We start from the raw sequence: 72,089 nt of genomic DNA, 5'->3' as shown, positions 1-72,089 counted from the left end.
CGCCAAGCTCATCTTTTGCATCATACACAAAAAGACTTGAGGCTGTAATTGGTGTCAAAGGTCCTTCAACAAAGTATTGAGCAAAGGCTGTGAATACTTATGTACATGTGATTTTTTTGTTTTTTTTGCAAAGATTTCAAACAAACTTCTTTCACGTTGTCATTATGGGGTATTGTTTGTAGAATTTTGAGGGAAATAATGAATTTAATCCATTTTGGAATAAGGCTGTAACATAACAAAATGTTGAAAAAGTGAAGCGCTGTGAATACTTTCCGGATGCACTGTATCTCTGACTGCATCGAAGCATTTGTGGTTCTGGCGCCCCCCAGGATGGGACCCACTGGTCTAGAGAAGTAATGTACAGTATATTACATTATGCTTTCTGAGTTTTCTTACAGAAAACTTTATTTTTTTTACATTTTGTACGAACATCAATTTTGACAAAAAAAATATTTTTATTTGCCCTACGGTTATTTTTAAAAATGTCACATAAACCCATCCCTAAATGGCAAGTAAAAGTCATACAAACTGTGGCCGGTTGCTTTATGTGTCAGTCAGGCAGACCATTATTATAGAAGTAGGTGGTCCAGAATATGATACACTGTGGACCAGGCTTTAGGCCAAACTTCAAAGATCTGGCTGTGTGAGACTATATACTGTACAGTGAACAGCAATTGATGTGAGTTTGGGGTTGTGATGCAATGGTTTCTCTGAGCTCTACCAAAGAGCAAAAGATGTTTTCTCTTTATCTACTCCAATTACGTTGCCAGTTTGGAGTTTATCGATATTCCACCCATTAGAACATTCATTTTATCTCATCAATCGGATGATGTTTTGAGAGTCAAAATGGTTGCATATTTCCTTTCCTAGAAAAGTGGTTGTATATATCATGACTGTTGAGAAACTTCTCTGTTTATGGTTTTAAAATATTTACTGTAATTTATATTGTAGTTAAGTTAAATCTAAGCTAAATTGCATTTATATTTCTTTTACAACACAACTTGTTAATGAGCCAACATCTTTTTCCAAACAATAAAAGCTTGTTGTGGTTGGCATGCCATTCTGAGCTATAGGCAGAATTATGCTGTAAACATATGCACGTTTAATTAGCTGCAGGCCTCACTGAGTTGAGCTGGTTATGATGCAGGGGCAGGGCTGTTTGAGACTCACTGATGACAATTAGGGGGGAGAATGGACTATGAGATTTCAATAAATCTATAGTGGACTATTAATACAATACATTCTGAGTTAAAAATAGTTACATACCCAAGGCATCAGGTTTTGGCTGGTTAGCTTAAGCAGTTAGCAGCTGTTATAACAACATCATTACACAGACAAAAGCATCTTTTTCTACCATTGAATTAATAATTTACTTATTTTTTGCTTATTCTAGAGGGCTTTAACAGTGTAAAATGGACTTTTACATATAGCCCCACCACAAACTCACTTCATTGGTTGAGCAAATTATGTTGTCATGCCCAGTTATGCCAATCAAATAACCAGATTGCAATTAAGTTCTCTGCAATTCCTGTCTCTCTTTACTTTCCTGTCATATAAATGCATTAAAGAGCCTATAAATGAATTAAAAGCCTCCTGTGCTGTTAATGTATGGGTAAATGGAAATACACCTTAATACAAGCATAAAACTGAAACACTACAATTTGGCTCTGATCTTGACAATTAATGAAATATCGAATGCATTTTATTCCAAAAGGCCTTATTGATATTGAGCCGGCCTTGTAGACCATATGGAGTGCTTCTAATTTGGTCTTGCCCGCCCCAAACTCGTGCCATTGGTTGAACCAATGCCGTTATGTCTGGTGCAGTCAGGAAACTTAAATAAACAGATTGCAATTCAGTTTGGTCCAAATAGTGTGTCTCTTTACTGTCCTGACATATAAATGCATTAAAAAATGTAAGGTTTCTGTGTGCTGTTAAATAAATGAAAATAAACCACAACACAAGCATGAAACTGAACCACCAAAGTCATGGTTCTCCTAAATTATAGGCATATAATAAACTATCTAATGCACATTATTCCAAATGCCTTATTGATATTCAGCCGTCCTTGTTGATCATGTGAATTGGCACCATTACGTTGGAGTTTTAATGTAGTTTAATGGCACTTGTAAATGTCGCTGCTCTTGTATGAGCCCTGTGTCATAGACAAGGAAGATGTTTTTGTCTTCTATGTGAGCTCAAGCACCTGTGGGAGCTCCTTTTTAACTATTCATACAACAATACATGCTGTGCCAACGGCAATTAGAAAGCACTTAATAGACTTCAATAGCACTTACAGGGTCATGACCTCACTCTAAAAAGACCAAATCAGACGGGTACTCTGTTTATTGTGCAAGTTTCATTTTTCTTCTAAATGTCATCTATAAATAATGCAGACATTTAAATGAAGGTGCATCATCATAAGTACGCCATTATTTTAATTTCGACAGCGTCTGTGGTTGTACTGTGTTCCCTGTGCTCTTCTGCATGTGATATGAGCATTCATCTCCAAAAAATCTTCAGCACTCAGGAGAGACTCTTCGAGGTTTTGTGATCGATTAAAGAGAAACCCAATCACATTTACATTTACAGTGGCAAGAAAAAGTATGCAAACCCTTTGGATTTAATAACTAGTCAATCCTCCTTTGGCAGTAATAACCTCAACCAAGCATTTTTGGTAGCTGCGGATTCGACCTGCACAACATTCAGAAGGAATGTTTTACCATTCTTCCTTACGATGCTGTTTCAGCTCAGCCATTTTCTTATGATGTTTGGTATGAACGGCTCTCTTGAGGTCATTCCACAGCATGGGTTAAGGTCTGGGCTCTTACTGGGCCACTCCTAAAGGAGTATTTTCTTTTTTTGAAGCCATTCTATAGTGGATTTACTTTTATGTTAAGGGTCATTGTCCTGCTGCTTCAACCAACATCTACTGAGATTTCGCTGGTGCACAGCCACCCTGACGTTCTGTAGGATATCTTGATAAGCGGTCCAGGCACCGAGGTAGTAAAGATGCCTCAAATCATGATGCTCCCTCCACCGTACTTCACTGTTGGGATGATATTTTCATGTTGGAATGCAGTGCCATTTTATGCCATACATAGAGCTGCGAGTACTTCCCAAATAATTCAACCTTTTTTTCATCAGTCCACAAAACCTTTTCCCAGTAGAGCTGTGAAGTGTCAAGGTGATCTTTGGCAAAGTGCTGGGCAATGTTTTTGTTGCAAAGCAGCAGCTTCCTTCATGGAGCTCTGCAATGGACACCATGCCTGTTTAATCTTTTCAGTATAGTATACTCATAAACTGAGATGTTAACCAGTTCTTATGATTCCTTCAAGTTTGAGCTGTCACTTTATGGTTCTTTTTAACCTCATTTGCCATCCTTCGGTGTACCCTTTGAGTCATCTTGGCATCTAGGGAGAGTAGCCACAGTACAAAATCATATCCATTTATAGACAATTTGTCTTTCTGTGGACAGATGAATATCTAAGCTCTTCGAGATAATCTTGTTACCTTTTCAAACTTAATGCAAAGAAACAATTCTTGATCCTAGGTCTTCTGAGATCTCTTTTTTGCAAAACAGACAACACATTGAGGAGAATCGGTGTTAGAAAGTGGTGGTTCTGTTAAAGGAATTTTTCACTAAAAAAAATTATATATATATATATATATATATATATATATATATATATATATATATATATATAGATATGTTGTTATTTTCTCACCATCATGTCTTTCTAAACTTGTTTGGCATTTTCTTTTCTGTGGAACAAAAAAAGGTGATTAATGTAGTCTATATGACTTGTGCACTATATTTGTAGTCTTTTGAAACAATGTGATAGCTTAGGTAGATTTTCTCAGATGTTCTTTGATTTTTTTCTTACATCCCATTTCTTACATTTCTGACAGTCCTTACATCTGGACGCAACACATGCAGATTGATAGTGAACCCTCTGAGCCTCTGGAGGTGGAGCCGCAGGGGTGAAGCAGTAGGCGGCACAGGAGAAAGCAGTGCAGGAGGCGGTGTGGGCGGATTCGCAGCAGACACAGGGAAGTGAGTCTCTGGAGTCAGAACCGCAGGGGTTGGAGCAGTAAGCGGCTCAAGAGACGTTAGAGGAGGAGAATCAGAATTCAACCTAACGATGGAGACAGAGTGGGCAGAGCCGCTGGAGAAAGAGCAGGCAGAGCAGCTGGAGAAGGAGTCTCTGGAAAAGCAGACCTGACTGCTGGAGGAGTCTCTGGGTCGTAAGCACAGGCAGTGATAGGGGAATGACCTCCATGGTCGTGAGCACAGACAGTGATAGGGGAGTGACCTCCGTGGACATGAGCACAGGCAGTGACTGGGGAGTAGGAGCTCTTCTTCTCTTCCTCCACGTCCTGATGGCTGTGATCACAGATGTGGGAGGCTCGGAAGGCAGAGCCTTAGGAGGCTCCATGAAGGAAGGCGGAGCCATGGGAGGCTCGATGAAGGAGATCTCCAGGACTACCCAGGCTGAGGAGAAAGTTGTCTCCATTGAAGGGAGCTCTGATACCAGTTGAACAATAGTAGCCAGCCCCTGAAAATTCCTTTCCAAAATTGAGCCTGGGTAGTCCTGGAGATCTCCTTCAACAGGGCATCAGCGCCAGTGTCAAATGGTATTTTGAACTCCACATGAAAAGTGTTGGCAAACATAAACATCTCATTCTGCATTTTGGTGATAAACTGAAACACTAAACTTTATTAATCGCATGAATTAACGCATCAATTTTGACAGATCTAGCAAGAATATGTGTGTCAATTGGTTTATGCTTAAACTGTTCATGACCTTGCACCGATAATGGATAACAGTTTAAGGCATTTATATAACCATACATGTAGTCAGCTTATTAAGCATAATCGGTGTGCATGTAAACACACTCATTGACCCCATTTACATGCACACCAATATGTTGATTACTTTCTAAAATCAGCTTATTAAAAAAATCTGATATGGCAAGAAATCTGCGTTTACATGACATTTGAAATAATCAAGTTATTCTCTATGTTTGACGTCAACCGTGAAGAGACATGTGTTCAACACCGGGTAAGAACCAGGTAAGAACACCGAGTAAGGTGTTGCAATGTATGCAAAATCTGTGTAATGGGCAAAAATGTACCTGTGTCGACCAGGTTATTCATAAGCAATTTATGATAGTTATAGCAATAAAGGAACACAATTTATTGTGTTTATGTATGACCGCACGCATTGTCGGCTTATTAAGCATAATCGGTGTAAGAATGTGTATGCAAATGTGCTCATTGATACTTTTAGAGTGTTCGGTTTTTAAAATTTGACTCTCAGTTATGATGTCATAATGACCTGTCTGGTTCAACTGGGTCCTTTTCTCAGTCTTCCATTCCTTTGATCTTTTCTGGATCATTTTAGCAAACATCATCACACTGTTCTTTTGCTCCCTGGCAAACAATATTTTCTTTCATTAAATGCAAACATAGTTTAAGAATTGTGTTTTGCATCATAGTGAAAGTACTATGAAAATGTTCACTGTACTCCAGTGACATGCTTAATGAGTATGTGTCTATGTATTTATTTATTTGTGTATGTGTGTGAGAATGCATGTCTGTGAATTTGGCGGTGAATTCAACATTTGTTGTTTCATTTCTCCAGCCAAATCTATTCATCAAACTGGGAGCGAATGGAATTCCTGAACCCTTAAAATCAGCCAAACAAACAAATCTCAAGAATAGATCATTTGCACCCATCCATATTCTTTAATTTCCCTATAACTGGCCTCTTTCTCAAGCAGCTGCAGGCAATGATAGGTACAACTAAAAATATTATGAGATGAATAATAACTTAACATAAATTTCCATATCTCATATAAATATTGATTATGTCAGCAGGGATGATGCATAGAATTGTTTTCAGCTGAATAGAATGGTTTATGCAAAGCTGACCATACTCAATGAATTTAATGCAAAACAGGCCAAGACCAGGCCTTCTCAATGGGGAGAGTGGAAAGGAATACCTCTGCTTTTTTCCCCATCTGCTATTAGTCTCACACACACAAACACATACAGTAGGACCAGAGTGGTGACTCACACTTTAGCTGATGGTGTTTTATTACTCATGTGCCATAGAGCCAAAGAAGAATAATGCTGCAGAGTGTCAGACACACACACACACTGTACTCATACACTGTACCCCCAAAATGTGCATGCCTACATTGAAATGATTTATCTGTATGTATGTCTATATCTAGGTTTTGGTCTAAATCTATATTGGAGTCTGTGTAAATACTGTATATGTATATCTATTATGTTATCTACAGTGGTCCCAAAATATATTTGTAGAAAAGCCACGGATGGACGGATGGATGGATGGATGGATGGATGGACAATCAGTTATCATAGTCTTTGTGTTGAATGCAGGAGAAATGGACAGGAGTAAAGACCTGAGCGACTTTGACAAGGGCCAAATTGTTATGGCCAGATGGCTGGGTCAGAGGATCTCAGAAACGGCAAGCCTTGTGGGGTGCTCCCGGTCAGCAGTACAGAGTACTTACCGGCTAGTCCGAGGAGGGACAAACCACAAACTGGCGAAGCTCAAACACGGAGCTGCTGCTTCACCATCGGAGTCTCTGTATTATTTGAGCAGCGTGCCCCCTCCCCAGTCCGGTGAACACTCTTAAAGAAAAAGCAATCAATGATTGACTGATCGTTCAAGGCTGAGCATAGACAAATGCATTATCATTTATAGACACTGTTTATTAAAGATCTGTTTAAATTTGAGGGTATTCCTTTTTTAATATTTCAGTTACACATATGTTTAATATGATTTATAGTTTTTCTTCTCCCTTTTTCTAGTCACCACATTCACACCAAGCTATGTTAATCTCTAGGATGCAGATTGGGTCTCCTTTACTGAGCGGTATGATGGCTGCCATATGATGGTCCCATGATGTTTATAATTGTGTACTATTGTTTGTACAGATGAGTGTGGTACCTTAAGGCATTTGGAAATTGCTCCCAAGGATGAACCAGACTTGTGAGTTCTTAGCTGATTTCTTTTGTTTTTCCAATGATATCAAGCAAAGAAGCACTGAGTTTCAAGGAAGGCCTTAAAACACATCCACACGTACACCTCCAATTGACTCCAATTAGCCGAATCTAATTGGCCAATTGCCTAAAGGCTTGATATAATTTTCTGGACTTTTCTGTGCTGCTTAAAGGCACAGTTAAATTTGTGAATGTAAACTTCTGACCCACTGGAATTGTGTTATAGTCAATTAAAAGTGAAACAATCTATCTGTAAAAAAATTGTTGGAAAAATTACTTGTGTCATGCACAAAGTAGATGTATTAGACGACTTGCCAACGACTATAGACGATTACAGTTCACTAATATGAAATCTGTGGAGGGGTTAAAAAATTAGTTTTAAAGACTTCAACATAAGTGTATGTAAACTTCTAACTTAAAATGTGTGTATATGTACAGGTGAAACTCGAAAAATTTGAATATTGTGCAAAAGTTCATTAATTTTAGTAATTCAACTTAAAAGGTGAAACTAATATATTATATAGACTCATTACAATCAAAGGAAGATATTTCAAGCCTTTATTTGATATAATTTTTATGATTATGGCTTACAGCTTATGAAAACCCCAAATTCAGAATCTCAGAAAATTAGAATATTACATGAAATCAATAAAAAAAAAGGATTTTAAATACAGAAATGTCGGCCCTCTGAAAAGTAAAATCATGCATATGTACTCGGTACTTGGTTTGGGCCCTTTTGCATTAATTACTGCCTCAACGCGGCGTGGCATGGATGCTATCAGCCTGTGGCACTGCTGAGGTGTTATGGAAGACCAAGATGCTTCAATAGCGGCCTTCAGCTCTTCTGCATTGTTTGGTCTCATGTCTCATCTTTCTCTTGGCAATGCCCCATAGATTCTCTATGGGGTTCAGGTCAGGCGAGTTTGCTGGCCAATCAAGCACAGTAATACCATGGTCATTGAACCAGGTTTTGGTACTTTTGGCAGTGTGGGCAGGTGCCAAGTCCTGCTGGAAAATGAAGTCAGCATCTCCATAAAGCTTGTCTGCTGAAAGAAGCATGAAGTGCTCTAAAATGTCCCGGTAGACGGCTGCATTGACTCTGGACTTAATAAAGCACAGTGGACCAACACCAGCCGATGACATGGCTCCCCAAACCAACACAGACTGTGGAAACTTCACACTGGACTTCAAGCATCTTGGATTGTGTGCCTCTCCATTCTTCCTCCAGACTCTGGGACCTTGGTTTCCAAATGAGATGCAAAATTTGCTCTCATCAGAAAAGAGGACTTTGGACCACTGAGCAACAGACCAGTTCTTTTTTTCTTTAGCCCAGGTAAGACGTTTGACATTTGAAGCCCATGTCCAGGACCCATCTGTGTGTGGTGGCTCTTGATGCAGTAACTCCAGTCTCAGTCCACTCCTTGTGAAGCTCCCCCACACATTTAACTGGCCTTTTCCTGACAATCCTCTCCAGGCTACGGTCATCCCTGCTGCTTGTGCACCTTTTTCTTCCACACTTTTCCCTTCCACTTAACTTTCTATTAATGTGCTTTGATACAGCACTTTGAGAACATCCAACTTCTTTTGCAATTACCTTTTGAGGCTTTCCCTCCTTGTGGAGGGTGTCAATGATGGTTTTCTGCACAACTGTCAGGTCAGCAGTCTTCCCCATGATTGTGAATTCAACTGAACCAGACTGAGAGACCATTTAAAGGCTCAGGAACCCTTTGCAGGTGTTTAGCTGATTAGAGTGTGACACTTTGAGCCTACAATACTGAACCTTTTCACAATATTCTAATTTTCTGAGATTCTGAATTTGGGGTTTTCATAAGCTGTAAGCCATAATCATCAAAATTATATAAAATAAAGGCTTGAAATATCTTACTTTGCTTGTAATGAGTCTATATAATATATTAGTTTCACCTTTTAAGTTGAATTACTGAAATTAATGAACTTTTGCACAATATTCTAATTTTTCGAGTTTCATCTGTATTAATATACATAAAACGAATATTAAAACAACTTAACAGCTCAAAATACTAAATAATTAATGTAAGTGCTTTTTTATAAAGTTATAAGCTTCACATAGCCAAACCATTGGCCCCATTCACTTCCATTGTCTCATTGTAACCTTGATCTTTGCTTTTTTTAAAAGAAAAAGAGGGACGAGTCTAAATGATTTTGTGGTAATCATCATTATGCCACAAATTCTGTCGATTGAGCTTAACTTGTATTGAACCCGGAAAATTCCATCAAGTTTCCAAATACTTTTGGGGGCTACGGTAAATCTCATTTTATTGATTTGTGAGAAGATTATCCAAGGTACATTCTTACAGTACATTCAAGTTATATATTTTTCTCAATATGTTTACACTATAGGAATGAAGCCCAGATAATGGCGATTCGATATCGATATCTACAGTATATCCATCTATATCTATATCATCTGTTTCTATGTCTCCACCTGTATATCTGTATATCAACATCTGTGTCTATATTGATTAGACTGATCTATAAATACATATTTTTAGATACACACACATTTCTCTGCGCTTGTACAGAGAGGAAGAGAAGCCAAGAGACATTCCGTATTTGAGTGCGTTCATCATGAGGGTGCTTACTCATGAACAGATGGTGGAATCATGTCAAAGCAGCTGCTTTTAAAAAGTGCGCCAGTGAAATTCTATGATTGAGACAATGAGAGAGTAATAGCCTGCTGTGTGTGTGGCCATATGAGTGTGGGTGGGCAATGACTGTGTTAGCGTGCATTGCTGAATTTGTGTATGTGGCTCTGCTAACATACTGTAAGTGTGTTACAAATAGAGCAAAAGTGATGCTCTTTCTACTGTATGTTTTTGGGTGTTGTGCTTTCCCTCCATCTGTCTCTTTTTTCCTCTCTCTTCTTTATTCTCTTTCTTCAGTTGGTGGTCCTGGTCCATTGCTCTTCAGGGTAGCAGGTGGTATGTGGTGTGGGGTCTGTGTATGTGAGAGAGTGATTAAGGGTATTGATTTGTAGATGTGTTAATGGTGAGCTGGATTTCTTTCCTTTGTTCCAAAGAATTCCTTATATTACAGCTTCCACTTGGGATGAGAGAAAAGCCTTGTTGCTCTTCCTAACACAAAATTACAGCTCCAATGAAAACATAATTGGGATATTTTTCTGGCTTTTAGTCCATGCCTGTTAGTTTTAAGGTCATCTATATGCTAGAGAACTCCAAAATGTTGACAAAATTAACATTCAGCAGATATAGTGGATGTCTATATTTAAGAGTAAAACAGGCCAAAAATATTGAGGACTAATCCTGCACTCAGGGGCGTATCCATATCCCCTCCCTCTAAAACCATTTGCCTCAGACTAGCAATAGCAAGTACAGGTCTGCTTGACACATACCTGAGACCGTGTGACCTGAACATTCGATTTTAGGCCCAAACAGGAACTGAACCCCAAATCACTAACTCTCTTCATAATTTCTTATCAAAGCAAATATTGTTGCAATTTTATGTAAGCATCGTGAGCAACATTCGTATAGCAAGACAAGGTGGCCCCTCAGCACATTAGCGCAGATGGGAAAAAAAAAACACTAGCTTACCGTAAATCAAGCACTGAGAACTTTCAAGTGTGTCTGTCTGCATCTACAAGGAACACTGACTACATGACACTCCATGTAACGCCCCCCATATTAATCAATGCAATTCTATTAGCTAAAACAAACTTTTAAAATCCTATGCAATCACTGTATGATTCATGTCGTCTTAACTGTGAACATCTGACAAAAAGTAACTTTTAATTTATATGTCACATATCATATTATTAAACTCAATATATAATTGGTGACATTAAATATTTCTCTGTTCTGTTTTCTTCCGTTCGCTCATAAAGTCATGATCCTGTTCTGTCTGCCCTTCGGTCTCTGTCTGTGTTCTGCTTTTGTGTGTTTGTCCTGTGTATGTGTAATTGGCTGTGTCTGTGTTTCTGTTAGCCATGTGCTTCACTGTCCCCGCCTCCTCATTACCCTTTTCACTCTCCCAGTTTAGTCCTTGTTATGTTAACTGCCTTCACCTGTTCCTAATCTGCCTTGCCTATATATTAGGGTTGGAACATGCCATTTTTTCTCCTCTGATCTGATACCAGTGTTGTTGTTTTTTCCTAATAATGTCTATAATATTCTATATTTCACTGTGTGGAACTGATTGGGAGTACTCTGTGTAAATAAACAGAAACCTCTAACAATATATTATTTAATTATAAAATAAAATATAAAATAGGAAAAACAGATACATAAGAGCATGTGCAAAACTTTATTGTTAACTAGTCTGCAGGACGCAGCAGCAAAAATAACGGTAATTCCAGTTAAAGTCTTCAATAGAAAATAAGTCAGTTCTCTTTACACATTTTAACTTGTATCTGGAATTGAAAATGGTTTCAGATTTCTCTCTCTCTCTCTCTCTCTCTCTCTCTCTCTCTCTCTGTTATTTATTTCATTTTAGTTTTATGTGTATATCAATCCATTTTTCAACCACACATTAATTTTTGGAACTCAATTTGTTTTTATTGTAATTTATAATAATAATAATATTAATAATATTTTACATCTGTGATAAATTTCAGTTGTAATTTCTCAAGGCTTTCATTTTAAAAATCCAGCAATATGTGCTCCAAGAAGTCTGTATTTGAGTGTTTGTTTGTAGGCTTCACAGTAGTGGCATACGCTTCTCATTCAACATCTGGTCAAATGCTTGTCCGGTGCCATTCTCAATGCATGATATAGACAGACCGAACTTTTGATCATCTATATCTGAGATGGAGTTTGTGTGGAGCAACCACATATTGCGCTGAGCAGTGCACCACGAGCCTCTGTGCGTGTTTATTAATGTGTATCAGCAGAGTGATGGTCGTTCAGTAAAGCGTGCTGCCAGAGACTACTTAGCTGTGCATGCTGACTATATTTATTATTAAACACAGCCTTTTGCAATTCACAAAGCTTTTGGATGACTGTAAGAGCCTGAATAAAATGCACAAGTTATATGGACTACTTTAATGGTGATTTGAAGGTTATTCATGTCATTATTTGAGCTTGACTATCAAGGACCAACTTGTGATTTGGATTGGGCTCGTCGAACTGATGACCGATCAGTAAAAACGTCAGTATCGGACCCGATACAGGTATCTATCGGTGCCATCCATATTATATATATTGTGCCCTCTTCCCTCTTGTATTTGTCAGTTTTGTGAGTTTTGTTACTTGTCAGTCTGTGCTTATTATCCTGTTCCCAGTCGGTCTTAGTTTTTCTAGTTTATGTTTTGATTTGTTTTCTCTCCCCCATGAGAGTTTTGTGTTACCTGTTCTGTTTTCAGTTGTTTTAAAAAATATATTTTTATTTTCACTCATTCCTGTATTTGGGTCCTTATTCTTGACCACTGGTGTAGAATTGCTTTGTATTTGATTATACGGTTAATTTAACTCTAAGAATTTAGAATCCACGGTTAAAAACCATGAAATGCTTTTTTTACACATGGCAAAAATAGTAGATATAATGTATAAATATATAATATAAAATATTTGTTTTAAGATTTTGCAAGCCTAAATGGGAAAACTCTTGCCCATATGTGTGTTCTGGAGCTGTTGCTATGGTTACAGATGTTGGCCAAGTGGTGCTTTAACACAAACTAAAAGTGAACTTTCAATTCATGTGAAACTAAAGCTTAAACACACAAATTCCAAAATGTATCAAAGGAATTCAATCCACCAGATTCATATCCATCAAAAAAGAGACTTCAGCTGTTTGGCAGCATTTAAATTACTGACTGAAGACGATGGATGTAAAACAAACAGACAGAAGTCCTAGAAAGTCTTATCATAGGGCTTCCCTTAGCGTCCACATAACCCCCGTCCACTTTGACGTTTAGGCAATTGTTATGTGATGTGCCTTTTTTGTATCAGTGCTGTTACAAAATAAGCAAATATGCAAATAATTGTAAAACCGGTTAACCATTATTTTTTTTTCTCAGTTGGTAATCTAACCGTCAAAAACTCACACAGCAGCATCCCTACATTAAGTATAGTTTATTTATTTATATTATTTATCCCCCACCCACCGACCCACATTTGGTCTACCTCAATGTTCAAACCAAATCTATACCATTGTTCTTGACGCATTCTTTTGTCATTATATATTGAGTCCGCCTGGTAAACTGAGTACTCATGGGGGTAACCGTTTGTAATGCCTGAGCAAAAACCTATGTTATATCCTGTTATATCTATGTTATAACCTATGTTATATTATGTTATCGTGATAGCATGTCTTGGAACTCTAGGCTATCTGAAAAACACAAACAATGACACATCTTTAATTTTACAATCTATAACTTCAGTTATATATAATTATGTGCAACATATGATTTAAAAGACATTAATTGTCGTATTTACTTAGTTATAACTGCATATACCATAAAGTGAATTTGTACGATTTTTAATCAGGCACACATTTTCTACCCTTTACTAGCTCTTTGAGCCAATGGAATTGCTGTGATGTCATATGGGGACTCGATTTACCAGGCAGACTCAATTTATCATGACACCGTGACACACAAGCTAACTTGTTAGCCTATTAGCTTAGCATATGCTAGCTTCTTCTCCTCTTTATTTTCATCACATTTCTCCTCACTGTTCCCACAAACTGATACAGTGGTATGATTTTTTTCAATAAAAGTATAGTATTATAAGTATATATTAGTTTTCATTTGGTATATTTTAATTTATTTATAATTTTGTAACTTTTTGTTTTATGTTTGTGGTTAGGGTTAGGGTTAGGTTTAGGGGTAGGGATAGGTGTAGGGTTGCTGTGGAACTCAAATAAACACAAAAAACACAGTGAATGAATGTGACAAGACTTTCACCTACCAAGACTTTCACCTACTGTTGTACTTGTGTATATGGTTGTGTGACAACCATATACACCTGTTTATTGCCTGTTATTTGAAGTGGCCGAAACTTGTAGTAGGCATGCCTTGTAGTGAATGTGTCTTGTAGTAAGTAGTCTTGCAGGATGCAGACACACTCTTCATGAAACTTTGCTATGATGTGAACAATCTGGAATCATGTGTAACATTCACATGTAGTCCACTCTCTTTTCTTATTATAATTTGATAATAATAAGAATTATTTATTATTCACACTTAAAACAAAGTGTACAAGCCCTTTGATGTCTCTCCCCAGCTTCCTGTGTCAATAGGACAAACATCAACACATAAAAGAAAACTGTATTTGTCCAGCCTTTTCATGGGGTCTTATAGGATATTTTTATAATCCATAATAACATATACATTCATCTTTTTATTTGCTTTGATTTCTTTGCAATTATTCATTTTATTTAATTACATATGAATGCATCTTCCATTTAAAAGTTATTAAATCACCAGTCTGTGATTTCACAGATCTCACAGCTACATTAACTTGAAATGCAATTAATTAATGGAGCGAACGTTGACCTAGCAATGCAATTAGTTTAGTCTGCCTCTTTAAAATTTGACATCAAAGAATTATTACGCCACACAAGCTCACAGAATGATGAACTCACAGAACATGGCTATGAGCTCTTAGTTAGTATTATGACTTATATTTATGATCAAATGGCTTGCTTTCTAGAATGAAATACCTAATAGATATTGTTGTAGAATTTGGGGTTAGGGTTAAGGTTAGGGTTAGGGAAATGCACAACACTTTGAACCTTGAGGTTCAGGTATAGGTTCACCAAAACTGGATAGTTAAAGACTGGAAAAACTTAGCCTGGACTGATGAATCTAGATTTCTACTGAGGAACACAGGTGGTAGGCCCATTGCATCCTCAGCTTTCTGTTTGGCTGACAGAAGTGGTGCTCATGGTCTTCTGCTGTTGTAGCCCATTCGCCTAAGGTTTGATGTGTTGTATATTTTGAGATGCTATTCTGTTCACAACATTTTAACAAAGTGGTTATCTGAGTTACCGTAACCTTCATAAGTGCTTTCATAAGTGCTTTCCAGTTTTGTATGCCATATGCACTAGACAGTCAGTAAACATGTAGGCTCTGTATAAAATAAAATTTTATTCACCACATTTTATTTATTTACTCTCTCTCACACACACACACACACACACACACACACACACACACACACTTTTTCTCTCATTGATAAGAGCAATAGTTTGTCTGTATGTGTCTGTGTCCTTGTCTCTGACATACTGTAAATCTTGTCTATGAGCCCAAGTGCTCATGATTCAATGATGTCATTGTACATGATTCAACATCAGTAATGTCCCTTTTTATGACAGCATTAAATCTTTTAATCTCTTTGTCTCATGCAGTTTTCGCTGACTCAACCCTAACTGTTCCCTAGTACGTTTATGAGGGTTAAAGGACAAAAAAGGAATGAATTATTCGATTAGTGACTACATTTTGCTGCCATAGTTGGTTTTCCTGGCTAATTTAATTGAAAGTGAATGCAGTGACAGTGGAGCTTGTCTCTTTCACCTTGCTGCTCATCGCTGTCTACAAGCTTGCTGAAAACCATCAGTGGGTAAAGCTTCTGATGTAGAGGCTTTGTAAAGCCCTCGTTCTCCTTCGAGCATTGTTCTGTCAAGAGGTTTTCACACCCAATGGTTATTTGTGTGTGTAGGTGCTGTGCGAGTATGTCTAAATGCTAGCATGTAGTAGCATGTTCAGATATTGAGGTAAAAGCAGCCAACACGTGTCCAACATACATGGGAACTCCTCAATACTGTTTAAAAAGCATCCCAATGTAAAGAATGCCAAGAGAATGTTGAGTTGTTATCAAGACAAAGGGTGCTACTTTGAACAAGCTGTAATATAGAATGTTTAGATTTTTGTACATAAAGGAAACATAAAAGTGATCCATATGACTTAAGTGGTTAAATCCATATCTTCAGAAGCGATATGATAGGTTTGGGTGAGAAACAGAACAATAATTAAGTCCTTTTTTACTATACATTTCCACTTTCACTTTCAGATGTGAAAGTGAAACTAAATAGGCGCCACATGTGACTTTCAGACTTAAGAGTGAAAGTGGAAATTTTGAGTAAAAAAATTACTTAAATTTGGATCTGTTTCTCACGTAGGAGTAAATTGTAACCCCTTACCCAGACCCAAAACATCCTAAAAGCCCTGTCTTGTAGCACGTAAGAAAGATAATCATCCGGGTTTTGAACATGCGTTTCCGAGATTTTGAGATCATTAAATGTACGATTGTAAGATGTATCCTAATTTAAATCCCTAACCCAAACCCCATACACAAACCTAACCATAAAGTGAAACACTTTGCCATGTTTTTAATTGGAAAATGCATTTTGAGTACCACAGATGATAGGAAATACTGTATTAGGAGACTAGAGATGCATTTGGTTGTTGTAAAACTCCTACGTTTTCGCCTACAAATTAGTATGAATTGTAATGACTTGGTAGGTACCAACAATTTTGTTTTTTAATAATAAAAATTTTCTTCATAATAAGAGTTTCATTGGGGTTTTTTTTTTTTTTTGTAAAATGAGAGCAGCATTATGATTGCAGTGGGTCAAAGGCTGGTTCTAAAGAAGCATATGGATGTGCTTTACGCTGCGGTTTGGCAAACACTTGTTCCAAACATATTTTATGGTCTATGTTTTTCTGCCCACTCTTAACTTTTCTGTGGGTTTTTTGGTCTGGTGACATTTTTGACAGAATTTAAAACAGTTCTCACATCCCATAGACATGAAGTGATAAATGTGACCGGCTTGTCAATCATTTCATGGCCGTGAATCTGGATTTGTGTCTATTTATTTGCTGCCTGCACAATAAAAGAACAATGCAAGAATGAACTTCCAATATATGTGTTGCAAAAAGCCAATAAAGTTCTGCGGTGTAATTCTCCATGCTTGCCTAAATTCACAGCGCAGCAATTTTCATGTAGTTTTACATGAGGAATCTGATGTGCTGCCCATGTTTTTACTGGGATGCAGATCTTAAGGGCTTTGTTTTGGTTCATTTTTAATGGCTAGGACTGGATTTGGGGCTAATATTGGCCGAGAAGCCTCTTAGGGCCATACAGAGGTTGAGCCACTAAACATGTATTATGGATTCTGAGCTTGGTGGCAGCCTGATTCATGTTTCCCAGGGTATGCACATGCCAAAGCAAAACAGGGTGTCTAAAAATGTAATTATAGATAAGAGTCATGCTTACTCTGTAGTCAAACATATCAAGCTATAAAGTTTTGCCTGACCCCATGGGAGCCTTGAGAATTTAGAAGAGAAGCAAGAAATAAGACCATCTAGACCAGCTGAAAACCAGGTTGGCCAGGCAGGGAGACCAGTTAAACCAACTGAAACTTTTTTTTTAGTTTTGTTTTTTTCAGCAAGGCAATTTTTTTTTGCAATAAAGCAGACCATGTCATTCCAGTCATATGTGTTTTTTATTTAATATAATTCTAAATGATTTAAATTCTTGTTTACATTAAGTGTACTGTAATAACAACTCCGGGAAACAATTTACACAATGCATTGTACAGCATGGATTACGTGCACATATCATTAAGCTCTATGGAAGGGATTGGCTGAACATGGGAAGATGATTTTTCAAAAGCATCGACGTGACAGTTCTTCCTAACTTAAATGATAGAGTTTCTATTCTAACTCATTTCTAACATACAGTCCTTTTTATCCATATCAACATATGTGTAAAACACAAAGTTATCAAATATTGCCACTTTTTAGTTTTGTGTTTAGATTTTAGTGAATTAGATTGCACTGTTAGTAGAATGCATAGAATGGTCTGATGTGCATTAAAAGTGGCATTACATGATATATTTTGTGTTTTTTGGGTCATATATTCACCTAATGGGACTGATGTAACACAGTATGTGTCTATTTCAATTTAAGGCAGTTCACGGAAACACAGACCGTTTGATAATATTCATCTGGATGTATTTTAACTGGATAATGATGTCGTGTTACCTTCATCAACATTTTCTCACAACAATAGAATAACAAGATAAAAATGAAGAAAAAAACTATCCCACACATTAAAACAGAACACACAAATAGACATATAGACACATGCACACAATACGTTAAACTTTTTGAACATAACTCAAAGACACCTGATATATTCCACAGGCACTTTCTGGTGATTAACACATTTTGAATGTTAAAATTCAATCAATTTTAAGTGCTACGAAAGTAATTGATCTTTATAACATACTGCCGTCATAGACTAAATCTATTTGAAATGAGAACAAATACAATAAAAGAATTAAAAAGTAGAAATGAAGAAAGATAGGGTGGAGCATTTTTTTACATGAGTTTTACATTCCTTTCATACATATTCTGGTTGACAAATGGAGATTTATTACTATTAAATGGGATATTTTGGTGTAGAGCTGCTGTTATTTATGGAGACTTTGGCACATTCCAGGGAAATGAATCAAGAATCAATCTACTTGTTTACTTTCTCTATTTGAATTGATGCTTACTGATTGATTCTTTGATGCCCCTTAAATGCCAAGCACAAATCGTGGTGGTTCCTGTATATGTGAAATACATGATAAATGGCTCTCCCTCATACTTATATTCTCAATTCATCTCTCAGAACAACCAATCAATTGAACATTCTATGAAAATATAGTCACATTTTGAATATATATTGTATATCAGAACACCACCCCACCCCGTGAGAAGCATCAATCACTGCAACTTCTATAGTACTGTCGTTACAACCCCTCTCTATTTGACGTTTGCCAACTTATCTGCTCTCTGTTAAGAAACAAGCGTGGGATAGAGACAACCCAATCTTTTCTCAGCGCATTCCCACAGACAGAGAGTGAGAAAGTGAAAGAGATCTTATCTTGATCTCATCAGGTTTTCTCAAGTAGTCTAATCTCAGAGCAAACATCAGTGAGGTGCCCCACGAGAAATGTTGAACTCATAAAGCACTTTAAACACTAGCATGCGAGCAACTCCAGAAGCCATTGATATGCTTCACAGCTTGGTTTAATGGAAAGCACAGTGTCAGGGGAGATGCACGGTACTAAAGGTGATGAAGACGACAACCTTCCTGCCAAAAAGCAGGAGGCAAAATTATTCTACGAACCCATACATCAAACCTGAAGTTAATGCATGTCTTCTAGTATGAATTATATTAGTGGCTTGAACTTCAAAACTGTCCATAGACAGGGATAATGGTGCAAAAGCATAATCTTATTCTTAAAGGAAAGATCTGTCAAATGAAGAAGTGATTGGTTGTAAATGTATCATTAATGTTGCACAGTGGTTCCCAAATGGTGTGTCACGATCCCAAAAATTTTACTGGAAATTTTACTGGACGTGCAGACTGATGTAAACAACAAAAGATATGGGAAGCATTTCCTTGTCCGTCACATTTTATTAGTCTATCTGCATTTAGCTTTCCTCAATCATTTTAGAGAAAAAAAATAGTTTTTTTTTATTCACCCTTTGAATATTAAAAATGGTGATGTTCATTGTAATATTGATTTTTGCCTTACTTTTTGTAGGATAAGACATTTTGTGCTGTGTTGGGCCACCACTTGGATGTCCAAAGTCAAATCTGGTGCCTGAAAAAAGGCCAAACAAGTTGAGAACCACTGATATAGCAGTATTATTGAAGCTGCACCCATTAAGATTGGATGGTGAGTATAAGAATGGAGAGGCAGAGCTCCAGGGAAAGGAAGCTGAGCAGAACAGAGCCCCAGGAGAGTGAACTGAGCATGGGGAAGAGAAACTGAAAGCTTCAGGGGTAATTACAACCTGCCTGACAGGAATGCCTCACTAATAACTCTCATCTTTATTCCAGAGCCTGGCAGTAAGCACATTAGGAATGCAAAGAAAGACAGTACATTAGAGAGAGAGAGAGTGTGTATGTGTGTGTGTGTGTGTGTGTGTGTGTGTGTGTGTGTGTGTGTGTGCACGCCCAATGGGATCGCTCTGCGTTAGGTCCCTAGTGTCTGTTTAGTAGCGTAATATCCTAGCGGATGGATGGAAAACAGGAAGTAATTAACTATTTTTAGTATCTCTGGCTTTTAGTTGACATGTTTGTGTCCAAAATGAACATTTGACAAGTGCCAAATGTGAGTAAAATTGGCTTTGGCAAGTAAATCACAAGAGATCTGTAATTTTATGTCTGTAAACTTAATACATGATTTATGTCTTACTTTAAGAATGATTGTTTGACTCTCGCTGATGTAAGTGACGCAGGCAATTCAAATAAAAGACATACAAACATTTACCAAAGAAAATCTGTCATGACTTACAAGTATGTCTTATCCTACAACTTTGTTTTTACCTCAATGGAAAATTTACCATCAGAAGTTTTAGGGGTTTTTTTTGTTTGTTGTTGGGGTTTTTGACCAAAACGGCATGTGGGGAATGTTCCTCTGAAGCCACCGAAACTAATTTACTCTGCATAAAATCCCAATTGTAACAGGTGTAGTTTCTAAGACAGAAAGAGACTAGCTTGTATATGATGCTGCCAGTGACACAATGAGCTGCGCTGTTTGTCATTAATATGCTAGGTAAAAAGCAGCTAAATTAACCAATTGTCATTAAATAAACAAACTAAATATTTTTCATATTACAATATAGTTTCATTGTCAATAAGAAATATTTCACGAGTTCGCAGGTACATGTAGTCCTGCAGCACATTAAGGTAAACATATTTGGTGTGCTGTCCAAACATGAATCTCACTGACACTCCTTCTTTTGAGCCTGGTTAGTGGTTAGTGACAGAGTCCGACGACATGGCTTTCTCCATCCCGCAGATTCTCATTACATTCAGCTCGCAATGAACATGACCGCTTCCAGGACATGAATGCTGAGATGGCAATGTAATTCAAACCACATAATAGCATCTGATTCACATACTTTACACCACATGTCCGGCCCCCAGCTTTCATGGAATTAATCATTTAGCCAAGACTGAACAGAATAGAGACTGAAAGAGTTGGTAACAAAGAGGAAGAAAACCAAGAAAGGATGACTCATCAAGAACCAGAGCATGAGTTGATGGAGTCTGATAATCAAAGTGGTGTTGATGAGAGCGAGATTAAGAAAGGGAGAGGAAAGGAGAGAAAGAGATTTTTTTGAACTTTGAAACAAAGGAGTTAAAATATAATGGGGAAATCCCAGTATTGATCACACATCATGACTGGCCCATTAGTTATTTCTAATGTGTTTGTGGCTAAGGTTGGAAAGTTCTGAAAAAGATACCACTTTTTAAACATCTTAAACACAGTACTCAGTACAAGTTTCCTGCATCAGTATTCTGAATCAACAGTGCAGTGGCAAAATAAATATGTTGTGAATTTAATGCAATGATTAATGCAAAATAAGACAAAGACATCTATGCCGTTGTCCTCAGTGATTGCATGCCACAACAAACATAAAGCACAACCAGGTTCTGGTTCTTTTTAATGACACTTATGACTATTGGTTTGTGTACTTTAGGCTTGTGAGACTTAAATCAGTTTAAATACTGTCTGGTTGGTCATTTGACAATGTGAAGTTAAAGATAGATTCAGAATTGATGTTATATGTATATTTTAATATACTATTAAAATTTGAAACCAAAATACTTTTGTTTTTGTTTAGTATTTTTGTTCAGAATTCAGTTACGTCTATTTAAATGGAACTGGAATCTAAATCAGAACAAACCAAAATGGCTGAATTAACGATGGGACAAAAGCAAGGTAGTGACATCTGGCAGTACATGACAAATTTAAAGGTCTTGGTTCAGGTCTTGTCTATATATGTGCATCAGAATGGTAAAGATCCCAGTCTATCTCAGTATTTCAGTTCTGGTTTCTCTTTGCATTTTAATTTGATTTTTAAAAATTAGAACACCTAAAGAAACCTTAGTTGCAATGGGCAAAGGAAGGCAGGGAATATTATACGCTATGTGTATTTGTGTGAGTATATAGAGAAAAGTCTGTCACAGAGAGTGTGAAAGAGATGAAAGGAAAGGAGAACTATGTATAGATCTGAGTCATTACATTACTAAAGGTCAGCAAATGTCACAGTCGTGAGTTGTTGCCTATAAATGCTGACCTGTGGTCAGTTGCTTTCAAACTCGATGTTTAACGGCAGCTATGAGCTAACTGCATAAACCAGACACCAAAGGTTTAAAACTTGTAAAATTCTGATTAAAGAAAGGGCCTTTATGTTAGAGACTAAATCTATTAATACTTCAAAGATAAGGCAAAAACGAAATCCTTATTGAATCAGGCAGAAGGCCCCAGGTAGAGGAACCATGGTGCGTTTGCTAAAATTGAATTATAGCCGTGAAACCCATGACCGTCGTCTATACTTCCAATCATGACGAGATCAAAAGTTTTTGTCACAAGGTCATGTCAATACATTTGAGAAACCAAGTATAAAACATTAATGTGTTGAGGTTTAAACTGGGTTTCGGTATACATTACGCTGTGAACTCGCTTTCGGCTATTGGGCATATCTTTGTTTAGAAGTAGCTACTTTAGGCCAGAGAGTCTGATAGTTAATGTTATTCTGTGAAGACTGGTCCTTTCCAGATAATGACCCAGCACATCAACGAATTGTTCATGCCAAGTTCAAAAGTATTCAAAGTCTTGGCCTCACTGGCCGATGTACATCATGGCTTCACGTCTTCATTCTCCTAAGTGATCTTCCAGCCCCCTTCATTTCCTTTACTCCAATTTTTCTCTCCCCCTTCATCGTAATATTGATGATGTAACTTCCTGTTCCTCACTCATTAGGCCTGAGGTGGGGGGGAGTCAGGCTGAACACCCCCGTCCACTCTCACCACTAGAGAAAGAGAAAGAAAGAAGACATTAGTAGTTGTAATGTTTGGTAGCACACTTTCTCATCCAATTTTGGTCCCCTGTACCAGAGAGTTCCACAATCTGAGTAGGTTTCCAAAAGTACATGACCAGAAGTGGGCTTGCAGGGCTTAAGCAGAGACATTATAAAGGGATGTGACTGTCCACTCATTTACATATGAATGGGAGAATTCATAACGGTACCTATGTGGGCTGTCGTCTCGCCTTAAAGTTAAAAGTGCCATTCATCATTTTGATAGAGGCATAGCAACATTCAATATGGTGGCTGTTGGAATAAAATCCCACTTTACATTTAAAAAAGCCAATTATCTGTTTTAGTCAAAAAACATATATATGCATTAGTTGGAACAGCCTGGAATTTGTTTTTTTGTTTTGATTTTGTGGTTTTGCTTTATTACTTTTTTTGCACAATTTGTGACATTGTTGTCAGATTTGATTGCTGATTTTTATTAAATTTTGTATCCCCTTTTCCCCCAATTTGGAATGCCTAATTCCAATACTTAGTACTGTAGGTCCTCATAGTTACAGTTACTCACTTCAATCCGGGTGGCGGAGGACAAGTCTCAGTGGCCTCCACTTCTGAGACCGTCAGTCCACGCATCTTATCATGACACTGCGGAGACTCACAGCATGTGGAGGCTCATGCTACTCTCCGTGATCCACACACAAATTTCCACGTGCCCCATTGAGAGCAAGAACCCCTAATCATGACAACGAGGAGGTTACCCCATGTTATCCTCCCTAGCAACAGCGCCAATTTGGTTGCTTTGGAGACCTGGCTGGAGTCACTCAGCATGCCCTGGATTCGAACTCGCAACTCCAGTGGTGGTAGTCAGTGTCAATACTCGCTGAGCTACCCAGGCCTCCCTCAATTGATTGCTGATTTTAAATATGATATTTGGTCTTAATCTTGAGCAAGAGTTTTGGAGAAGTCTGTCTTTCCCCATTCAAGTTGGTAGAAGCTGTACTTGTGTGGGGTTCAAATCTAGCTCGCCTCCTCATGGGGCACCCCGGGTAAAGCTAAAGCGCTAGAACTATTTGGCAGTCAGTCTATCCATGGTGATCTATTGACTATTATATGCAGTCACAAAGAACAATGATCCTTCTTATATCCGACATAAGAACTCTGACCTTTTGTTCGAGTTTGCCAGTTGAACATTGAAGGAATAAGTAGATACAAATATGACTATATATCAATTCTCCAGGGGACTCACAACCTGTTGCAGGAAGATCTACTAAAGAGAGGGAAAAAAATCTATGGGTATGACTTAATAGAAACAACCTTCCACCATGTGCACAGAGTAGCAACCTATGCTCAAAATCATAATGAGCAAGCCAAAATTTTCTCTTCGAATATGGCTGACGATATCCATAGCAACAATACCGTTGGAATTAAAATGGAATAAATCATTATTTTTAATATATACACGCCAATGAACATATTTTGGCCTTAACTAGTGTCCAACCATCCATGTGTCTATGCGTGTCAGATGATTATAACAGCCACCATGTACAGTGGAAATATGGTAAAAAAAATATAATAATATCTAGTAACGCACTTGTAGACTGGGCAGAGCTGGAAATCTTTTATATAGTTTTTGATCCTAATGATCTAGGCACATTTTAATCAGCTGCATGGAGAAGAGAATATAATCCTGACCTCTGCTTTGTTATAATAGCAATAGAAAACCACTTCCAAGTTAGTTAGTTAAATCTATCTCTCGACCTAGGTGGAATTTCCGTAAAGCTTGTTGGTAGAAATATGCTGCAGATCTTGATAAGATTATTCTCTTCATTACCCCAATTCATAGTAATTATCACTGTTTGTAAAGGTTGTAATCTCGACAGCTAAAAGCACATTCCCAGAGGATTTAGAAAAGATTATATACCAGGATGGAGCCAAGAAAGTAAATGTCTCTACGACAAGTTTATAAAAATTGGTGAACTGGAAATTGCTGACGACCAGTCTTGATGCTGCAAAAAGACATTGATGTATCGCCATTCATGTAGTCAGAACTTTTAGATCACCAAATGCTAATAGTCACTCAATCGTGATTAAACAGGAGCTGAATCTAAAAGAAATCTAAAAGAAAACTTCAAAAGAAGTCTCAATTAGAGTCCTCACAAACATTCAATGAAAAATAAATTGACTTAGCACTAGAATTCACCAAATCTGGTTAAGCCCCAGGACTTAATCAAATCCATCTTGAGTTGTAGAAGTGCTTGAAAGTCGATGGCCCATTTTGGCCCCAAAGCCAGCTGCAAAACCTCAAGAATGGACAAATTAGTGTTAGCCTCTATTCTCTTCAACTACCACAAACAAACTCCAGAAAGTTCTGCTATGCAGATGCCATAGCTTTAAACACAAGACATAAAATCATAACTTGATAAATTCTTACTGATGATCTTAGTATTCTAAATTACTACTTTAAAATGTGAATACTCCAACCAAGTCAAAACAAAACTGAGGTATCAACTTTTCATCTCAATAATAAATTGGCTAATACTCAGATACAAGTCCATTACGACAATACCATTTTACGCCACAACAAATTCCCCTAATGCCTTGGAGTCATTTAAGATTGGACTCTCTCTTTTAAAAAGCATCTGGAGAATACGGCAGCTAAAATTAAAACCCACAATAACATAATCCAAAAGCTTTGCAGTACAATGTGGGGAGTGGATGCAAATACTCCTTTGTACTCAGACTGGTCTACTCAGTGGCAGAATACTGTGCTCCACATGGCTTAATGTTATCATACTAACTTAATTGATATTCAGCTCAATAACTTCATGTGGCTTATTAGTGGAACAGTTTAGTTAACACACTCTGTATGGTTTCCTGTATTAAGTAATCTACTTTCCACTGGTTTTCAAGATCCGAGGATTTACTGCGAGAATATGACCAAATCCGAACTTCCAATTCATGAAGACATCCCAACTTTAAGACTTCAGAGACTAAAATCATGGAAACCTCCCATATTTGAAGCTGAACATCTGAGTGCAAGCAACTACAATTTCAGAGAGCAGTGGACACGTTTATGGAACTCGCAAGTAGACCCTCACTTAGCGAACTGGTTTGTTATGACCAGGATATTGCTGGCAACCAACTCGGTCAAAAATTATGGTTATCACTCAACAGAATCTGTACTTGACAGAGTAAATGTGAAGATTCTTTACATATGTGGGGAAAACATCTTTCCCACATTGTGACTTTGGTGCATCAAATCAAACAATTCATTATGTTGTCACTGAATGCCATCTTCCATCCTATCAGTAATCAGTTCTATCATGCAGTAACAGAATGGATCATCCAATTGAACATTGAAATATGATCATTATAACCATCTAGTGTATTGCTTTGCTCGTCATATTTGCATGTTTTAATTTTTACTTTTTATGATCCAATTAGATTTTATGTGAATGGGGCCATTTGTTGGAGGGTTCTAAGACAGAAATATGAAGCTTATAACTGAATAAAAGCATTTACCATAAATACAAATTTCTGTTAAAACTCATGTATTCTTTGAGCTGTAAAGTTGTTTAAATCATAATTTTTACATTACATTACATTGTCATGGCAACAAAATTGTAAAATTGGCAATAAATTGACACAGAAAATGTATTAAGTGATTTTATCACACTGAAATCATGTTAACACATATATTGTATACATCTTGTGGCTATACTTTTGAAATAGTGAGTATATTAACATTTTATGGATTGGCCCAATTCACTTCCATTGTAAGTGCCTCATTGTAACCTAGATTTTTGCCAGATTAATACACTTAAACTTGTTGAATATGTTGGCAATCTTACAAACACAAAACTGGCCTTGTGTTGGTTTGTACAAAACTAATTTATTATGGAATGATGGCATGAACATTGAAAACATAAAAAAAAGTAGACATCTTATGCGGAATTCAGGTCAGAAAAACTTTTGCTTTATGTTGGATTTCAATAACAACACGAGAGTAATGGTGAAATGGTCTGCACTTATATAGCACCTTTTAAACCTTAACGGTATTCAAAACGCTTTACACTGTGACTCATTCACACGCATTCATACAGAGCTGCCATGAAAGGCACTAGCCATTGGGAGCAACTTGGGGTTCAGTGTCTTGCCCAAGGACACCTCGGCATGTGGAGTCGTGTGGGCCGGGATTCGAAGCACCAACCCTGCAATTAGTGGCCGACCTGCTCTACCAACTGAGCCACAGCTGCCCCCGTTAAAGTTTAGGTTTAGGTTTAGGTCATTTTCAAATAACAATATTTCTATAATTTCCTTTTAATTCTTTAAAGACTGTTGTAAATGAAAACATAACTATGATCTTAAATCAAACCAGGCCATATTCGCCTGCATTTTAGCCCCATGTTAGATCCCACCAGGCCACATCCAAGTCCCGAATTTTTATCATAGTCATATGGTCATCCTTCCTACAGCACACACAAATTCTCAAATCTTGCAGTAATCTCTTACAGGAAATAAAGTTAAAAGAGTATTGCTGTGCACTACATTGATCACTTAAAGAGAATTATTAGTAAATAATTACTATTTAATTCAAAAAGTAATTTGGGACAAAATAAAACTAAAAGCTAAAACTAAAAACTAAAGCAAAGTATTTCTCTACATAACATGCAGCTTCCATTTTTAGCCATTCAGAGTCAAGCAGCCCCATGGAGCTCCCTGATCCCCTCTGCATGCCATAACCATTTAACTGCAATCACTACTACATTCAGCCTGAGACACAAATGCCTAATTTTCCCACTAACCCTTCAATCTGTTGTCAATTGTGGGCTGCCATGGAAACAGTTTTGGAATGCTGCAAGCAGGCTTTTTGTTCTGAGGTACCGTTTTGTGTCTGGACCAATTCAATCTGTGCCATTTTGTGCAAAAAAAACAACAAAAAAAAAACACTTTTCTTTTTTTGTTATAACATCATAGCTGCCTGTGAAGATTATTCTAGCCCCACCCACCCATTGGATAAAACAAAAGTGCACTGTGTAATTATCAATATTCATGTACGTATTTTACATATTTGCTTGTACAGTTCAGAGGTGCCAAAGCCAGTCAATAGAAAATCTTGGATTTGAACCTAATTAAGTAGACTTTGTATACATAGCGTTAAAATAAATTCAAAGTAGGCTAATAAGAAGTCTAGAAAAACATGTTAGTAGTTAGCTAAAAAGTTTCAGACTTTTAGACAGCAAGTTATAAAGGAACTTTCCAGGGTTAACTGTAACATTAAGCTGTATAGATAGCATATGTGGCATGCTGTTGATTAGCACAGACATATTTGTACTATATACTTGTCTCACAGTTTGTAAAAAATAAGCAGAAATCGTGTTTTAAAGTAATGCACTTACAATGAAAGTCTATGTGCCTAGGCATTGCATTGAATAAAATCAACATTTAAGAAAGTATAGCCACAAGATTTACATATTATACTTGTTAACATAATATAGAATGCCTTGCCCCATTGACTTAACTGTATTTACAAACTGAGGGACGAGTAACATTTTTGTCAGTGGTAAAGGACAGCATGCCTCAGATGGTGTTCATGCCGCTTAACTTGAATTGAAACTGGAATATTTTATTCAAAAAGATTTAGTCTCATGAGAAGTTCCTTATTGATCTTTACAGAGAAGGAGTGCACACTTTCTATTAAAATCTGGATGGAAGTATAACAGACATTGTCCCTTGGGGGGTGTCCTACATTTTAAGTATCCTTAGCGGGGGATGCAGTATTTTGAAATCGCATTCTCTCAGCCTGCCAAGGATAGTTCTGATCAAGCCATACCACTGAGCAGAGAGAGAAACATATGGAGAGAGTGTGTGAGAAAATATGCGTAGGCAAATTGTAAACACAATATTTCAGCACATCTTCTTCTACTGTAGTTAAGGTTCAGCAATAATCTGCACACAATAAAACAATATCTCTGTGGCTTTCACTTTTTGTAATGAAAAAACTAAGGAAAATACAGGAAAAGTTTTGTGAATAGAAAGAGTAGCAGAGAAAATATAGCGAAAGTGACAAAAAATTGAGTGAGTGAAATGAAATGCTATTTATTCCAGACATTTCCATATATTTGAGCTATAAAGGACAATTTGCAGAGCAGATGCTAATATCATAGGTGGGCATTATCCCATTGACAGATATCAGCCAATTACAGTTACGTTAAGCAATTTCCTCCTCTTGTGTGACTTTTGCATGTACTGTCTTTCACTGCTTCCTTATAATTTATAGTGTCACTGTTGGACAGTGTTCCTTGCGTAAATAATTGTTTTTCTAAGTGGAGATCTATTTGATCTCATATTTCCTAATATTTGCTTAGTTTTACAGTTGTTATGTCAGATAATTGCATGAACATCACATGTCAGATAACAGCATGAAGCATCTACATGTTTCCTTTGATCATAGTATAAATATTGGGGGGGGGGTTACTTTCTTGTTTTGATTATTGGGGGGTTTTCCTCGTTAACATTTGGAAACTGGAGGTCCTACTTGCCCATACGTTTAACAACATTTCCAGCTTCGGCCACTGGGGGCAGTGATCCAAATTTTGAGATTTCGGATCAGGGAAATAGAAAAGTTATATGGATAGACAGAAGGAGGGAGAGAGATTGGCAGATGGCGTGACATTTCTTCCTGTTAAGCAAAGTGTGGATCTGTGAGGTTGCATGCCCTAGATTCAAAGAAGATGAATTCCTATAAAAAATTCAACACCCTTTCACCTCTATCCACCTCTCTGATATCCACTCATCCATCCACCCATTCCCTAGAGTCTAGTGAAAGCTTGAGATAGAGAGATGCTACAGAGCAACAGAGAGGGAGGAAATACGGGAGAGAGAGAGCATAAGAAAGAGAAAGAAATTAAGCTGACATTCTGCAATGGGATGTTCGATGGGATCTCTTCTTAAACTACTGGCAAAGCAGATTTAGACCAACTAATCAAGTAATCTGTCACTCCTAATTGGCAGCAACAGACAACTGAGACCAATGACTCTAAATAGAAGTAAGAAGCAGATATGCTGTGTATATACTGTATATATATAGACAAGAACTGCTAATTTTACAGCTTTAATGTTGAACATATTCACTGGTCTCTTGGGTGCTTTAACAAGTTTACCCCATTATCCATCCAGCTATCCCTTCTAAACACACACACACACACACACACACACACACACATACACACACACGCACACAGACACACACACATATTTTTGATCAAACCATGTGGGTTGTCTGAAAGTTTTAATGGCTACTGCAGTAGCAGTGGCAACCATTTGTAGTTAAGGCTTATAAGCAGCTTGTTGGTACATCATAAAAGCAGCCACTGACACACTAGTAGGTCTGTGTTTGGCCTGTGATTCATCATACAACACCTGCTAATGAGCCAGTCATACTGTCAGACTCTGTCTGGTCAGTGCGGGTTTTTCTAGCTAAAGATGCAGGTTTTTTTTTTTACCTTTGCCTATGAAAGGCAAACATGTGATAAAACAACCAAAAATCTCAATAATTAATTTGCCATCCCATTGATGCTTTTATCCAAATATTGCAATGGTGAATCAAGACTTTTTAAAAGTCACCATGAAAGGACCCTATTTAATACATGTTCCTGGTCTTACTGTGCATGATCAGAGACTGTTTAGCAAAGACAGGTCACTTCTTTTTAAAATGAATGTGAGAAACTGGAATGCCCAACAGTCATCGCATGTATAAAGAAAGTCCTGTTTTACATGTAGAAAAGCCAATCACCTTTTTAGAAACAGACTTTGCCTGTCAATCAACTCGAGAACACGCATACACATTAGCTATACAAGCTGGGAAAATGTGCATAATCTGAGGTAAAGAAGCACAATTTATGACTTCAGGCTTTTACTGTTGATTTGAAATATGTTTTTTGATGTAATCTTGACTAACCGTTTTGGAGGTTTCAGTCTTTCCCCTTTCAAGTAGATAGGAGACGCTAAAGAAAAATAGCGTTCCAAAGATGGCCATTGAGAGGACTGACTCGCTAGAAAGATTTTGGCATGATTCATCGGTTATATAAAATGCTCGTCCTCATAATCTTTAGCCAAAATGTAACAACTTAATCTGCCTCTGAAATAACTTTTTGTTTTAGTGCTGACATTATAAATCATTCACACATTTCAACCCCTCTCCTCAAACTACCTGGCTTCATTCTGGTATGTTACACTTACTTTTCACAATTCAGTCAATTCCTGATGGACAACTTCAATTCCCACTCTACATTCTTAGTGTCCAGTTTAAGTCAGAAATACGTCAGGTTACGGAATTAAAATGGGTTGTGAACGCCATTTCATGTTGAATTTAAAATGATTCATTAAAAATAAATGTGTGTTTTATTTATTGGTAAACTGACTGTAATAAAAGACCAATTGCAAATCATTGATTGGTATTGGTAGGACTAATTCTGAGACAACAGTTTTGAAGCCAATGACAGAGAGGCTCTTGTCTCTGGCGCCTGGGCGTTTACAATAGCCATGTTTGAGAAATAGAGGAGGGCCAGTCTTTGCCAGAAAGACCCGATGGAACAATCGTACCTGTTCAGACTGACATTGTGTGTGTGTGTGTGTGTGTGTGTGTGTGTGTGTGTGTGTGTGTGTGTGTGTGTGTGTGTGTGTGCGTGCGTGCGTGCGTGCGTGCGTGCGTGTGTGTGTGTGTGTGTGTGTGTGTGTGTGTGTGTGTGTGTGTGTGTGTGTGTGTGTGTGTGTGTGTGTGTTTAGACTGAAAGCATCTGCTGCTGTTATCCTGTGGGAATTGAGGCAGACAGTGAATGTTGATGAGAAGATATGTACATAACGTGTAGCATAGAAATGGATAGAAAGAGGGAGACAGAAAGGGCATGTGGATTAATCTGACAAAAACTGTCAAGAAAATATCTGGGTCGTATTTCACCCCAAAACAAAAGAAAATGAGAAATAAAGAAAATGAAGCCTTAAGATTTTAAGACCATAAATATATATATATATATATATATACATTTTTATTTTTATTTATTTTTTTTTTTTGCATTGTAACATTATTGTCAAGACAATTAGGCAAAACCCCTTACCCCATTTCATATTACCAAAAAGTAGCATTCTTATTGGTGTAATGCAACAAAATAATAATACATTATTTAAAATGTAAAGTATTCATGGAAATAATAGTAGTATTTACTGTACTGCCATCAATTTATGCAAATTTACAGTAAATAACAAATTGGTATCTGTCAGGTAGCAGGGACATTTTATGCATGGTATTACAAAACCATCGCTTGCAGCTTAATCTGTGTATGGGAAACATATCCCAAATGCAGTAATATACTTTGTATGACTATGAGGTTAACATAATGACCTTGACCCAAAGAACCATTTACAATAAATGCAAATGAAAATGATGCTATTTATTTATTTATTCATTAAGAAGGTGCTTTTATCCAGATTGATTCACTCAGGACAATCCTCATTCTCTCTCTCTCTCTCTCTCTCTCTCTCTCTCTCACACACACACACACACACACACTGAAACACAGTACTTATATCAAGGGTGAAATATTTGACATTGTAATATCTGAAACCATTCTATTTTTATTTTATAATTTTTTCACTGATCTGTGATATTTGCAGTCCATTACTGGTTTTGTAGAGTCTGAATTTTGACTATAGGTATAAAGTCCAGCCCTCTTTGCAGCTTTTTCTGGCTAAGAACCACCCACTTAAAAAGACGCAATTTTCCATCCTATAGTATGCTTTAATAAAATTGTTTAATTATTGTCATGATGTGTCTTTTCGATTGACGAAATAAAAAAACCACCAAAAACACCAAAAGCGAGTTGTGAAGCAAGTTGTTTTCAGCTGTACAAGATGTAATACAGTAAAGACTAATTAATATTTTACAATATTTTGCTCGACATAGCAACATTGGCTCAACCAATGGCATGAGTTTCGAGAGGGCCTATAGGTTGAAATACTCAACATAGGCACAATTTCATGTTTAGTGCTCTTCAAACTGAGATTTTAAACAGTGCAGCAGGTTGAATCAACATGGCCACTTTCCTTTGGCATCATATAGTCCTGTAGTACCCCTATAAACTCTGTTTCATGGCCTTTAAAAATATTATTGAACAGCACATTGCAACTTTGTGATTTCTCTGGAATGTATGATATCCCATCTTAGTTTATTTTCAAGGTTTATGTGAGTGTGTGTGTAGGTGTGTGCATGCGTGTTCTCGACTTGTGTGTTCCTTTTAAGATATGAATGATAAAGCAGGTCAGCCATGTATACTCCCTGCCTTACATGGAAATGGCAAGTGTAAAAGAGAGTGAGGCGTAAAAGGAAGATATGAGAGTGAATGGGGGGATGGGAAAGAAAGAAACGGAGAAAGCTGGATAAAAAAGATCTACATATGAGAAGTGAGAAGTAATGGGGAACTGCAGAGTTAGTGACTAACCAAAGTCCTTGTGATGTTTCGTCTAGGGTTGAGTGCCATTCAGAATTGAATTTAGAATGCCTTTAAGGTTCCAATTCATGTCCAATTTATTTTAATTGAATTCAAACTGAGGTGGCAAACAATATGTAGGATTCTAATTTGAAATTAAAGAGATAGAATTAAAGTGGAATGAAATTTCACACAAATTCATATACATGCTGTAAGATTAGGTTTTAATACTACAGTATTTGTTATTGATCATTGAAACATTTATTCAACATGCCCAACCATTTACACTTGTGCATTTTGGAGATGCATTATCCAAAGCAACTGTACCTTCAAGGTATACAGTTTTATCAGTTTGTGTGTTCCCTGGAAATCGAACCCATGACCATGGCATTGCTAGCGCCATGCTCTGCCAGTTGGAAAAGCTACAGTATTGTGAAAACAGCTGAGCTACTGTCATGTTACAGAAAATTGTAGTTTAGTTAGTAGTGTTGCTTCTTTTATTTAGTTACTCCCCAACAATGTATTACATATATTTGATTATGAAGGTCCAAATTTACACTTAACCTTAAAGATGAAGGGTTTAATGTTGCGTAACTGGGCTGGACATAACAACATTGGCTTATTCAGTGGTGTAAGTTTGGGGCAGGCTACGTGTTTGAAACGTACTATTTCTAAACATTTGTATTTGGTGCCAGTAGTGGTGCAGGAATTACACATTTTACCCTCTCAAATTAGGTATTATGTCATTTACCTGTGAGTTTACCAATCTGCTCTACCGCATGCAGCTGCGTGTGGGCCTGCGCCTGTATCTGCGTCTGCGACTGTGCTTGCTGCTCCTGCAGACTCTGGCTGTCCACTGAGATGCCACTGTCACTGTGCAGCTTCTCTCCCTCTGGAGATGGTGTCTGATTAGCTGTTGCTGCACGATTATTAGCTGCCTGTTTATTCTGCTTGTAGCTGTTCAACCTGTGAGTGGCACACAGTAACACATGCAGTACAAATTAAATGAATGATTGAGAGAAAAGTATTGGTAGCTTTGAATTTTAACAACAAACACATTCGCTTGGTTTGCATAGTGGACAGGAATTTTTTTAGGGGTAGAGTTAGGGTTAAGGCCCCAATGTACTTAATACTAAATTGAAGAACGAACAGATGTGATGTCATTTAGAAAAAAATCTGGCCAAAAAGAAGGTGTTTTTTAGTTTGTTTCAGTAGGTCGTAACAGCTCACTGTGGCAAACTTTTAGGAAAACTTCTTGCCAGCTGTTAAACACCTTCTACCTGCCATTGGTCCAAGTCATCGTTAGGTGTGACCTGAAGCTCCACCTACCTTAAGGCTGACAGCTTATTCTGTTTACGTTGTTCAGTCCATCAAGATCAGTCAACATATAAGCAGTTAGCGTGCTGGTACAAATTTACCAACGTATATCTGTATATCGTTCACACTGAAACATTTTCCAAGAGCATGCCATGTGTTTTTTCATTTTTTCTTTTCATTTTGTTTAATTAGTCTACAAAGTATTAAAATCTACTCAAATACGCTCAAGTATCCATTCACCCCTGAATGAAGAATGAAGAAGAACTTCTCCAGAAGTATATTAGTACTTTAGTCTGTAGTAAATAACTTAATCTGAAATTGCAATTAACTTTTCAAATATATTGTTTTACATACATATAAATAATGACTTTCAGTCAATAGTTTTATATTTTACCATCGTTCAAAATGAAATAAAATAATTGAAGTACAGACTCTTGTGTTTGTCGAGTTTTTCCCCTTATGTTTTTCCATCTTTTGCTTTTTATCATTCACCTCTTGAAGATGATATACGCTAGAAGGCCAACCACGACCGCTGCCAGGATGGAGCAGTAGATGGGAATCAGGTTCTCGTTGAGCCCTCTGCTGATGAAGTGAGGGGAGCTAGGTTTAGGTGTGGTAGCATCCCCTCCAGGGCTGGGGCTCCACAAACCTTCCAGATCGCTGAAAGGGGGATTAGAATCGCTTAGAGAGGCAGTGGTGGAGGAATAGGTGGGAGCAAATGGATCTAGAGTAGAGAAAGAGAAAGATGGCATGTACATAAGGTTCAAGTACATCGATTTATACAGCAGTTAGTTCCGGCCCTCTTATCTGACTAGACATGCAGTGTTCTAAGACGACTGATATTTAGTATAACAGCTCTGGAATGCTTCACAGTTTGTATCTCTCTGCTTGTCTGTGTTCCAGACTGGCTGTCAGTCTGTGCATGTGAATTAGATCAAAGTCTTTTGAAGACTCCAAAGTCATAAAAAACTATTGCAGTTGTGTCTAAATAGAATCCGCACTTTATTATATGTACTATATATAATTAAATGATAATGGAATAATGAACTGAACCTATGGCCCTGCGATGGACTGGCGACCTGTCCAGGGTGTCCCCCACCTTCCGCCCAATGTTAGCTGGGATAGGCTCCAGCCCCCCGCGACCCTGTACACAGGATAAGCGGTTGACGATGATGGATGGATGGATGGATGGAACTGAACCTAATAAGTCAACCAATGGAAGCTGTGAAACTGACTAATATCTGTCTGAATGGTGTTATATGATATATTGCCTAAGTGCCAGAATTTTTCCAAATTGTGAAGTACTAGAGAGCGTTTTCGTTTGAAAGTTGAAAATGCATTTGTGTGGACATGGCCTCTTTCTCAAGAAGAGATTCCAGAATGTTGTTGTCATTATGATTTATTTCTTTAATGGCTGTAAAATTGGTGATGACAGGGTAAAATCTACAGGACAGGAGGTCTTGCGTTTACCATGAAAAAGAACGTATTGCATCTCCAAATGTCACTTACAAGTGGTTTTGATGGATTTAGCTCACTTTTGTGAACAAATTTGTCCCTAAAATATAGCTTACACACACACACACACACAGAAAATGGCTTCTTATCTTCAGACCACCTTTCAAACATGTGGGTATCTGAAGACTTTCTTTATCAGTCTCTTTCACTTGCTATCTCTCTCTCTCAGTGGATGTCAGTCTTTTCAAGACCTCCCCCAGCCCCCAGCCCTGCTTCACTCTTCCCTCTTTCTTGAAGGAAATATTCACTCTCAATTTCTAATTTATTTAATGTATTCTGATTGAGTATGCAACAAAAGTTAAAAGATTTCTAATAAGCAAACTCTTTTTTTCCTCTGTCTCTCTGGTTGAGAGAAAGGGTTTGTGAAATTCAGATATTTTGAGATATATGGATGTGGTTGAACTGACTGAACTTAAAACCTAAGTGTAAATGAGTTCATGCTTTTATTGTGCTGAAATGGCAAAACGTAGCCAAGCCAGAGTTTAGCGCTTTTAAATTCTTCTCTTTTATTTCAACCATTTTCTTTCTTAAATGAGCATTTCAGGATGCGGCGCCAAGTGTAAAGTGCTTGTTAACCCTCAGCTGGGCGCCTTCTTTAATGAAGAGTCTTAATTCTCATCCTCTCACAATTAAGTTTTTTGGAAAGGATTTTAATGCTTATCTGGCAACCCATTTAAAGTTTAATATAATAGTTCTCTTGATCTAAAAGAAAACACTCTCTCGAAAGACTGCATGTGTCACACACATAGCAACCCTTATTCTTCCCTCATGTGAGTGTGTGTGTGTTGGAGTGTGTGATAGACAGATAGGAGGGGGAGCGATAAGAGCCTGATTGGTGTGTGTGTGTGTGTGTGTGTGTGTGAGCGTGTATTTATCACTTTGTGGGGACCAAATGTCCCCATAAGGATAGTAAAACCCGAAATTTTTGACCTTGTGGGGACATTTTGTCGGTCCCCATGAGGAAAACAGCTTATACTATCATACTAAATTATGTTTTTTGAAAATGTAAAAATGCAGAAAGTTTTCTGTGAGGGTTAGGTTTAGGGGTAGGGTTAGGTTTAGGGGATAGAATATAAAGTTTGTACAGTATAAAAACCATTATGTCTATGGAAAGTCCCCATAAAACATGGAAACACAGCTGTGTGTGTGTGTGTGTGTGTGTGTGTGTGTGTGTGTGTGTGTGTGTGTGTGTGTGTGTGTGTGTGTGTGTGTGTGTGTGTGTGTGTTTGTGTGTGTGTGAACGGATGGATGGATGGCTAAATGAACAGAAGCTCTGCTGTTAAGTGCTCTGATTAGCTGCAGTAAGTACTCTAGCAGGAGGCATTAACAAATACACACACATACTGTAAACTCATGTATTCGTCTGTGTTAAACAAGGATGTGTTTTCAAAACAATATGTAAAAATACATCGAAGTGCTTTTATTTGAGGCCGTGTCTGCATATCTGTGACATCATGTTTACACTGCAAGCGAACGACGCAACACGACAAGATTAGAACGTTCCCATTTTAATCAACAAAACTATCTACACTGCAAGCAATGTGACTGTGATGAGGAGGATGGCGGGGCCGGTCCGTAACTATGCACGCCCGGCCCCTAATCAGGCTAATCAGCCGAGGAGAGGGATAAGTGCAGTGAATGCTGCAGTTCGGGAGAGAGAGAGCCACATGCAGCTGCCATGTCTGTGTATGCATATCTGGGACATCATGTTTACATTGCAAGCGAACGACGCAACACAACAAGATTAGAACGTTCCCATTATAATCAACAAAGCTGTCTACACTGAAAGCAATGTTACTGTGACGAGGTGGAGGGCGGGGGTGGTCCGTGACTATGCACGCCTGGCCCCCAATGAAGCTAATCAGCCGAGAAGGGGGATAAGTGCAGCGAATGAGGCAGTTCTGGAGAGAGAGAGCCACATGCAGCTGTCATGTGTTTGCGTTAAGTGTCTTTTTGTTTAAATTAAATATTATTTTGACAGTTCAGCCAGTTCCCGTCTCCTCCTTTCCCAACCTTAACCTTGTTACATTGATGCTGAAGCCCGGGAAGAACCAGCACAAAAGACCCAAAAGAACCAGCCGCAGATATCCGCCGGGGGACAGAGGAGTTGCTGCCAACAGCCTGGATGCGGAGGAATGGCCACTGTCCACGAGGGGAGGAGGGGCTCGCTGCCGGCCACCTGGAATGGTGGAACCGCTGCCAGGGGCAGAGGAGTTCCCTATTGGCCACCAAAACGCAGAGAGGAGTTCCATCTGCCAGGGGTCAGAGGACTTGCACCGGTCGACTCGGAGAGGAGCGGCTATCATCTTCCAGAGGTTGGGGAGTGGCTGAGAGCCAGGCGACAGCGTAGCTGGGCACCGGCAAACCAGGTTTTTCATCTCGCTCCTCGCTTTCCCTCTCGCTGTCACTCTGCTTTGCTTGTTCCCTCTCCTCTTTTTTTTGTTTTTTTTTTGTTGTTTTTCCTCCCCTCATCCCCCTCCCCAGCCCTAGAGAGGTGGGGAAATGCCTGCCGGCAGGTGGGGCCAGATGGGCTGTACACACTGTGAATGAACGACTTGACAAAATTAGAACATTCCCTTAATAATTAAGGATGGCTTCCTCACAGTGAACAAGTGACTTGACAAAACTAGAATGTTCCTGTTAAAATCAACAAAGCTGTCCACACTGTGAATCTAGATACTTCAGAGCCAAAATATTTTAGGCCTATCTCTAAGTTGCCATTTATATACAAATTATTAGAAAATATTATTTATACACAGCTTTCCACTTGCTTAATAGAAAATGAGGTTTTTGATACATTTCAATCTGGCCCACTGTCATATAATCTGTCTACCTATGTCAAAAATCTGGGTTTTATTTTTGACTCTGAGTTCAAATTTGAAAAGCAGATAAATTCTGTTTTAAAGAAGAGCTTCCTTCAATTGAAAAATATTGAAAAACTTAAATCTGTCTTATCATTTAAGATAAAGGAAAAAGTAGTTCATGCTTTTATTTCATCACCTCTCAATTATTGTAATGCACTATATCTGGATATTAATCAACAATCATTATCAAGACTTCAAAGGGTACAGAACGCTGCAGCAACACTGCTGACAAACACAAGAAAGAGGGATCATATATCCCCAATTCTGGCATCGCTGCACTGGCTACCTGTCCAATTTAGAGTGCAATATAAGGTGTTGTTGTATGTTTTTAAAGCCTTACACAATCTGGCTCCTGATTGTATCTCTGAACTTATTGTCATTCGTAACTCTCATAGATTTCTTAGATCAAATAACCAGCTGCTTCTTGATGTTTCCGATCACGGTTCAAGAGTAAAGGAGACTGTGCATTCTCTGTTGCTTCACCAAAGTTGTGGAATGGTCTAACTTTGTCTGTCAGAGCCTCAACATCTGTCAATATGTTTAAAACCCATTTAAAGACGTATTTGATTAGTGAAGCATTTGGAACATTATAAAGGTTCTTGTTATTTTTCTTTATTTTAATTTAATTCAATAAAATTTGTAAGTCTTTTTATATCATTGTATTGTTTTACTGTAATTGTACAGCACTTTGGTACACTTTGTGTTTTTTTAAAGTGCTCTATAAATAAATTTTGATTGATTGAAATCTATACAAAACTAAAAAGTTAATTTTTATGATCAACTATGCCATCTCCACTGTGTATGAGCAACTCTACAAAACTAGAACATTCCCTTAATAATTAAGGATGTCTTCTACACTGTGAACAAGTGACTTGACAAAACTAGTACATTCTCGGTATAATCAACAAAGCTGTCCACACTGTGTACATCTACTTGACAAAACTAAAACATTGCACTTTTAATGATCAAAGGCCTCCACACTATGAACGAGCAACTTGACAAACAACGTTTTCTTTGTAATTAACGAAGCCATCCAAACTGTGAACAAAAGACTCGATAAACTAGAATGTTCTCTGTATAACCAACGAGGGTGTCTACACTGTGAACAAGTGGCTTGACAAAACTAGAATGTTCCCGGTATATTCAATGAGCAACAAGCAGTTTCACAAAACTAGAAGGTTCCCATTATCATCAACAAAACTGTCTACGCTGCGAACTAGTGACTTGTCAAAACTACAACATTCCCATAATAATCAGCAAAGCCATCCACACTGTGAACGATTAATTGACAAAACTAGAAATCATCTATATGTGTGTATCAGTGAGTGTGTATGTGATGCGATAGCTGCGATAGAGGTCACAGATTGAAACCCGAGTGTAAGAAACTCCAGCAATCTTATCGATCCATCAAAGGAAAGAGCTCAGCACAACTCTCTCTCTCTGTCACACACAGACACATGCCACTTAAATCTGTGTGTGGCAGCAGGAAGTGAACCATCATGCAGCATGGATCACTTGCATAGAAAGAGACTGGTCATTATGTCATGTGTGCCGGTGACTCCAACTGTGGTCATTTTCATGAAAGAGCTTGTCTTTAATATGCCCCCTCATCAAAGGGCACATAGATGACTGACCCACAGAGAATGGGTCAGAGATACACAGAAAGAGAGCAAGATAAAGGTCACCTATAAGGTCATTTTAAGGTTGATCATGTGGCTCTCACAGAGGGTGGTCTCTGGCTGGGTGTCTGTGTGTTTGTGATGCTGCAGAACAAGGCTTCTCTGTGCTAACTGTTAAGCATACAAGAATGTTATAGAACGGTATATTGGCACAGAATAGCCAAAACATTATCTACAGGACAGGGGAGCTACTGCATCACTGCTTTCCAAGCTACTAACAATTTAAGTAGTTAAACTACTGTCAATTTACCATTTTGAAAGCTTCTACACTACAAGCTACTAACAAAATTTGTTTTAAGGTTTGTTAATGAATTAATTGTCTCAACTAGCCTGTCAACCAAAAAAAAAAACTAGAAGACACCAGTCATCAGTGGAGCAGCATCAAATTCTTCAAAGTGAAACACTTTCTTCGCTCCACACAGTGAAAAAAGAATAGTTTCGTCATGAAATGCCTTCATTTAACACCAAGACAAGCTGATATTTCAAGATTAAAGTCACAGCTCCAACTTCAGGCAGCACGCTGAGGTAAATTTTGGCTCTAATTCTAATGAGGCCTTTTCTGTGTAATGAGATGGTCATTTTCAGGGTGATTCTGTAACTGGGCTCTTATGACATCAGTATACATTTTTAAATCAGTGCAGCAATATAGCAGTGTGCTTTGTCCCACATGCCATAAGCAGTATTTATGCCTTTACTCCGCACCCTCGTGGGGGTACTGGAAATTATCGCAGCTACATCAGGTGGATTAACTGTATAAATCCATATAAACATCCAAGTTAATCACTGCCATTCACGTGATTGACAACTGGACCACGAGCAGACAGCATTTCTACACGTGCACAGTCAAATGTGGCTGTCTCCGCTATCATTAACTCATTCACTGTTTCCTATAGAGTGAATGGCAGTTAGTGCACGATATCGCAGCAGTAAGTGAACAAAACGAGTGAATTCAGACGTGAGTGTCGGAGCTCTGGGGATGGTGCAGAAACGTGACATATGAAATTTAAAAATACTTGGGCCTTATATGTTATTCTTATTAAATAATATATTAATACAATAAATCTTCATTCTGTTTGTCATTTTTTATATATACTGTGTGTTAATATAAAGAGTAAACACATTTGGTCAAATAAAGAGTACATTTTAAAATGTATCTGTATATTGTCTCTGTATATGTTATGTTATTTTAATCAAGTAATGATTTGTCAAAAAGTAATTTACTACATTCAGCATGAATTAAAACATTGCAGGAGTGAAGGAAGCAGTAAACTCCAAGCTCATGCGTTTTCCCCGTGGTGGATTGTGGGAAATTAACCGTCATTGTGTGTACTTAAAATGTACACTTGAAATTAGAGTGCATTGTGTGTAAGAGTGAGTGAACAAAAGTAGGGAACGAGAGGCTCATTCAGAATTTAGACAGTCCTACAAAATAGTGACAACTCGAAATAGTGCACTATATATTCCATATATATTCCAATATTCCACTACAGTTACAATTTAAATCTTTGGTAATTAGAATACAGTTACATTCAAAAAGTATTTTGATTACTAAAGAGATTAATTATTTGTTTAATTTAATATTTAGTCTTTTCAGATGGAAAACATTTATACATATAATTGATGCGATCCAAAGTGCATTTGAACAGTGGTGAAACACTTTCTTATGATGTTACATTCATACGAGCAGACATAGAAGTACGTTTGAAGTAAGTTTGGAGCAGAAGAAATAGAAATAATCATTTTATTTAAATTGTCAGCTTTAAGCTAAACTAAAATGCTATTTCTAGCTATTTTACGTGCACAAGTTACCAAGCACGATCATATTTTTTTTATCAAGAAAATTCACATTTGATCATAATAATTTTTTTTCTAGTAAGACCTTTGATATTAGGGCAAAAAAAAATGTATATTCTTGATAAAAGAATTTTTGTTTTCCTGTAAAAAAAAAAAAATAACTATAAATCCTTTCAACATGATCAATTTGATTAACCTTGTTTTAGAAACAACACTGCATAAGACATTTAGGTTTTTCAGAGAATGCATTTTTAACAGGTGTATTTTGTCTTACTGTACTGGAAGATTTTTATTGTCAGAACAAGTGAAACAATCTACCAGTGCTGAAGAAGTAATCCAAAGTATTTAGAATACGTTACTGACCTTGAGTAATCTATATGTTACAAATGACATTTTACAGCATGTATTCTGTAATCTGTAGTGGAATACATTTCAAAAGTAACCCCCCAACCCTGAAAGTAATATTCACCTTTACAAATGCTGTCAAAGTGAATGGCAGGCACAACAACGTCATTACAACACGGGCCGTCATCTTGATAGTTTTGGTTAGAACTGATCGCATGACTGCATCACATGACAACAAAAATGTCACTGTTTTTTTTTTTTTTTACATAGCTCCATTTTCCCTGTCCACACCACAATGCGATATGTGATATAACCACTGATAGAGTTTGACTGTTAAGGCTAGTTCACACTGTCCCCAACAAGCACCAACACCTTTTGGTCTTTGAGCGGTTGTTGGGTTTCTCAAATGCATTGCGATGCAAGATCTCAAGTGAACACGCAAACCACTGTGAAAGAGCTTCTCTCATGCACTTATGAACATGCAACGGACGTCAAGACTGTCTTTGAAATATCACAGACATTTTATGTTGGGTTTTGTCCAATTCACCACTACCTGTTTGAAAAAGTAGTTTGTTTCAAACTACGTCAAGATTGTCTTTGAAATATGACATCAATTTTATGTTGTTTCAAACCAAAACATATCGAACATCATCAGAAGACGTGGATTATAACACACAAGTCGCATGGACTACTTTTATGATACTTTTGGGTCCTACATTTAAAGTGAGGCACTATCCACTGCCATTGTGTTGAAAAGACCAACATATTAATTAAAACGTTGTTTGTGTTCTGCATATGAAAGAAAGTCATAAATCTTTAGAAAGACACAAGGTTGAGTAAATTATGACTTTAAGTTTCTGTAAGTGATTTTAATGGAATATCACACTAAAACACTGTCCTACTACCTGACAGATATCATTGAAATAGGTGTCTTGAGATACCACGCATGTCTCTGTGACAGCTCTAGGCTCTGTAAACAGCAAAAATAAATAAATAAAAAGGATCTGACCGTAGGGAACAGTTATTTTGCCAAAAGTCAGAGGACTTTCGCTCAACCTGTCAGTCATTTTGAGTATTTGGGTTTGCTGACATAAGGTTTGAGGAGAGGGGGCGTTCAATTTAAGTGGAAAAATCTGTTGAAACAGAGAAGTTAGTGAAACAGCAAACATTGCCTACAGCACCTTTAACTAAGCTCTTACAGAGACAAATGTCTTTTAAATGTATGGGCATCTTTTTTGACTTGGGGGTGAATGAAAGGAAAAAATGTTAAAGTTAAATCTTGCTTTATGTGTATGAGTTAAGCTTGTGTGCTTGCGTGTGTCACTAGGTTCAACCTTTTTGACCATTGTGACCTCTATAACTACAGGGCCTTACATAGAATATCAACACTTTAACCTTTCAACTAATCAAAACATGCGGAAATGACCCAGCGTGATCCTTAAACACACAGAGGAAAGCAAACATTATGAGTGAGACTGAGGAATTAGCTGGGTAGAAAGAGTTAGAGAAAGTGACCTTTTGCTTTAGAAGAGTCTGAAAAAATGGTTGAATATTCCGGGTTCAATACATTTTAAGCTCCATCGTTAGGATTTTTGGCATAATTATTTTGACTTGTACCTCCTTTTCTTTAAAAAAATAAAATAAATCTGGGTTATAGTGAGGCAGTTACAATGGAAGTGAATGGGGCCAATTCATAAACACTAAAATACTCACTGTTTCAAAAGTGTAACCATAAGACTAGGGCTGAAACGTTTAGTCGACATTATCGACAACGTCGACAATAACACATTTTTATTGTCGAATAGTCATTTGATCTAATTTAACGTAACGTGAGATCATACGAAACTCGCATGATGACGCATGCGAGCAGCACTGCAGCTCATGCCTGACTTATAAGAGGAACAATTACACAACTCATAGTATAGATGCAATCTAAACTTTCTAAACAGCTTCAGGTGATGTAGATTGCAAAGTATGAGGGAATAAAACAAAAATACAATAAAGTAAATACAGAAGCACTCTCACTCTCAAAAACTGGCATTTCTCTGTGTGGTCAGCGCCTCTTCTACGAGTTGAGCAAAGTGTCCTGATCTAAGGGGGAGAGATTGAAAGTGCATCCGGCTGATACACACTCTGTCGCGGGGACGCTCATCCCTCGAAAGCTTGTGCTTAATGCAGCTAGATTATAGCGTGATAGCTCACAAATTTATGAATCATAATAAATGTGTCACTGTGCATTCCTTATCGTGAAGAAAATTGGCAATATGCAGCTTTAACAAAAAAACTTTTTTGTGAGTTAAAGATGGATTGAAGTGAACAGAATGGTGAGAGAGGAGAGTCTTCGCCCCATTATACATTGCAACAAAATACATTTTTGATTTGTTTTTGTTTGTTTTTACATGTTTCCAAAAATAATATCTAAAACTCATTTAAAACAATGTACATTTTCTTTAGCAGCTATACTGCAGAATGTTTAATTAAATTTTTAAAATATAAAAATATCTAAAAATCCTTTGAAAAAAAATTTATTCACCTGAGAAGCAGCATATAAGATGTTTATACTTGCTTTTAGTGTACAGATATAGAATATAAATATATTTTGTCTTTACATTATTACTTTACAAGTAATAAAGTGAAAAAATACTCTTGTATACAAAATACACTTATATTTAAGATACATTCTATTATAGCAAGTCTAAATATCTTATATGTTGCTTCTCAAATAAATGTATGTTGTTTTAAGAATTTTTAGACAGTTTTAAATGGAAAACAAGACAAAAACGCTTAATAACAACATTATTTTTTTGCAGTGAATTTTTACTTAATTAAACTTAATAAAAACATCTCGGTTACTGTCGTAACCTCCATTCTCTGATGGAGGGATAATCCCTGTATTGTTCTAATAATCCTTAGATTAGTCAATTATCAAAATAATCATTTGTTTCAGCCCTACATAAGAAATAAACAATATGCGTGTTAAAATGATTTTAGTGTGATAAAATCACTTACTAAACTTTTCTGTGTAAAGTTCTTGCCAAATTTACAACTTAGTTGCTATAACCCTAAAACAACGATTTAAACAACTTTACAGCTCAAATAATACATGAGTTTTAACAGAAGAATTCATCTAAGTGCTTTAATAAAGCTTCACAGTTTTGCCTTTAAACCCTCCAAAAATTGGCCCCATTCACTTCCATTGTAAGTGCTTCACTGTATGCATGATTTTTGCTTTTTATAAAGAAAAGTCAAAATCATGTTTTGGTGAAAATGAACATTATGCCATAAATGCTGTCAACTGAGCTTAACTTGTATTGATCATGAAATATTCCTTTAAAGTTGATGTGTGTAATTTTTTCAAAGTACATTTTTTTTATCTTTCAACTACATGTTAGCCAGGTTGATTTCACCTAAAAGAATAACATTGTGGCCTTGTGGCACTATGAAAACACTGTTTGAGTGTGCCGTCCAGCTTGACACAGGAACATCATCTCAACCAAAGGTGTTAGGTTGGGGTGTGACTATCTGTTTGGACAGTTTTATGTTTGAAAATTGATTCTTTTAGCAATTAAGTTTGGTGCCACTAGTGGCACAGAAATGACATACTTGTGTGTAATGCTTTGTGTCTAAAGCCCTATTCGGATGACAAATATTTGACATTTGGAGGTGAGGTAATTCCAGCATTTACAGGGGATAGTCAGTGATTTTATTGCCGTCTGAATTCGAAATGTCAGTATTGCCAAATTACCTACTGTTTTTGATCGTGTAGTAATTTAATTACTATCAGAATCCACATCTCTGAGTTTATAATCCATAAGCCATTTTGGAAATCCTTTTTGACCACTAAGTGCTGTACGTTTGCACTGCGCGTGGTAACAGTTCTGGCTGTACAATAATAAAATTATGTCACCGCTCCACGAGTGGGAACTCTTAATTAGAAGGGAAAGAAAAACGAGAGCTAGATCACGTAAACTTTTGTTTTGTTTTTGGTCCATTATTATGGTGGCAATGTAATAAAATTGTAATGCATCACATTTTAAAGTAGAAACGTTTACTAAATACATTTATACACAGGGCTTGCATGACTACTCGTTTATACGGGTCGAGAAGTCCCAGAAAAGTTGCCGGGTTAATGTCTATCTTATTTAAAAGGTTTAATTTCCACCTCCACTTTTTAAACACTGACAGATAATTCCAAATGATGTCTGTCATTTTGATAGTTAAAACATAAGAAAACAATTTTTACCATCTTTACTGTCCTTGATATGTGCGGCCTCTATATCTGCTTGCGTGTGCTTAGGAGAGAGCGCGCAAGTGGCTCAACTCGACGCAAAATGTTAGGCTTGCTCCGTATGTGAAAATGTACACTGTATATGACTGCAGCGCTTTGCAGCGTGGTTCCCTCATGCTTTAAAATGTTTATATTCACTTTAGCGTAATTCCAAACATATTTAAAAGCAAATACAGAGGACGCACTTTGTTGATTGATTAATTTTCTATGTAACAAGCGCAACTGCAATCATGTGATCGGAAAAAAAGTCTTGTTCATCCCTGTGATTTCATTGTCATCCGAACGCATGAGTTTTATTATAGAGGAGCCCTGAAAATGTACTTTTACAGACGTCACCCTAAGGAACAATTGCCATCTGAATAGGGCTTAAGTTACTTTTTTCTAATACAATTTTGTCCCTGTTGGTGTCTACGGGAGCATCTCTACAGTCCTTGTGCTAAAATATTCATGGTCAGACCCCTCATGGAAACGCCTGCATTCCGTTCCATTCATTGTGCTTTTTTTAACATGTTCTGTTTGAACAGCCCCTTAGAATGTATGTTTGACATCTCTGCGTAGATGTGTGTGTTTGTGTAATTCTCTCACCATGACAGAGTGTGTCTAAAAAGGGTGTGCAATTCCTGATCAGAGTCTCTGTCTGCACCTCGCAGACGCTGCAGGGCAGGCAGGGGTCCAGCGAGCTCTCCTGATCAGAGAAGGTGTCATCCGTACACACCTCACAGGTCGTGTCATGGTCGTAATCACAGCGATTCAGCACACCCTGACCGCGTGGACACACGGTGCAGGGCTCGCACTGTCCCGACAGAGTGTCCATGAAGTAGCCGTAGTTGCACACGCACACAGCGTCATTGGAGTCAGTACAGGGTGTCTGCATACGCATGAGACCTGTGCATTCATGGCACGTCTGGCACTTCTTTGTGTGACTGTAGATCTCAGAGAATGTCTCACCTGTTGAAACAATAATAATAATCAGAACAATAAAATAATCAGAACTGCAAAATAATTGTAACTTGCCTATCGTCATGGTTACTGTTGTAACCTCCGTTCCACGATAGAAGGAACGAGACGTTGTGTCGATTGTAGCGACACAAGAGGTCTCTTCTGAGTACCTCTGAACTTGAGAAAATGCCAATGGCTCTGAAGAAAAAATCTGTCGCTACAGTCGCTCGCCCTTTATACCAGTATGTCCGGGGGCGGAGCATGCAAATTCTGTCTGCCAACTTGACATTGGCCTTTTCTCAAGTTCAGAGGTACGCGAGGCTCTCAGAAGAGACCCCTTGTGTCACTACAATCGACACAACGTCGAGTGAGTGACAGAAGGGGAACTGCTGTTAAAGGGAGAGTTTAATCAAAAAATTACTTTCTTTCTTCTATTGAACATAAAAGGAGATGTTAGGCAGAATGTTAGCCTCAATCTCCATTCACTTTCATTATGTGGAAAAAAGATGCAATGAAATTGAATGGTAACTTCAGGCTAAAATGATGCCTAATATTTCCTTTTGTGTTTCACAGAGGAAAAAAGCACTATGGATTTGAAACAAGAGACTGAGTAAATTATGAAAGAATCTTCATTTTTGAATGAATTGTCCATTTAATAATGACCCCACGTGTTAAATTATTACAACTCTACCACTTTAATTATAATTAATCAGTGATGATAATAAGAGGAGGGGACCCTTCAAAATAAAAAGGACACAAATTACTAATCAAAGAAAGGAACAAAAAGGGGAAATGAACTGAGAGAAAAAAATGTCCTATTGAAATATCATGTTAAACTAGCTTAAGCTCGTCTCTAAGCCTTTTTAAGTAGGTCTGGTTTGCTGGTTTTAGAGGGGTTTTGAGCACTTGGTAGGTAGACCAGCTTGAACCAACCAGCTAAATTTGACATTGACAAAATTGATTGTGTTGTATTATAGAGGTTTGTGTGCGTGGAGATAATTGTCTCTATATGCCGTTGATTGCGATGTGCAGTCAAAACAAGGCTTGTAGGCATGACTGTACGTATACACACTAAATCTGAATCTTGTTTTTGGCTCAAAATCTGATTCTCAAAACCTTCCAGATTTCAGAATAACTGTGCAGTCCACAGGTGGGAGCAAGAGGAACAAGATTTGGATGGTTGGTATGGGCAGTAGGCCCCTGCTGGTAGATGCCATAACTACACCATTATATTATCAAAAAACTATGGCTGGCTCAGACTAGAGTTCAGAGAGGCATACTACCCATACAACTCATACTAATTCTGCCATATATGTCTATTGTAGAAATAGTAATAGTAGTATGGTAGTATGTAATTCTGAACTCGGCCTGTCTCTCCAATGAAAGCCACTCAAAAGTTATATCCTGTCATGTATCCTGATAAATTACATTTTTGGCAAGCAACATGTAAATGGCAAAAATGTCATTTTCTTAAAGTAGATTTTGTACCACTGTTGTTTTGAAGGGTTATTAAAAGCTTGTAATGGACTTGAACAGTATTTTACCCCGTCTGCTGCCCAGCATTATCAGTATCAACATATTCCTGTGGCTCCGATTGACTAGTCACATAGCATTTACCACTGAAATGAACGGGAATGCTAAGGGACAGCTCTTAAAATTGTCCTTTTATCCATTTTATAGACTGTATGAACAGTTGAGAGAGGACAGGAATTAATAGGGAAAAGAGGAAGGAACAGGATCAGCAAATCACACAGCCAGATTTGAATTTACATCACCCCCATGAACATTGTAGCTCAACATCTCTGAGCATATGTTCCTATATCACATGGCTCTATCACATTATCTTGAATTTCATATAACTTTTTATATGTTTTCATGCTTTTTTCCCTGATTTGTCTTTTTCCTTCCTTTCAAGAACTTTGACTATGTTTGGAATGGAATTCTAGTTGACTAAATACTTTGCGAAATATACATTATACTACTTTTTTTTATAGAATTTAAAACAGTCGGCATTAATCAACAATAATTGGCAGAGTTCAGAATAGCATACAACCATTGTATATTTAGGCTGCCGTATATAGCCATGGCAGAAATAGTAGTATGGTAGTATACTATGGTAGTATGCCAATGTTTAAAAAGTAGCAAGCTATATTGTTGCCATAGACATTGGTATGTTTGTCCCATAACGTTGCATGATTCATTTAACGAGTGACATTCAATTAGCTTCTTAGAAATAAAAATGGTAATTTTGTGTAAAAATATCTTGACACTTGACATTCAAATAATAAATCATATAAAGATCAAATAGAGATGTTAAAATTTGTGGCTGATATTACTTCCTGTTCATCAATCACACTGGAAATCAGGCCCACCACATCTCCCCCCTAGATCCGGCCCTGCTGGAAATGCAAGATCAGGTCAACTGCCCTACATTTTAAGATACGGTCTTCCATGCAATGTTTATTTTGGCAAATGTAGTAGGTAATCCAGGTTTTATGTGTATACAGAAAATGTGCATGTTGTGCACAGTATACACACTATATACTGCAGTCATAGTATGTTATTCCAAACATAACCTTTGAATTGGCTCTCGAAAATGTCTTTACTTGCAGGTCTGCGCTTATAATTTATGCCAATTCATCTCTTAATAAATAAAAATGCTCTGTTGGGGTTTACAGAATAGTTTTTCTCAAGAGAAGTTTTGTCCTATGAGAGAGTTTGAGTTGCAATTAGAAAATAAAACATTAATTGTACATGCATTTTTTTAATAGATATGGAATATGATTGAGAAAGCTGCAAATTATTCAGCAGGTTTGTTTGTACTGCAGGTTCCGGTGAACTCTGGTTTGGGAGATCGAATGTGTTAGACAGGCGTTTTAGATAACATGCAGTTTGAAGGGTTTGGAATTGAATCCCAGCAAAAGAGGGGTTTAAATATTCCTCCCTGGATTTTGTGTCACTCTGATAACAGGATAGGAGGTAGCAAGGATAAAAGGACAATACGAACATGTGGTTTGTTTTACAGGAACCATTTTATGTTTGATGATCTTCAATAAACCAAGTTGTTTAAAATGTTTGGTCATGGCAATGACACCTCTTAGTATATGGGAGCCTTTAGTTTTCTCGTTCTCTCAGACGACAACCAAGATGTGTCATTGCTGCTTTCACAGTTTCCATTTAGGGAAAAAACACCACAAATGCTATCTCTTTAATATCTCGACTGTTTCAGCAGTGAGATTAAATGGACACTTTTTAAAAGTTTCCTGCTTCTCCGATTTTTCTCCTGAGAAATAGACCCTGGTAACCTCACATGTATCTCCTCTAGAGTTTCAGACGAGATCTCAACAATGTATCAAACTGTGCTCTTATTCATCAAGAAACCAAAATCTGCAATCAAAAGTAAGAGATTTCCATCATATTACTTCAGGCCAAATGACCTGAGCTAATCTATCCACACTAATTATATAAATCTCGATATTCTTTCTGTATGTAAACAACTATCCAATCTGCATGTACTATTATAATAGGCTCTAAAGAATTTTGGAAGATCACATCTGACACAAAGTAGATCAGGGTTAAATAAGGGTTTCCACAGACATGGGAAACCTTGAAATGTAAAGAAATGTTAACATCATGGAAATTGCATTAGTGAATATAACTGTTCTTGTTCTGCTCAGCTGTAAAATATTTAATTGGCTAAAACTGCTCTTTGTGAGTGCTCACTGTGAAATTATTGTTTAAAGTCCTTATCCAGTACTTGTGAACAACTGGAAAAGTCATTGGAAAATCATTGGTCGAAAAGTATGGGAACTCTGTTAAATGAAACATGACTGAAATAACTTTATATGTCTCCTGAGCTTTGAAGGAGCAACCACTGAGCAATACAATTTTCCTTTGGGGTTTCATGTCATAACAGAAGATGACATTTTCATTCTCTGTGTTGCTCACAGAAATTAAATGTAAAACTTGTTCAGACTAATTTATGTTCTGCAGATGATCCATCATTACAATAAAAACATCTGAGAGATAAATCTGAACTATTCAATTGAACCATTACACCTCCTAGTGTCACGAATGACGGAGAAGGTAGAGTCGGGACGAGGATCTAAATGCAGCAGGTTATTAACAATAACGGTAACACAAAAGAACACCAACAAAAGAAACATCCACGATGGGAAAAGGTAAATAAACACGGAAGGCAAACAAAGGGTTAACTTAACACGGAAGGTAAACACGGGGATGGCTGGAGTGAAAACGACGAAGGAAGCATGGGAACAGACATCTACATACAACAAAAGACCGATAAGGGAAAGGAGAAACAGACACGGTTAAATACACAAACACAATGAAGACTCAACGAGACACAGGTGAAAACACTGATGAGTGCAGGCAGTGACGGAGGCCGGGAATTGTGGGAAATGTAGTTTAGACGCTCGGACAGTGAGACTACGGGCGGACAACAGGGAAAACGTGACATGGAACGGGAGCGGTGACGGGTGAAACGGAAAACACGGAGCAGATCAGGAAACATGACATAAAAGTGATGGGTGAAAACAGAGGACATAGGACAGACAACACCGGAACGTTACATAATCCCCCCTCAAAAGGACCGGATTCCAGACGGTCCTAAGAGACAGGAGGGAAAAACCAACAGGAATAAACGGATGTACAGGGCGAGAGGGGCTAGAAGGGAGGAAAACCAAACAGACCAAAGGGGGCACAAGGCACACAAAGACAGAGTAAGGGGGTACAAGGAGCAATTAGGCAGTCTATGGGGGCACAGGGGGCAAGGCAGTCCACGGGGGCAAAAAGGGAAATGGGACAGTCCACGGGGGCACAAGGGGCAGACCGGAAGACCAGGGAGGCCGAGAGGGCAGGTAAGCAGTCTCTGGGGGTGTGTGAAGGGAACCGGGTCAGGTGGCCTGGGGGTGAAGGGAACCGGGTCAGGTGGTCTGGGGGGAACCGGGTCAGGTGGCCTGGGGGTGAAGGGAATCGGGTCAGGTGGTCTGGGGGGCGTCCACCGGGTGGGGACAGGTTTAGGAGGCCAGGGAGGTTTCGACCGGGCAAGGACAGGTTTGGGTGGCCCGGGAGCTGGCCGAAAGGCAAGGGGGCCTGGGAGGTGGCCACAGGACAGGGACAGGTCGAGGAGGCCTGGGAGACGGCCACTGGACAGGGACAGGGACAGGTCCAGGGGGCCTGGGAGGCGGCCTCAGGGCAGGGACAGGTCTAGGAGCTCTGGAAGGCTCTGGAGGCAGAGCCGAGGGAGGTGGCGCCATAGGAGGCTTTGAAGGCGGAGGCCTGGGAGGCTCTGGAGGCGGAGCCAAAGGAGGTGGCGCCATAGGAGGCTCTAGAGGCGAAGCTCTGGAAGGCTCTGGAGGCAGAGCCGAGGGAGGTGGCGCCGTAGGAGGCTTTGAAGGCGGAGGCCTGGAAGGCTCTGGAGGCAGAGCCAAGGGAGGTGGCGCCGTAGGGGCCTTTAGGGGCGGAGGCCTGGAAGGCTCTGGAGGCAGAGCCGAGGGAGGTGGCGCCGTAGGGGCCTTTAGGGGCGGAGCCGTAGGAGGCTCGGGAGGCGGAGCCGTAGGAGGCCCTGGAGGCGGAGCCGAGGAAGGTGGCGCCGTAGGGGCCTTTAGGGGCGGAGCTTTAGGGGGCTCAGAAGGCTCTGGGAGTAGAGCCATAGGAGGCTCTGGAGGTGGAGCCGTAGGAGGCTCGGGGAGAAGGGCTGTGGAAGACTCGAGAGGCTCTGGAGGCGGAGCCCTGGAAGGCTCAAGAGGCTTGAGGGGCGGAGCCCTGGGAGGCTCGAGAGGCTTGAGGGGCGGAGCCCTGGGAGGCTCGAGAGGCTTGAGGGGTGGAGCCCTGGGAGGCTCGAGAGACTTGAGGGGCGGAGCCCTGGGAGGCTCGAGAGACTTGAGGGGCGGAGCCCTGGGAGGCTCGTGGTGGCGCCGAAGGAGGTGCAGGCAAGGCTGCGGGAGACCCTGGAGGCGGAGCTGCAAGGGGCTCTGGAGATAAAGCTGAGGGAGGCTCTGGGGGCTCAGGAGGCGGAGCTGAGGGAGGCTCTGGGGCCTCAGGAGGCGGGGCTGAGGGAGGCTCTGGAGGCTTAGGAGGCGGAGCCATGGGAGGCTCAGGAGGCAGAGCCGTGGGAGGCTCAGGAGGCAGAGCCGAGGAAGGTGGCGCCGTAGGAGGCTCTAGAGGCGAAGTTCTGGAAGGCTCTGGAGGCAGAGCCGAGGGAGGTGGCGCCATAGGAGGCTTTGAAGGCGGAGTCCTGGGAGGCTCTGGAGGCGGAGCCGATGGAGGTGGCGCCGTAGGAGGCTCTAGAGGCAAAGCTCTGGAAGGCTCTGGGGGCAGAGCCGAGGGAGGTGGCGCCGTAGGAGGCTTTGAAGGCGGAGGCCTGGAAGGCTCTGGAGGCAGAGCCGAGGGAGGTGGCGCAGTAGGGGCCTTTAGGGGCGGAGCCGTAGGAGGCTCGGGAGGCGGAGCCGTAGGAGGCCCTGGAGGCGGAGCCGAGGAAGGTGGCACCGTAGGGGCCTTTAGGGGCGGAGCCGTAGGAGGCTCGGGAGGCGGAGCCGTAGGGGGCTCAGAAGGCTCTGGGAGTAGAGCCGTAGGAGGCTCAGGAGGCGGAGCCATAGGAGGCTCTGGAGGTGGAGCCGTAGGAGGCTCGGGGAGAAGGGCCGTGGAAGACTCGAGAGGCTCTGGAGGCGGAGCCCTGGAAGGCTCAAGAGGCTTGAGGGGCGGAGCCCTGGGAGGCTCAAGAGGCTTGAGGGGCGGAGCCCTGTGAGGCTCGAGATGCTTGAGGGGCGGAGCCCTGGGAGGCTCGAGAGACTTGAGGGGCGGAGCCCTGGGAGGCTCGAGTGACTTGAGGGGCAGAGCCCTGGGAGGCTCGAGAGGCGCCCTTGGAGGCTCGAGAGGCGGAGCCCTGGAAGGCTCAAGAGGCTTGAGAGGCGGAGCCCTGGGTGGCTCGAGAGGCTTGAGAGGCGGAGCCCTGGGTGGCTCGGGAGGAGGAGCCCTGGAAGACTCGAGAGACTTGAGAGGCTGAGCCCTAGGAGGCTCGGGAGGAGGAGCCCTGGAAGGCTCGAGAGACTTGAGAGGCGGAGCCCTGGAAAGCTCGGGAGGTGGAGCTCTGGAAAGCTCGGGAGGCGGAGCTCTGGAAAGCTCAGGAGGCGGAGCTCTGGAAAGCTCGAGAGGCGGAGCCCTGGAAGGCTCGAGAGGTGGAGCCCTGGAAGGTTTGAGGGGTGCTGGCTGTTGGACGGTCATGGCCGCTGGTGCTAGCTCAGGGACGGTCGAGGCTACAGGCGCTGGCTCAGGGACGGTCGAGGCTACAGGCGCTGGCTCAGGGACGGTCGAGGCTACAGGCGCTGGCTCAGGGACGGTCGAGGCTACTGGCGCTGGCTCAGGGACGGTCAAGGCTACAGGCGCTGGCTCACTGACTTCAGGGGCGACAGGCTCGCTCACAGTGATGTGCGTAGGCGTTGGCTCGCTCACCGTGATATGTGTAGGTGCCGGCTCGCTGACCGTGGCAGGCGCTGGCTCGCTGACCGTGGCAGGCGCGGGTGCTGGCTCGCTGACCGTGGCAGGCGCGGGCGCTGGCTCGCTGACCGTGGCAGGCGCGGGCGCTGGCTCGCTGACCGTGGCAGGCATGGGCGCTGGCTCGCTGACTGTGGCAGGCGTGAGCTGGACAGCGGAGGCTTTCCTTCTCCTCCTTCTCCGGGTGGAAGAAGTTGGCTGCGCTGGCTCATCGATCCAGGAAGGCAGGGGCTCAGGCTCGACAGCCGGAAACACGAGGGGTGGTTCCTCGGGTGCGAGTTTTCTGAGGGTGAGACTCACGTACTCCCTCCACGTGTGCTCTCCGAATTGCGGCGCTTCCCGCCACTGGGCTGATGATAACCCGCCCCGGTAGATGAGCTTCAGGGAAGCGTCGTCGAACCCGGTGTGGATGGCGACCGTGGAGAAGAGCCGTGAGTACTCGCGAACGGGAAAACCTGCATGGGCCAGTGTGGTGAAAACCACTGCTAGATCCATTTGTGGTCGGTCTTTCTGTCACGAATGACGGAGAAGGTAGAGTCGGGACGAGGATCTAAATGCAGCAGGTTATTAACAATAACGGTAACACAAAAGAACACCAACAAAAGAAACATCCACGATGGGAAAAGGTAAATAAACACGGAAGGCAAACAAAGGGTTAACTTAACACGGAAGGTAAACACGGGGATGGCTGGAGTGAAAACGACGAAGGAAGCATGGGAACAGGCATCTACATACAACAAAAGACCGACAAGGGAAAGGAGAAACAGACACGGTTAAATACACAAACACAATGAAGACTCAACGAGACACAGGTGAAAACACTGATGAGTGCAGGCAGTGACGGAGGCCGGGAATTGTGGGAAATGTAGTTTAGACGCTCGGACAGTGAGACTACGGGCGGACAACAGGGAAAACGTGACATGGAACGGGAGCGGTGACGGGTGAAACGGAAAACACGGAGCAGACCAGGAAACATGACAAAAGTGATGGGTGAAAACAGAGGACATAGGACAGACAACACCGGAACGTTACACCTAGTTTATATTAGAGTCAAGTTCTTATAACAGAAATCAAAGGAATGGGAACAGGACATTATAATTCTTTTAATGTTGCCAAGATAAATTGGTCTGGAGGAATTTGATGAGAGATGTTTGAATTTAAAACTCTTCTGACTGCTGAATGAGAATTTGGAATCTTAACTTACATGAGCACAATGTGAGACATTGAACTTATGAGACACTTGTGAGGAAAAATTTGTTGGAGACACAATTAAGATATTAAAGTCATCTCATTTGTGATTTCTTGTTCCCAGAGGGAGACAAAAATCTGTATTGTCACATAAATAGGATCTAATGAGGATTGAGGAAGAAGAGGGAACTGCATATGTCACACAAGTTACTTACTGGGGTACCTCAGGGATCAGTGCTTGGGCCACTTCTCTTCTCCATATACACAACATCACTGGGACCCATCATCCAGTCACATGGTTTCTCTTACCACTGCTACGCTGATGACACGCAACTCTACTTGTCTTTCCAGCCCAACGACACCACAGTGACCGTTCGAATCGCTGCCTGTCTGGCAGACATCTCGGCCTGGATGAAGGAACGCCACCTTCAACTCAACCCTGCCAAGACCGAACTCCTTGTCTTTCCAGCCAACCCGGCTGTTGAACACAACATCACCATGCAGCTGGGTCCAACTACAGTTTCGCCTTCCAAAATGGTCAGAAATTTAGATGATGAGCTAAATTTCACAGACCACATTTCAAAAACTGCAAGATCTTGTAGATTTACACTCTACAATATCAGGAAGATAAGACCCTTCCTCTCTGTACATGCCACACAACTGCTCGTTCAGTCCCTTGTCATAACTAGACTGGACTACTGTAACACTCTCATTGCAGGCCTTCCTGCATGTGCTATTAGACCTCTCCAAATGATCCAGAATGCAGCAGCACGTCTGGTCTTTAATGAACCTAAGAGAGCACATGTTACACCACTCTTTGTCTCTCTCCACTGGCTGCCGGTTCATGCACGTTTTAAATTCAAGGCCCTGATGCTGGCATATAAAACAGTCACTGGGTCTGCTCCAGCATACCTAAAAACATTTATGCAGAGCTACGTTCCCACCAGAAGCCTGCGGTCGGCTAAGGAACGTTGCCTTGTCGTACCAAAACAAAGAGGCACCAAAACACTTTCCCGGACTTTCAGTTTCATCATACCACGGTGGTGGAATGACCCTTCCCAACTCAATCCGGGAAGCTAACTCACTCTCTATCTTCAAAAAATGGCTAAAAACACATCTTTTCCAAAAGCACTTAACCGGTCACTAAAAAACAAAAAAAAAAAAAAAAAATGGTACATTTCTTGTTGCACTTAAATCTGTTTTGTATACTATTATGATGATAGTGAAACTTTGTAATATGGCACTTTTTGTACCACTGTCTCCCTAAGATGATTCGCTGATGTTCTTCCTCTTTTGTAAGTCGCTTTGGATAAAAGCGTCTGCCAAATGAATAAATGTAAATGTAAATATGTCACGATTCCCCGTTGTCTGCTCAGTGTTTCTCCCCTGTCACCTGTCCCGAACTACACTTCCTATAATCCCCTGCCCTCATCACTGCCAGTGTCATTGTTCTCACCTGTATGTAATTTAATCATCATCACCCTTCTGTATTTAAACCCTGTTGTTTGTTCATTCATTGTCGGTCGTCAAATAATGTTATGGTTGTCCTCTATGTTTCTCCTGCCCGTATTCTCCATGGATGTTTCTCATGTTTATACTTTGTTTTCCCCTCGTGGATGTTTTGTTTGTTCCCTGTATGGTTAAGTTATTTTTAGTTATCCTGTTCACCGTTTGTTCCTTTATTAAAAAACTGCATTTGGATCCTCACTCCTCATCTGTCCTCATCTGATTCATAACAGCATATGAGGAGATTGTTGACACTGATCTGGTGCATGTTAATATATTGTTTTTCTAACAAATCAGGTCACATTTTCTGCCTGATGTGAAAAGATCAGGGAAGGCAAATGTCTTCATGCCTAATGTTGGCCTAAATGATGGGGTGTTCACCTTATGCCTTACTTTGTATGGAAGCTCTCCTTGATATCTAATTTACACTGAATAACACTTGGCATTCTGTTCTTGTCATGTTTGCTCTTGTTTCGCAGGTGATGTGAAATCTAATGACTTAGTTACCTGATTCTTTGCATTTGAGAGATACAAAACAACAGCTCAAATATGGTGATCCATCTATTTTTCCGCCAATCATTCAGTAATAACAAAGATACTACTACTTTTAACTAAGCTCCTGTTTGATTGTTCCTTGTCTTCCAGGATGATATATTCATTTTTGTCAGTTATAGTGCTTTGATGCTGTGGGTACAAAATGCTCCTTAATGCCTTACAGTACATTTAATGTGAAACTATTCACTGCTGTATTTACCACCCTGTAACACCCTCCATTAAACACACACAAGCACACAAAAACCTTTACTTCTAGATGGGGGCATACCATTGAATTAGTTTTTATATAAAGCTATATCATAACCCTACCTCTAAAAGAAAACTTTTAGCACTATTTAAATACATGTTTACAATGAATGCTATGTATACAGTATTTACAATATTTGTGACAAAAGAGGAGATTTAGTAAGGTTAAGCTCAATTTTGTGGACTTACATGCTCAGTAAATGTTCACTCTAGGAGTTAAGTGCAGACTAGTCTCTGATGGTCTATGGGAGCACAGGGGGTTAATGGGTAAATATACAGATCATGTGATAAAGGCCAGGGTGAGCTGTGAAAGTGTCAATTCAGCCAAACATCTCTTCCAACCCATCTTTGTTTTCTCCCTCCCTCTCTTCATTTTCACCTTCATTAATTATCAATGGATAGATATGACCTCATTCTGTGGCGAAGATTTTAAAGATCAGACCATTTGTCACCCAACTGTAAGAAACATTCCATTTCTTTCTGTCATCCCTACCATTACATGCTTTTGTGGGGGTGGGTAGGAGTATTAAATAAAAAAAATGAAGGTGATTATGGCTGTCTTTTTTGTCAGTTCAATTGTTTCATTTCTATAGGTTTTATAACATTCTAAAAGCTCTTTACTCCACAGATACTACAAGCTAGTCAGTGTATTAAGTAGGTTGCTTCAGAGGCGTAAGGTATTGTAAGTATTACATACAACAATGCAACAATAATAAAACAATGCATTGACAAAAAAAAGGTACTTAAGTACTTTTAAAGCCAAGTACTTATGTACTTTTACTTAAGTAAAAACCTGTCTTTACTACTTTCACTTGTAATGGAGTAATATTTGACCAGTAGTATCTGTACTTTCACTCAAGTAATGGAGTTTTGCACTTTGTCCACCTCTGCATGTACAATTTCAGTCTGTAGGTCTTTTACCAACACAATCTTTCATATTAATCTAGAAAACATGCAATATATCACACAAGTCATATGTGGATTCAGTAAAGATATTAAAGGTGTCCATAGAAATGATCAGTCTTTTTTTTCTGAATGTTTGATAAGCTACACAGTGTAGAAATATTTAAGTGTGTTGTAAGGAAACATTCTGTTTTGTGTTTCCTGTAATATCTCTGTTTTTGCTGATCCTGAGTGGTAAACACACATGGTCCACCTGCTCTCTGATCTCTGTCTTAACCTTCTCTCCCTTTCTTTACATTACCATCTTTGTGGATTTTGTTTCTGTTTTTCCTTGTTTGTGCTTATTTTAAACATTTCCTCTTTGTAGTGAACAAAAACTGTTTTTTGTTTTGGTTGATTTAGTTGGTTTAGCTGAACTGTTAAACTGTGTCCATACAAAGCATGTGTTTTCGTCCATGTTTAAAAGAGACAGAAAGAATGCCAGCCGGTTGATCACACGGATATACCTAATTATAAACACGGATGTAACACAACACTACAAAACACAACTGGAAGCGCCCACACACATGCTACACTGAGTGAGTGGTTGTTTACACATATAATAAATAGCTTGTTTTAATTTGATAAGACAAGATTGTTGGCAAAGTCAGGAGGTTAAATGAAATAGGACTCAACCTGCCTCATGCAATGTGTCTTACTGTGATGTCATCAGCCAAAATCTGTGCATTTTTATCCCTTCGAAATAAACCAACAAATCAGCCAGGTGCATAAAATTGTTTTATACTTTTCTTCCTAAGCTGGTTTTCTTCTTGGCTGTCACTGGCTGGAGAAGAATTTTAACTATGGGTGTTTGCCAATATTTTTCTGGCTCATTTTAAAAGATTTTGTAAAGCAACCTAATACAGAATGGATGGAGGAAAATGTCCATTGCATAATGCATGTATTAATCTATAATCACAACCATACCAGCGTATCAGTGTTCTGTTTTCAAAATTCAGCTGTTCTTTATTGGTAACGGCTGCTTTTTTTTTTTATCAGTTAAAGTAATATATCAAAGCTGCTTGGAATGGTAGAATGGCTTTTATGTCTAATGTCTAATATAAATAGTTATGGCTCCAGTTCTGAATTCTGCTTAAATGTTTAGTAGCATTAACCAGTCTCTCTCAGGGGAATAAGAGCTTTATTAGACTTTAAAATTCAACTTTATTAGAGAGGTCAATGGAACTGATGTAGCCTGTGCTTAAATTCATCATTATCAAATGCTGTTATTTCCAAAATCCCCATCAGTCATTAGTCAGCTCTATCTAAAACAGCTCTCTGACTCCTAGTGCAGTGCTGCTCCTTCAGTACATATTTTAAAAGGAACATGTACATTGTACAGATTTACATTGTTTTACTTAAAATGAAAATTTTCTGTTATGTTTTTTATTCTGTTTTTAATTCATATTATTTATTTATTTATTTATTTCATGCAAACATATCCAAGGCAAATTTCACCACAAAAAAATAAAAAATGTAAATATATATATATATATATATATATATATATATATATATATATATATATATATATATATATATATATATATATATTTGTTTTACATAAAGAAAACAAAGCTTTACATATTTATGTATTTTTTGTAAATCCATTATTTTCAATAGCGACTCTCATTAGATGTATTACTCTAATACAGTATTTTGTATTATATTACATTAAAAGCACTGTAATACTGTGGTTTTTAAATTGAAATCAGCAAGTATTTAAATCAGAATTTATTCACAATTTAAATAAGATATCATTATAATTTTTTCCCATTACAGTAATAAGAAAGAGGTGTGTTCAATTGTCTTGAAAATGTCACAATGCCCCAAAATCTTAATACATTTTCTTAGTTCTTTCTTTTGATTTGGAGGGGGAAATATGACCCACATATGTTCTCACTGGGAATCGAACCCCTGAATTTGGTCTTTGCTTAACGTAATTAATTAATCAAATTAATGAATGGAAAGTAGTGTCAGTCTGCGAGTGTGTCTAAGCGTATGTGTTTCTGTAAAAGATGTTGGCCTGATTTGTGATAAAATGGCAGCTAAGACAATAGCTGAGAGGTTTGTTTCACTCAGTTTGCCGTGAATGTGTGTGTTTGTGGGGCTGGGGGAGGGGGTGGGGTTAGAGGGTAGAGAGAAAAACGGACAGCTAAATATTTTAGTGGTTGCTGATACATGCTTGTGTCTAGACTAAGGGATGAGGCGAAGATGCACGAAAGAGGCGTGTGTCTATGACAAACGCTAAAAGTGAAGAAAAAAACAAGCACAAAGGTCACAAAATGTATTTTTGTCAGTAAATGGGTAGCTCGCTTTTTGTTGATACTGTTGTTGTTTTTGAAACTAACACGATTCACCAATTTATTTATATCCGCTACCCACTGAAAAAAAAAATGCCCAGTTGGGTTATTGATAATAAAGTGTCCTGTCCTGAAATATAAGACGTCCTCTATTTCAGGCATGTTGTCCTAAGAGCTTCTCAGAGCTGACGGGGGACCGGTCGTTTCTCTTACTGTGAGCTGAAAGTAGGATAGAGACACTCTATCCTAGTTTCTAGTTTCGGAAACACTCGCAAAAAAAAAACGAGATGTGAAAAATGTTTCTTGTCATTTCTGAATGTGTCATTGCACAGTTTCTAAATATGTTGTGGTGAATGGAAAATGTTATTTTTGTATTATTGTTCTGATATCTTATTTTAATGGTTGTGGTCAGGGGCATAGAAAAGATCTGAAAAGTGTATGGGGGAGGACACATTTTAAACCTTATCAGTCAGGCTCATGAATATTAATTAGATTACTTCATGTTCACCCAGTAGTCATAACTTATTCGCTGAAAGGAAAGTAAGTGGGCGGTAGCAATATTAGGATTTCCGCTTGACAATTATACATTTTGCAGAGACTTTTGCTTGGTCTTAAAGCTGTCATTTTTCATGGTCAGCTTATGTTTTGTCTTTTTTGACAGTGGCCAAGCAAAATAAAGCTCTTAAAATATTAAAATTATTACTCAAAATTTGGAAGGGACAAACTTTTTAATCTTAGAAAATGTGAGGGGGCATGTCCCCTCCCGTAATAATGGTTGCTACACCCCTGGATGTGCTAAGGGGGCATTTGTGAGTGTGATTTGATTCCAGTCATGTTTTCTTTCTCTTTCTGTTTTTTGGTATAACTCCTTCGAGGGTATGAAGCTGATATGAGAGCATTTGGCTCAAATTTAAGCATCAAGCACACACATACAAACAGCAACTCATATACCATAACCAGCTAATTGCAAAATTGCTCTCAGTTTTCAGGCAATTTTTTGCATATGTGTGTATGGGGGGGGGTGTATTTATGCGTTAATAAGTATACAGTATGAAGATTTAAGTGTGCATGTGCAATTCTGTACATGTCTTGACCTTCATACATGTGGAAGGCTCTGAATGTGCGTGTAAGCATGTACTGTATATGAGAAGATGTACTTACTGTCTAAGCATTGACTGCACTCAGTTTGGGTAGCTCCACATTCCTTGACCACTCCCTCTCCTGGTGGACACTGTATACAGCACTCCTTTCTGTTGGTGTACTGGCCCGATTCACACTCTTCCACTACGGCACTCTCCAGTTTAGAGCCAAACACCAGTCCCAGCTACGAAATAGAAGGAAAGAAAGAAAGAAAGAAAGAAAGAAAGAAAGAAAGAAAGAAAGAAAGAAAGAAAAGAAAGAAAGAAAGAGACAGAAAGAACATTTCCTGACATCATTATTCCTTTCAGACATCTCTCTAGGGGCCCACAGGTTCCTAGTCTGCAATTACCCAAAGCCCCTGAGATATATTGATGTTAATACTTTAATTAAAGTACTTGCAAGGCATCACTGTATTGAAATAATCTTAATTCTCCTGTTACATCTCCACAATGTTCTGCAATTTATTCAGCTAAATCTGCATGACATATTTAATTAAAAGCATTTGTATAAAAGATTTTAAATTCTTGTATTAATTCTTTGGATAATTTCTTAGGTGTCTTAGACCTAAGAAAACCTACCTTTTTTTGTAAATATAAACGTTATACTATTTTAAAGAAATATAAGAATAAAGTTAAAAAATCTCCATTTGACTTAGAATGTTTCAAAATCAAACAAAATGCAATGACATCATAAGCCGTGTTTCAACTATTGGGCCAAATCAGGGCATGCTAGTGCCTGCCTGGGCCAGTTGCATTCCCACTGTCACTTTCCGGGGTTCGTTGTGCCTTTTTGGGGCTCCCTCGGGGCAAACAGCCAAGCGCCTTTGACCTGCCGATCTTGTCATCTGAGACAAGGGTTCTGGTCACGTTGCATTTTCATTCTAAATTTATGGTGGATAGGTTTAGGGTTGGGATTTGGGATAAGAGGTAAAAAATAAATAAATCCTGTTAACTGTATTACATTATTTAAAACAAAAAAATACTACTCACTTTTAGCGCCATTCTATGGACATTTCACCCGGAAACTGAAGCTGACAAGTGCCTATATGTTTAACAGCTTCAGCTTCAGCCACTTTGGGTAGTGGTTAGAAGTTCAGTAACCTACTGTTGCCAAATTTACATTGCAGTCATTCTGGCTTACTTAAACACAAATGTACTGCCTTGAAAGTACTGTTATTTACATCTGTGCATTTTGCACAAGCTTTTATCCAAAGAGAATTTAGTGCATTCATTTGTATGTGTATTCTCTATGAATTGATCCAATGACCTAGGCATAGCTCGTGCTATTCTCTACCACTTGAGCCACATTAAATAATTTTTTCCTTCAGGAAATGCAAATCTCACTCTTGCATATGGAAAGATTAAACAAAGATAAATCACGTTAGACACGTTACATCTTAATTATTCCACTTAACCCCCTTCAGCGTAGTCCTTGAACTCCTCCTTTTCATGTTTGATGCATATGGTGACCACAGTTTGTTAACAGCTGCATCCTTATATATTGTGCTGATTTCACTGCACTGGTTTGTCCAAAAGCCGGGGTGTGTTTAGCAAGATGAGACGGGTGGTTGGAGTTCTACATATGTCGATTGTATGTCCAGCTGAATCTCCAGTACTATCATGGGTACGATTACACATACTTCACACATTGAGGTCTCACAGACTGTAGCCTTATATACAAACCCTCTCTATCCAAGACAGCTTTTAGCCCTACCCTGATTACACACACACACACACACACACACACACAAACACACATGCTCATCCACTTCCCATATGTGCTGCCTCTTACACAGGATCTGTTCTGTTTGTTGAGTATTTACAATAACCCAAGGGGTCATAAACATCATTAAAGTACACACACACACCTGCAATGTATGATAGGTGTTTATGGGTATTTCTGGGCTTGTTTTGTCACAAATATGTGTGTGGTGTGTTTAAGGTGACTTGCAGGCTCATGAGTGAGGAACTAGCCTTCCCTTTGTGTTAAAGGAACAGTTCACCAAAAAATTAAAACTAATGCCAATCCAGATGTGTATGATTTTCTTTCTTTTAGGTCCATGCAATGCAAGTGAATAGTGACCAAAACTTTGAAGCTCCAAAAAGCATGTAAAGGCAGAATAAAAGTAATCCATCAGACTCCAGTGTTTAAATACATGTCTTTTGAAGCGATCCAAATGGTTTTGTGTGCGAAAAGACCAAAATATATCTCCCTTTTGATTATAAATTGTGACAGTCTCATCAGTCTCCTTGGCGATCATGATTTCAAGCTCGATTACACTAGTGTAATCGAGCTTGAAATCATGATCGTGCCTAGAGATTGCAATGGCAAGATGTACAGAGAAAAAAAGAGTTAAATTGTTCTCCCACAAAATAAATTGAACTGCTTCAAAAGATGTATTTAACCACTGGAGTCTGATGGATTATTTTTATTCTGCCTTTATGTGTTTTATTTTTTGTTCTGGAACTTCAAAGTACACTTGCATTATATGGACCTACAGAGCTGAGATATTTTTCTAAAAATCTTTGTTTGTGTTTAGCAGAAGAAAGAAAGTCATACACATCTGGGATGGCATGAGGGTGAGTAAATGATGAGAGAATGTTTATTTTTGGGTAAACTATTCTTTTAATTTACTGCTGTGGTGCGTTTTTTTCTCATTTCTTCTCTTTCAGAGTGGGAGATTTGTTTTTTGTGATTGCAAGGATGTTACTAAATGTTCAACATTGTGGGGGACCAAATGTGTAAGTTTAAAAATCTTCAATAATAAAAAATAAAAAAAACATATTTTTCAAACACTAATCTAAGGAGAAGTGGGGATGTGTCTAAGTGTAGGTTACAGGTTTGGGCACTTTTATCCCAATTCTAAAGGCTTAGTCTGGTCATGTGTATTCAATGCAGATGTGTGATTGGAGGGTGACGTGTTTTATGTGCATTGATGATTAAATAGGTTCTGTAATATATCTGTGAAAGAAGCGAATATTCATTCATTAACCTTTGTATTCCACAGCATTTAAAAATACACATTCACAAACAAGCATGTACACATAATGTATACACACACAGTAATTTAACTCCCTGCACATTTTTCTCCTTACATTTATTAATGGTGAATTGGCATCCTCACACACTCAATCTCTCTCTCTCTCTCTCTCTCTCTCTCTCTCTCTCTCTCTCTCTCTCTCTCACTTCCTCTCTTTCACACAAAGATCCATTAATAACAATTATATTAGGCCTACATTACAAGTTTTCTTTTTTTTTTTTGAGATATGAAAAAATGACACATAATTTAGGCAGGAGGACACCATCTAAACTCACCATATTCAAAGTAAGGAGGGAAAACCTCTCTGATCATTAAAACATTATCTCACATCCATCTTCCTCGCTCATCCCTCTCTCTTGTCTCTGTGCCTTTTACAACTCCCCTTTCAACACTCCTCCTCCTCCCCTCATCCATATCCTCTCTTGTACTCATTTAAAAACAGATGCACTGGTACAGCGGTCAACTCACCCCCTCATTCACTCTCTCTCTTTTCCTCTGTCTCTCTTCTTCAAACCCTGGCTGTCTTCCTTTCTCTTTTTTCTCTCTCAATTTGCATTCGCTTGAGTAAGCGTGCCACTGAGGTAACTTGGCAGGCTTTAATGGACCTAGCAGTATAGTGCATGCCCAATGCTTAACACATCTGAGCAAAGTGTGTGTGTGTGTGTGTGTGTGTGTGTGTGTGTGTGTGTGTGTGTGTGTGTGTGTGTGTGTGTGTGTATGTGTGTGCGTGTTTTTGTGATTTACGAGGACAATTTTGTAAGTTACAAACTGGTAATTACAAGGTTATTATGCTATAAATGTGATTTATGAGGACATTTCTAGTGTCCCCATAATTTAAATCGCTTAAAAATCATACTAAACAATGTTTTATTGAAAATGTAAAAATGCAGAAGGTTTTCTGTGAGGGTTAGGTTTAGGGGTTGTGTTAGGTTTAGAGGTAGGTAGACCAACATGAGTGTGTGTGTGTGTGTGTGTGTGTGTGTGTGTGTGTGTGTGTGTGTGTGTGTGTGTGTGTGTGTGTGTGTGTGTGTGTGTGAGCTTGTATTTATCACTTTGTGGGGACCAAACGTCCCCATAAGGATAGTAAAACCCGAAATTTTTGACCTTGTGGGGACATTTTGTCGGTCCCCATGAGGAAAACAGCTTATAAATCATACTAAATTATGTTTTTTGAAAATGTAAAAATGCAGAAAGTTTTCTGTGAGGTTTAGGGGTAGGGTTAGGTTTAGGGGATAGAATATAAAGTTTGTACAGTATAAAAACCATTATGTCTATGGAAAGTCCCCATAAAACATGGAAACACAACATGTGTGTGTGTGTGTGTGTGTGTGTGTGTGTGTGTGTGTGTTCGCTTAAGTGTGAGCTTTGCAACAAGGCCTTATCATCACTGTTTTACACCCGATCCAGTTTACCATCAAATTAACTGCTCTCCTCTTTGTAGCTCAGCAGAATATGACATCCTGCTGACCTTCTACATACGTCAAGATTCTAAAGCATACATCCACTATTCACAGTTTTCCTCACCAGCCACTGGACAGCGCTGTGGTGATTCTGAATGCTGCTAGACTGCTTTCTTGTTCCATCTCCATAATAATCAATGTAAAGCTACCGAAACAAGCAATGCAGATGGAGAACAGGAACCATTGTATGTGTAAGTTGGAGTAAAAATTTGTTTAAACTCAATTGCTGCAGTTATTGGTTGACGTAATAACTTGAGTTAATTATATCAAAGCAACTAACCTTTGGGCATAGCTTCACCTTCCTACTCGGATGAGGAACTGTCAAAGATGATCTTCATGACTATAAAGTATTGACACTGGAGCCACATGTTTAATAATTTGGCAATTTATTACAAATTCACACTAAACATATGCTTGGCATCAAATGATCCTCTTAAAACTCACACAAATGAGACTATAAACAATCGAGACTGGAAAACAAAAACCGGCATCCATTATGAATCGTGGAACTCTTCCATGTTCAAGAAAAACGTAGATAGCCTACAATTCACTGTATCATAATCTCACAGGAGCTGAGGAGATGTCATTTTCAAAACGCTGAGTTTAAAGAATGGCAGAGACAACCAGTTGGGTGGCTCTTTTCAATGGCAAGTGCTTCCAATAACGTTGTTCCTTAAATTGTACTTGTTTATCAAAACCAAAGAAAATAATTTTCACTGCTGTTGTTAATACATCATATATTAAGGTCATGGGGCGATTCCCACGTTCCCGGATGAAGTATGTCTGGGAATGTACCAAAGTCTTTCTAGCTAGTCAGTCCACTTGCAGCCATTTTTGGAACGCTGTCAGGCAGTTATTTTTCCTTTCAACATCCGCTGAATATTCGGGGGTTCCAATTTCCCCCATTAATTTTAATTTTAATAGAAGTGGTCCATCTCTTTTAAATTGTCTCTGGAATGTACTTTATTAACTTGAAAAGTAAGTCTTCGCGAATTCACCAACACAAACACACAGACATACAGAGAGAGAGAGAGAAAGAGAGAGAGAGAGAGCGAGAGAGAGAGATGAGTGTGACTACAGGAAAATTCGAAGCCTCTACAAGCCGTCACCCATTTCACCACCAATTAGGACATTTCTCTCCCCTTCAAAGATTGCAATGGGTACCGGGGAACGCATGGCCGTCACGCAGCTGTCAGATCACGACTCCAGACAGAGCGCTGCTGTCTCATGTGTCCTGGAGATTCTTCACAGACTCTGCACACCTGGATAATACTCAATTGCCAGCCCCATTTGCCATTTTGCAAATCAGATCATTGGAAAGAGGTCATGTAGTAATTGTGTTTAGTCAAGAGCGCATGCATGTTTAAATGGATTTGGTCCTTGTTACACAAGAGAGGAGGTGGTGTGGGTCACAAAGTGCTCACGGTGTGGGGGACCCTGAGGGACACATCTTGTGCACATTCATTTTGTCTCCCTGAGCATGAGGAACAACCATTACAAATGTTTTTTTAGCTTGGCAAGTTTCTGCCAAAATACCACAGATATGTTTAACGATAACTTAGGCATGTGGTAAATTGATATTGGCAACCACTGTCATCAGATAAAAATAAATAAATAAAATAAATGACAGAACAATTCTGAAAGCTTCTTAAAAAGTGTTAAATGGATCCCATACTGATTCATTATGGTTTAACAGTAGCAACAGTAATGGTATTTTGACCAAATATTTGACTGTGTAGAAATGATAAATTTCTAGCTAATAATTCTAATTAACTACATGTAACTACTTACTTTTCTTATAATTTTGTGGAACTGTGTGAACTTACAGATTGTGTTTAGAAGGCCTAATTAGGGTACAATGGGGCTGAAGGCAACCCTCAAGGAAAATTAGCTTTTTTGCTTCTGTCACAAAGTGTATCAAGATTGAGAAAATACATTTATTTTTATTAAATATTGATGGAGCAACATCATTTATTTGAAAATAAATAATAATGAAAGGTTTTTTTCATAAAAATAAATAATTATTGCGGGAGGGAGCCGTTTACCCAACACTTGAGGTAAAAGCCCCTGGGGAGGTTATAGTGATATCATGAAAATATAAGGACAATAGTTATAGGGAAAAAAATACTTTTGAGACATTAAAAAAAAAAATTATAATAATAATAAATGATCAAAATAACCACTTTAAAAATGGGTTAACCATTTTACAACCGGAGGGCTTTTGCCCCAAATTCTATCTTATCACTTATTGGACCATTATTAAAAATCTCTAATTTAATCACCTTGATCAAAACTGAAAATGACAAATACATGTATTGTCTTAAAATAAATGTGACAATTTCAGGGATTCTCATAAGCTACATATGAATAGTTAAAATAAAATCATTATAACGGGCCAGAAACATACTTGGCACCAATGCACAAAAATGTGTGCCCAACTGTAACCAACTTTTGTGCCAAGTTAAGCAAGTTGCTACAGTTAAATATACGATGCTCAAGCTTGCTGAACTCCTGTTAGACCGGCTTCTTTTAATTAATGTTTGGCACATTATTGTTTATTTATATTGTTTTTCATAACGTTTTAAAGAGTAACAGATGAATGTAAGATTGCAATTAAGAGTAAAGCAAAAGGAGGCTGACACCTGTTCTCCAGAAACCAGGCAGCTGAGATTAGTCATCACCACCAACTGACCGAAAACTGAAAACAAGTTCAGGTGTATCCGCAGGCGCACCACAGATCAGCAATATGATAAACGAAGCATCGGGCATGCTAAACCGGTTCACGTGATGTCTGTTTACCTATGTACTCAGAGAAATCCAGCAAGGACAATGATTGATCACTTAAGAGATCTAACCTGGACTCAAATGCAAACATCCCATCAAGACTTACCGCTCCACAAATAAAGATCCACACCAAGCTGTCCATGTCTGTTTTCCTTGCCTCTCAAAGTGTAAATATGTGTGTCTTGAAGTGAAGATCAGTGCTCCGACAGTTCATATTAAGTCTATGTGGGTGCTGCTTTCGTGCATGGCTGCTGTTTATGACTTTAGGACTATGCAGAAGCGTGTCCCCTTGGCCGGTGCTTGCTGATGCGCGCCTGGACTGTCCTGTGTACTGTCCTGCAATCCGCACTCAGCCCTGTCCAGCAGTGCACTGCGGAGGCGAGAGTCGTGCACGCAGAGATGAGGGGGGCACGAATGCTTACCAACTCCCCCCATCAGCACCGCTCTCTCTCTCTCTCTCTCTCTCTCTCTCTCTCTCTCTCTCTCTCTCTCTCTCTCTCTCTCTCTCTCTCTCTCTCTCTTCCTTTCTCTCTCTCTATATAAAATAAGTTAACGGGGAAAAAATAGTAGTCTAAATAAGAATAATCATACCAGCCTGATCAGTCTACTGCGTATGCGTGCCTCTATACATATCTGATTAATTATTTTTTTCTTAAACTTATAGGCTATGTATCTGCTCACGGCCCCATTTCCTCCCGGAAAACGCATTGCATTTTAATTGTAAAATATTAAATGAAATAGTAAAGTAAATGCTACTGTTTCATTTTTAAAAAGCTTTTTTAAAAAGTGCATATAAAAAAAAGGAAATCAGTGAATGAGCGTAATTTGCATGACGTCACGGTACTGGTGTAATCAAACAGATGCCACAGGAGGGCGACTGCAGCTTGTGAGTCATCACTCCGCGCGTGTGAGGTATGAGGCATAAAAATGCCATGGACGGTTAAGTGCCAAGGATGAGAGGGTTTTACGATTTTTTTCCTTTTTCACTGCCATTCTTCAGACATTTTTTTCCACCTGGTCTGTGTTTATAATTAAATGCACGTGTTGTAATATGGCATTGAAAATTCCAGGTGTGTTTGAGTGTGTTTATAGAAGCATTAGGTGTGATAGCAGACACTGACCCTTCTTTGAAAGAAATCTTAATTTATGTTCTGTACAGCTCCGATCTGTTCACACAGCACATATCAACCAAACTCACTCATAAAATACGGTTGTGACTCTTGAAAATTTGTTGTCACTCACTAAACCACAACTGTATTCTGCACTCCAAACAGGACTGACAACTGTCCTCTGCTGCTGTGTGAGCGTAGTTTATGAGGACTGTAT

General features: G+C 39.0%; 1 protein-coding gene across 1 annotated transcript; it reads right to left on the bottom strand.

Moving 5' to 3' along the window:
- Nucleotides 1–17,466: 17,466 nt before the first annotated feature.
- Nucleotides 17,467–71,070, bottom strand: LOC127652587 (tumor necrosis factor receptor superfamily member 16-like). Its single transcript, XM_052138814.1, has 6 exons — nucleotides 70,870–71,070; nucleotides 63,501–63,663; nucleotides 47,734–48,096; nucleotides 35,156–35,387; nucleotides 34,098–34,312; nucleotides 17,467–22,859 (listed from the first exon to the last, which is right to left on the bottom strand). The coding sequence occupies exons 1-6, from the start codon at nucleotides 70,903–70,905 to the stop codon at nucleotides 22,807–22,809; spliced, it is 1,062 nt and encodes a 353-aa protein (XP_051994774.1). The 5' UTR covers nucleotides 70,906–71,070; the 3' UTR covers nucleotides 17,467–22,806.
- Nucleotides 71,071–72,089: the final 1,019 nt, after the last annotated feature.

This window comes from Xyrauchen texanus, chromosome 12, assembly GCF_025860055.1.
Source record: "Xyrauchen texanus isolate HMW12.3.18 chromosome 12, RBS_HiC_50CHRs, whole genome shotgun sequence".
Taxonomy (NCBI): domain Eukaryota; kingdom Metazoa; phylum Chordata; class Actinopteri; order Cypriniformes; family Catostomidae; genus Xyrauchen; species Xyrauchen texanus.
This window is presented reverse-complemented; position numbering and strand designations above follow the sequence as displayed.

Coding starts and splice junctions, on each gene's coding strand:
- LOC127652587 (XM_052138814.1), bottom strand. CDS start 70,905: ATGGACAGCTTGGTGTGGATCTTTATTTGTGGAGCG. Junction 35,388..47,733: donor TTTAGACACACTCTGTCATG/GTGAGAGAATTA, acceptor TCTCTACTCTAG/ATCCATTTGCTCCCACCTAT. Junction 34,313..35,155: donor GCGTATATCATCTTCAAGAG/GTGAATGATAAA, acceptor TGCCACTCACAG/GTTGAACAGCTACAAGCAGA.